This window comes from Balaenoptera borealis (genome assembly GCF_965194805.1).
Source record: "Balaenoptera borealis genome assembly, chromosome: 17".
Taxonomy (NCBI): domain Eukaryota; kingdom Metazoa; phylum Chordata; class Mammalia; order Artiodactyla; family Balaenopteridae; genus Balaenoptera; species Balaenoptera borealis.
This window is the reverse complement of record NC_138876.1, coordinates 58,872,608-58,942,741: the sequence shown is the minus strand read 5'-3', so window position 1 is coordinate 58,942,741 and position 70,134 is coordinate 58,872,608. Positions and strand designations below refer to the sequence as shown.

Here is a 70,134-nt window from a genome sequence, read left to right as displayed (position 1 = left end):
TACTGTGTTCTCTATCACCTAGGAAACAACCTAGCACATAGAAGATGCTCAATAAATATCTGTTAAATGAATAAATTCATTAGTAAATTAATGGCTCTTCTGTGGCTACTTAACATATTTTAATATTATTTAAGACCCTTTATGATTTTGCTTCAATTTATGTTATTTTTTTAAACCATATTTCTTACCTTTGTACAAATCATTCAACTTAATTAGGTCATTTACTTACCCCAGAGGTAGTGTACTTGATGACTGTAGAATATGAATGTTTGAAATAGGAAGTAAGGAACTCAGTCTAGTTTCTGAACTGGCATGCTGTGACACTCTGCCTCACCAGGAGCTAGGCTGCCCGATTGTGATCAACATTTTAAATTTATTTTACTATAGCTGAGTATTCTGCCAACAGGCAATGTCTGTCAAACAGAACTTGACCTGAGTTGTTTGTGGAACGTGGTCCAGATTAGATACAATTTACCACAAGTCAAATGGTTTAACATAAGTCAAATTCTCACCAAAGAAAAATGTACGGGCAAGAGATGACTTAACTTTCGGATTATGTCCTTGAGCGCTGCGAGGGCATTGACTGTTCTCTTCAAGCAGAATGAGTGCCTAAGGATGCAGGGTTATTGGCGCATCACACCTGTGAGGTCTTTCTAGGCAATATGTGGCTTTGCTCTATGCTAGTATAATTATGTTGCATTTATTGCTAATTTAGCGGTTTCTTGAGTCTTAATCTCGTCAACTGTTTTCTCAAAATTCTGGTATTTGAAATTATGCTAGGACCATAAAATGATTGAGAACCATGTGTTTAGCACCTAGATTTTAGTTTTGCTAGCTCAGTTGAGGCTCTTACCCAATTCTTGCTGCTTATTAATTAATGATTATTAATGTTGTATTTAAAATTCACTTTTTTTCTATTTTTTTAAAATTGGGGTATAGTTGCTTTACAATGTTGTGTTAGTTTCTGCTTTACAGAGAAGTGAATCAGCTATATGTATACATATGTTCCTTCTTTTTTGGATTTCCTTCCCATTTAGGTCACCACAGAGCACTGAGTAGAGTTCCCTGTGCTATACAACAGGTTCTCATTAGTTATCTATTTTAGGCATAGTAGTGTATATATGTCAATCCCAATCTCCCACTTCATTCCACCTCCCCTCTCCACCCTTGGTGTTTATACGTTTGTTCTCTACGTCTGTGTCTCTATTAAAATGGTACAGATGAACCTATTAGCAAAGTAAAATTCACTTTTAAGTTTATGAGAATAATTATAGATTTTCCCTGGGTTCCATGTACTCACTGTTCTTCTTTTTTCCTGTTGCCCTCTTAGAATTCACTGCTGTTTGGTGGGTCACGTGTGATGTGGGTTAGTAGGAAGAACTGATGAAGATGGTGAAGTGGTTTAAAAAGCTGAGTGACACATGTTTTGAAATATTGTGAAAGGCAGGGTGGGATGACACATCACTGGTCCCACAGCAACTGGAAAATAACTTGTCTTCTGACATCTGGTCTGTCAGGCTCTTGTCACCAGATTATACGTGGACATTTACTTCGGAACAAGTCCATCTCCTCCCAGGCTCCTCCTCCCACACTGCATGCTTTGAAAATGTATGAAAAGGAAATAATAATACTTTTTACAGAGCACTTTTTAAAAGTGCTTGTGACACATGATATGAGGAATGAGATAGAGCAGGGCCAGGGTCCTTTTCATGGAACTGACATTCTGGTGAGAAAAGATAGAATACACACAGTTAAAACAAGTGGCATAGAGTGATAAATGCAGCAAGAAAAAAATGAAACCAAGTAGTATGACAAAGAGTGAGTAGGTTTGAAGACACTTTATATGGGATGGCCAGGAAGGCTTCTCAGGGGAGGTATTGTTTGAATCCAAACCTGAATCAGGAGCAGAATGTAGGCAAGTAATGTCTGGTGGCATAGTGTTCCAGGCAGAGGAAGGCAACTGCAAAAACCCTTTGTGGAGCAGACAAGGGGCAGAATGACAGAAGCTGATGGACAGAGAAGCAATGAGGGACAAGATGCAGTCTGATACCTGAGTAGGAAACAGAGCCTGTGGGACCTGCTACTTCTAGTTAGGGATTTGGGTTTGTCGGAGGGTCAAGGGAAACCATGGAGGGTCTCAAGTAGGAAAGGCCAGAGCACTTTAAAAAATACCCTAGTTTCACTCTCGGTAATGGAAAACTTGATATTTGGAAATTCTTCTTACTAAAAACAACAGAAAATACTGGACAAAATATATATATATATATATATATATATATATTTAAATTTCCTTAAGGTGACAAAGAGCTAATAAAATACTGAGAAATTACTTGGCGTAGATCCGGGAATCCAGAGATACAAGTTCAGCTAATAGGGCTGGTTTTGCTCTGAAGTATTTATTTGTGGATCCAGAAGTGGCTGAGAGACTGAGCTGTACTTTTGGCAACAAAGAGAACAATTGACCTTTGTCTGATGGTAGATGGGCTGATTTCATCTTCCTTTGTCTTAGAAAAAGAGTTCCTAATGGTTGAAAGTTTTGTTACAAGGATGTTTATCAAAGTGCTATTTATATTAGCAGAAAATTGGAAGGCACATAACTTTCTAGAAATGGAGGACTGGTTAAATAATCATGATGTGTCCATACAGTAAAACACTAACAGGCATTTAAAAAAGTAAAAAGACTAACAAGAGCTTGGAAGAAGCCTCATAATATGCTCTAAGGTGAAAAAAAATCCTGACTATAAAATATTATGTATGGGAGTTTGGGATTGACATATACATACTACTATTTTAAAAATAGACAACCAACACAGACTTACTGTATAGCACAGGGAACTCTGCTCAATATTCTGTAATAACCTAAATGGGAAAGAGTTTGAAAAAGAATAGATATATGTATATGTATAACTGAATCACTTTGCTGTACACCTGAAACTAATACAACATGGTTAATCAACTATAGTCTAATATAAAATAAAAAATTTTTAAATTATGTACACATCCCATTTGTGTAACATTATGTGCATACATGTAGGAAAATATAGAAAAATGTTAACAGTGGTTATCTCTTGGGATTGGGGTGATGTTTAATTTCTTATTTACTTGCTTATATATCTGTAATAAGAAAAATGCAAAAACCTAATGCAAATTGCTCTGTATTTTTAATGATAAATAAATAGTATATTAGAAAATACTGCAGAAAAGTACAAATAAGAAAATAAATAGTCCTGGAAGTCTCACTTCCATAGATAATCAGTATTAGTATTTGGTTATGAGGCATTGAAATAATTCTTTATAAATTTATGTTCATATAGACCCCAAACATTTTATACATGGGAACATAAAACACAGTATTCTGCTGGCTTACTTGTTTTTTTTTAAAACTCAAACAAATATAGATTCACATTTTTTAAACCTCACAGTATTTAACTTTACTTCAACTCAATTATTTATTTTATCAATTTTCTATTGATAAATGTTTAAGTCTTTGAAAGTTTCAGTTATTAACAATGGTTCAATGAACATTCATATACATTAATGTAATAAAATCATTAAAAAACATTTACAGTAGTATTTACCCTTTAGATAGGTCCCCACAGCATTTACTCAGCCTTCCTTAAAACATAGGCCAAGTAGTTGCCAGGCTGCAAACAAAGTTAACCTCACAAAGTGGTAGAGTGCTGTAGCACGTGACTAAGGAAACTTCTACCCTACAAAATATTTTGCCCCCAAGATGCAATTTAACTGTTTTAGCAAGGAGCACATCTTTTCCTTTATACAATTAAAGATCTAGAGTGAGGGAAATGTTGGTTCTAAAGTCATCCTTATTGAAAAGTTAAAGTTATTTATGATGGGTAGTTTTGCTCTTTCTCATTTGCTGGGCTTTACACAAGGCCATGATGTTCACTTGGGCACAATTCCAAGGGCCTCCATTCTCATTCTCATCTGAGTGGCTGGCTCTAGGTTGTGTGAAAATTATGGGGCATGCCACCGAGACCCTAGTATTCAGTTTAGTTTGTTTCTTGCTTGGTTATTTTGTTGATTTATTGATTCTCCAACCAGACCATTACTAAAAGAAATACATGAGAAAAGAATCCCAGGAATATGTTTCAGGGTTTCAGAACATAGCAATGAAAATAGTGTTTACACAGAAGTTCAGAAAAGTTACATATAAGAGAATAAAGACTTCTTTCATAATTTAGACAGAGTTGGTTTGACAAAGGTTTTCAGCAAATCACATAACCAAATATAGAAATGAAGGTTGCTGACTCAGGCTATTGCACTAACCACTAAACTCAGCTTCCTCTCTTAGCTGCACAGGGCAGAAGCACAGGAAGAAAAAAAAATGCCACTCTTTCTGGAACAAGCAGACTTTTGGAAAATGGCCAGTTCTGGAGCTTGACCTATACGATGCATCCTCCTACAAGGTGTATACCACACCCAGAAACCTTGGAGAAATCATCATGACACAGATGAGATAATCTCAAAACCTTCTGATTTCACGTTGAAGTGATTAACATGTCAGTAGAAGGTTCTGATGAGAACTTAAATTCTTTACTCTGGAAATAGGTGGTAATTCTAGGATCCCAGAAAATTTAAATCTGTCAATTCTGTTTGGGCAGTTGATGGGAAAATGGTGTTGTTTCAAGTCCACATATCAGGGGCACAAATACACATATTAAAATAAGAAATAAGGCACCAGATTAGAATGAGGCAACACAATGTTAATGAAGGCAGTTATGTCCAGGAGATAATTTTATTAAAGTGTCATCAGAGTATTTGCCAAGTACAGAATCACATCTTCTCTATCATGTCTCTTATTTCACTATACATAGATTTGTATACCTGCAGTCATTCTTTGTGGACCTAAGAGAAATACTTTCTTTATACCAAGAACAAATTCATATACAAGTCAGTTCTTCTTTATTGTATTAGCTTTGCTTAATTAGCAGATGAGGTCTTTGAGTCCCATCCCAATGTTAGCATGTCTGAATGGACTAATTGTTTGATTGATTGATTCATTCAATTCAACAAATGTACGTTGAGCCCCTACAATGTGCCAGGCATTGTGCTAAGAGCTGGACATACAAAATTGAATAAAGGTGAAAAGTCCCTGACTTCAAAACCTGAAGGAAGAAAAGGATCCAGGCAGGAAAGGAATGGGAAGAGTATTTCTAGCAGAAGGAATAGCAAGTGCAAGTGGCACGAGGTAAAGTCATAGCAAAATGTAGACACTCATATCCCAGTCCCTTGGGACATATATCTCTGAATTCAGAATTTGATTTGCATTTTAGAAAGTTAATATAGTGTGTATATGATATCCATATATTTACCCATGTATTATATGTCTCCCATAGACACCTGGGGATAGTACCCTGTAATCAAACACATTAATATATCTGCAGTGGAACATGTAAATATTAACACAAATTGGGATAAATAAAGACTATATATTTTTTTGACATGGCCTTCTGTCAGTTTTCTTCAGGCTTTGCTGCCAAATGAGTTCAGGTCCAGTTAGGTTTTGCCACCAACTAAATTATCAAAAAAATCATTTTTCAGAGCCTTTTGGATTTGGATTTGTGGATTAGAGATTATAGACCTGTAATTTCCCCCACTTTCCCCAATTATTATGACTAACATTCAGTAATTCATTTATTCAACACATTCTTTTTTGAAGGATTTTCTATATATCAGGTAGTGTTTTGAATGTCTAGAAATGTATTCAACATGACAATATTTATGTATTTTAAAATAGAAAGCCTACTTTATTAAATATAGCTATATAAGTTTGAATGTTAATTTTATACCAATATGGTAAAATATTACTAACAACAGCTTAAGAGAAACAACAACAAACCCCATAAGCCAGCACAAAGCATCTTGGTGTGTAGGCTAACTTAGAGAATCTAGAATAAGTTCTTGTAAGAGGGTAGTGAGGGGCTAGAATCTACAACGGGCATCCCTAAAAATCCTTTAATGTGATACTCTTCCAATCCATTCAGAAGTTCCCGATACTCACATTTGCTTTTGATAATTAAGGGAGCAATTGTATCTTTTGGATAATTCCTGCTCCAAATAATGAGTTTCAATTCTGTTCTTGCATAGTACCAGATACTAAAGTAAGAAATTTGTAGGCATAATTTCATTTAGTCCTAAAAAATAAGATAGATATGAATATTATTTCCTTTTTACAAATCAAGAAAGAGTTTTAAAAGCAATCTGGGGCTTCCCTGGTGGCGCAGTGGCTGAGAATCTGCCTGCCAATGCAGGGAACACAGGTTCGAGCCCTGGTCTGGGAAGGTCCCACATGCCGCGGAGCAACTAGGCCCGTGAGCCACAACTACTGAGCCTGCGCGTCTGGAGCCTGTGCTCCACAACAAGAGAGGCCACGATAGTGAGAGGCCCGCGCACCGCGATGAAGAGTGGCCCCCACTTGCCCCAACTAGAGAAAGCCCTCGCACAGAAACGAAGACCCAACACAGCGAAAAATAAATAAATAAATAAATAAATAATAAAAATAAAGGAATTCCTTTAAAAAAAAATGTAAAATAAATATTCTTCTTAAAAAAAAGGCAATCTAAAGGGGACACTGGATCTGCATCAATAGAGCCAGGCATGCCTGGGGGTTTACCCCCTGCTGTCCAGGGTGGTAAATGACCAATGACTGACAGGTGTGGAATGAGAATACTCAGGCCCCTTGCATCAGGTTAGGACAACTCTGAGATGTAACGGACACTCCAGAGGTGGCCAGTGGATCAGGTGGAGCCAGCCTTCTGCAGAACTGACGAGATCACACCCTGCCTTGGTTTCCTCCCCTTCCTGCTCCTGCTTCCCCTCCTCCCTCGCCTTCCAGATCTCTCCCAACTTCCTTTAGCAAGTTGCTTGCTCAAAAAGTCTTGCCTCAGGGTCTGCTTCTGCTTCTGGAGAACTGGGAACAGCCCTGCTGAGCCCTGGGGAATTCCTGACCCATGGAAACCATGAGAGGTAATGATTGTTGTTAGTCATTGTTGCTTGAACCATGATTTGGGGCACTTTGATAGGCAGTAATAGGTCGTCAGAACTCTCTGCAATGTTTCAGTAAGTGTATGCAGCAAGGAGCTCCTAGCTCTTCCTCAGCAGGATCTGTGGCTCAGTCCATCCCGATCTGACAGACACACACATATTCCAGATATAGGGTTTCTGTTCTCGCGGTAGTGTATCAGCTAACACCACTATCTCAGGGCCCACCGAGTGTCTGATCTGCTGAAACAACATTGCCTTGGATTAAGGGACCCACTTCATAGTGAATAAGGTGTGACAAAGTGTACATGACATGAGATCCACTCGTCCTACCATGAAGCACCTCACTTGGAAAATGCTAGCCTGACAGAGCATGGAACAGTCCTTTGAAGGCAAAGCAAAGATGAGGTGTGGTCCTTCAGGGTGTGCTGTGAACCACAGAGTAACAGCCATTACATACCACTGGCTACCCAATAGGAGGAGTATAGAGGTCCCAGAAACAGAGGCAGGAATAGGAGTGGCCCTGCTCATCATCACTTCCAGTCAACTACTTCTTCTTTTTCCTTTGGATCTGCTTCTATAGTTCCTTCTCGCTCCCCCAGCTTTGGTGTACTTCCAGCAGCCACAGCTGTGGCTCTTCACGGGCAGACTGTCCTCTTCGGACTACTGGAGACATTTTACTTGCAAGTGAGGAGGGCTGGAGATGCCCTCCTTTCCCCACAGGGATGCCGTTGCAGGTGTGGGGAACAAAAGCCCTTGCTCTGAAGCTGAACTTGCCCTCTGACTACCCCCGCGGAACCAGGATGTGCAGAGGTCTCATCCTCTCCTTTCTGCTGCTTCGAGGAATCTGACCTAACTCACTCTCCAGGGTCACAAACAAAATAAATGGTGGGATCAGGACCTAGGGTTGCCATACTGAGCAGATAAAAATACAAGATACCCAGTTAGATTTGAATGTCGAATAAACAGCAATTTTTTTAGTATGAGTATGTCCCATGCAATATTTGGGACATACTTGTCTTTAATTTTAAACATTGTTTATCTGAATTTCAAATTTAACTGGGTGTCCTATATTTTATTTGGCAACTGTATCAGAACACTAGCCAAAGTCTAATTCCGGTACCTATGAGTTTTTTAATTAATAAATCATTTAAAATCTGTAAATATATTCAGTGCACATATTACAAAATTCAAAAGGTAATACTGTAACCAAGCAAGGGCTTTTGGGCAGAGAGCCAAACTTTGACAGTGGGTTTGTAGCAAAGTAAGTGTTCATGGCAGGGCACCAAGCAAGGGAGTGGGAGACGAGCCTCAGATCCACTCCAACTTGATCTCTGAGTTGGGAGTGTTTTAAAGGGGAAGAACAAAGAAGCTGGGGTTAATCATCGTTTTGTGACATTTCTTAATCGGAGGTTTGGAAGTCAGGACGTCTCTGGTTTACAATTCTCTGGCCAGGTGGTCCATGGCTAGGGGTCTGTTAGCTCATCTTGCTCTGGAGAAACAACCTGAGTTTGTATGTTAATAATGATTTCTATAATAGCAATTTTAGTACAGTAACATGTTATCAACAACAGCAATTTTAGTCATCTGACTCTGGTTGATTAGTGTTCAATTAGCACAGGATTGAGGTCAGAAGGGACAAGAAAGGGAATAAAGGTTTGGATAGAGAGAGTAATCATAAACTCGGCAGGGGAACTTGGTTTTAGGGGAACTCTGTTTCAATAGAGTAAACAATAAGTCTCCCTACACCCCTGTGCCCAGCCACTCAGGTCTCCCATTTAGAGGCTATCATGGTAGCCTGTTTCTTATTTATCTTTCTAGCAATATTCTCTGTAAATGCAGGCACAATTATATATGCATCTCTGTACTTTTCTTTATTAGTTTAACAGCCAATCTTGGAGAAAGTTCTTATCAGCCCATCTGGAGTTGCCTTGTTCTTTTTAATAATTACAGTTACTTTAAAAAGGCTCTACTAATATTCACGTGGATTGTTTTCAGTCTTTTGCTTTTATAGATAACCAAAGTCTGGGCTATCTTGCTTTATTTAATTTAAAGAGACTCCAGAGTCTAAGTACCAAAATGCAGATCAACAGATTGAAATGATAAATGCTCCTAATAGAATTGAGGAGAGATGTAGGTTACTTGATAATAAGGTAGAGGAAGTTCAATGGATGCTATCTATGTTCTCTGACATTTAAAATTATTCTGCCCTCCAATAAGTATGCTGGAATTATTTGAGTGGATATGAATACATTTTGCATGTAATCCTTTATAATAACTCCCCAAGAAAACTAATAACCATTTACCAATACAAATATGGTTATCATTTGCCATAGGAGTGAGAATTCATGGCATTGTACTTAATGTCACCTGGGAGTCAGTGCATTTTCTAAAAGGAATTACTTGACAGTGGCGTGTCTACTGCTCAAATGCACAAAGACAAGAGTGTGTTTTAAAAAGACTGTTTCTGGGATAAGCAGAAGGGCCTATAAGTCAGTAGCATTCCTTTCTAGAAAGGCAGCCTTAGAGAAAGAAGAACAGATGAGAGGTAGGCTCCTGGAAGTTTGTTATGTTAATATGCAACAGAAGGGAAGATTCATTACAGGGAAGGAAGACACAGAGCCCAGTTTGCTCAGAGTTGAGATATATGCCGGGTTTGGGGGTTACAGGAGATTGACTAGGGCACGTAGTCTAGTATATCATCAAATAGGGAAGTTCTTGCTGGCTGCTAAAATGATGGGGAAAATGGAATGACGGGGTGGCATGCATGAAATTCTTGTTAGAGAGTGATATTTTTTGAGGCAACTGTGGGGTTAGAAATGTCCCCTGCCCTCAGTAGATTTATAGAATAATAGACTGACATGGAAACAAAGATGCTATCTAAACAAACACAGAATCATTTTGAACAGAATTCATATACTACAGTATAAAACATAAGTAATATACATGGTGTAGATTTCTTTAAACTCCATAATTCTCTGCTGGTCAAGCGTATTGAACTAGACCCTGAAATAAGCCTCAACAAAAGCAGGCTAATGTAGTAAGAATTTAGTTTAAAAGGGAAAATACAGGTTCTTTAATTCCTCTGTATCCTGGGTTTTTCCCTTTCCACCATTAATCTTTTTGCTGCCTTTCAAAACTCTTCTGGTAGATTTAAAAAATCTAGTTCTATGGTAAATTTATTATTTGGAAAAGGAACACTGGCCGAGTGGGCCCTATAGCTTTGGCTTTTTATCTTACAACCAATGTCCACTGGGACAGGGTAGCAGGTATTCTCTGAGTTGTGTGCATGGTAAGTGCGCTCTCACGCTTTAGTTTAGGTTAAATAAATATCATAGGAACTGAAACAATCTAATACTGCTCAGCCACAGGATTTTCTTCAGCACTTCCTTAGAAGTGCTACTATAAATATACAAGCCACATCACCCACTTACAAATAGTACTTGACACCATGTGAATGAGTTTCTTGAACAAACTCATTCCTTTGGGGAGGGGCTAGAGTGCAAAAAATAGTTTCTTCTGAAAACAAACAAAACACTGATATTTTTCCAGGCATTGCCTGGTAGTACTAGTGTGCCTACACTCCTGTTTCTTATTTCTTACTCTTTCTAGGCTACCTACACTTCATCATTTCCTCACCAGGTAAAAGATGGTAAAAACAGTGAAAATGATCTTTATTCCTAAATCTTCTCACTTTCCTGTCTTCATCAGTCCACTGATGGACTCTCCTGTTCTCGTGGGTTGGTATCGTAGGGGAGGAAAAAGTTTTTCTCGTCCTTGGCTGGGTCTGAAAATTAAACTGACAAAGACAGATGAACAGGAGAAAAGCATACAACGTGTATTGAATTTTTACATGTACATGGAGCTTGCACAGGAGAATGAAGGCTGGAAGAAGTGATTGGAGCAGGAAGCATTTGTATCTTTTAGACAAAGAAACAATAAATTTGCAAAGAATTGACAAGAAAAAGGGGTTTGGGGGATTTCCCTGCTGGCACAGTGGTTAAGAATCCGCCTGCCAATGCGGGGGACACAGGTTCGATCCCTGGTCCGGGAAGATCCACATAACGCGAAGCAACTAAGCCTGTGCACCACGACTACAGCGCCTGCGCTCTAGAGCCCGCGAGCCACAACTCTTGAGCCTGCAAGCCACAACTGCTGAAGCCCACGCGTCCCAGAGTCCGCACCGCAACTAGTGAGCACAGGCACCGCAACTACTGAAGCCCGCACGCCTAGAGCCTGTGCTCTGCAACAAGAGAAGCCACTGCAATGAGAAAGCCACGCATCACAATGAAGAGTAGACCCTGCTCGCCGCAACTAGAGAAAGCCGGCGCAGCAACAAAGACCCAACGCAGCCAAAATAAATAAATAAAATAAATAAATAAATAAAAATTTAAAAAAATAAATAAAAAATAAAGTGTACAATTCTCTGGTTAAAAAAAACCAAACAAAAACAAAAAGGGGTTTGGGCTAAGGGTGGGTAAACGGTGAAGAAGTAACTTGGAAGATAAGGGTTAGTTTAACAAGTTTGTTTTGCAGATTCTTCTGGTGCCTTCTCTGGGCTAAGAGTCTGTCTCCAGTGAAAGGAGAATTTATTTCCTGTGTTTAGGCAGAAAAGAGGGTAACTTTATCTGCATTTACTGCTTCTTAATTGCCTTCAGCTCAAAATAATTTTTATGTCAAAGAGGCATACTTTGGGATGACATTCTGGTTTCCTTCAGAAAATAGGAGTCATGAAATTAAATAACTCTAAGCTCAGAGGGACTTGGAAAGGCCATTTGGTAGAAAAATCCAGGAGAAATAAACATAGACTTTCAGATTTTCAGGGCTGGAAGGAAACTTAGGAGAACTCAAGTTCTCCTAAGAGAGAGAGAACTCTCTCTTAGGAGAGTTCCACATATTTGAATCTCTCTGGAAATATGTAGAATTGTTAAAAGCAATTTCCAGCTTTTTGAACCCTTAAGTTTTTTAAGCCTACTCCCTTCCTACCTTCAAAACACTAATTACCAATTCCTAACTTTCAAACCAGTAGTATTTTAAAATGTCATAATTATTGAACTTAACACACAAAAATAACATTATATGTCACTGCCTAAATTATGTTCATGATTTATTTATTTTGCTTTAAAACAGTAATTTTTTTCTTTCCCAAGATAATCTTCCAGTATATTTTTCTATTTTCTCGTTTCTCATAGCAGTGAAAAAACAGATATTAGCTCTGTTTTCCTCTTCTTCTCTTGGTTCAAATCTCAAATGGTATTGAACTGGAAACTTGAGGGGCCTAATTAGCAGAGAAAATAAGATAAGAATAAGTAAATACAATAAACTATTTAAAAAATCAAATTCTGAAGCGGAGGGGACCTTAGTTAGATATCATCTAGCAAAATATCTCCATATTGTAAGATGAAGAGAGGAAGATACAGAATGTTTGTGTGACTTGTCCAAGGATTCACAGAGGCTTAATGGTAGAGCCTCTGCAAGGTCCCATTCACTTGACTTCCAGACAGGGCTCTAAGAAAGATCTCAAGAGAAAGTTCAATGCATAAAGAGTATTTTGGTTTCCCTCAGTTTCTGAAAACGTGTTTACTAGGCATTTGGATTCTAAGAACTTATTTTCTTCCTTCCTTTGTTCCTTCGTTCCTTCCTTCCTTCTTTCCTTCCTCTCCCTCTATTTCTTCCTTTCTTTCCTTCTCTGTACTAAGCAGCTAACTCCAATTTAAACTCTTTTGGCTTCAAAATTATAGGAAATATTTATCTACTGAGCCAATTCAATTCTCAGTGTCTGGAAAGAACTCCAGAGCCTCCCAGTTCTTGGCTATTTACAATAATGAAGGGAAGCAGTAGTATAGGTAATCCAAATTAACAAATAATTCTTGAGAAATTTCAAACTAAATTAAATATGGAAATTAATAACTAGATTGATATATTAATGGGATCATCCTTCTCAGGCAAGGCATATATACCAGAATGTTTAGGGCTTTGCTTTCAAAAGGAGGGGACTTACATGACATCATTCAACACTATCCCTACAGCCTGTAAAATAAATTTTATAAGAGCAACTAATATTTTGGAATACATTTCAGATAGGAGAAGTCTAAGCAATTGGTTTGTTTTAAAGTATGGAATATATTCAATATATGAAGGAAAGTGGGTAGTAGAGCTGATAAGCCTTCTGTGATAAAGTTCCTAGGGTGGATCTCATTTGGAAATGCCAAAAAGTTGAGAGAGGAACCAAGAGGAGTGATCACTTGTAACAATTTCTAGGAATATTATTAACGAGGCTTTCTCTGTAACCCATTGTGCTCATTCCTGCCTGCTCCCCACCCCAGTGAATTATTTTTTCAAATTCATTCGAACTCTGTGCATCTCCTCTCTTCTGATTATCATTATCTTTCTGATTCTCACTTTTTTAAGAGAGAAGGTAAGCTACTGTTTTTATTGAAAAGGAATTCCATATTTTACATCTCTTCCCTTTGAAGATTTTGCAAAGTAGACATCATGAATAATTTAGAGTTTCCTTTTATTGGGAACATTTTTTAAAGTCTGCATCAACACATGGGAAATAAAAAGATGTTCTGATACAAAATGAAAAGACGCTGACCTGTCAGTTCAGTGTCCTAAAGACCAGTGTGCATCCATGCATCACAGAAGTTCTTGAATGATTGTTTTTCAAACTGCTAGATGGGAAGAATACAAATGGATGAAATTCTTCTTCATTCTCTGAAGATGGCATAGTTCCAGATTCTTTAGACTCTTTTTATTTTTAAGGATCATGTGACCCTTTGTATTTTCTGTTTTCTTTAAGTTGATTCTTCTTATATAAACGATTCCAGAATCGGACACCTTTATGGACAAGTGTTTTGCTAAAAAGCAGTTCTTCCTTTATCTATAGATTTTCCTCTTTCAGGCCATTCCCACTTCCTCTTCCTTAAATATCTCATTTCCCAGTTTTTGACCACTAGGTGTCATAAGTATTCACACAAATGTCTCAAAGATGTAAAAATAAACTTTTTCTTAAAATGAGCCCCTGAATATATGACTTTCCATATGCAATCTTATATGACTTGGGCTCACGTATTAGCTCCAATTTACATGTGATTCAAATTCAGATTAGAAAGTTCAGGAAAAGTCACAAAATCAAGGAAAAACAAAATGGAAATCTTGTGGTGTATAAATGGTTTGTCAACGGGGCAAACCTGTGTAGCTTGGAACTCTGCAGAACTTGTTCCTTCCAGACCCCCTTCCTTACTTGACCTCCAGAGGTTCCTTTAGAATCATTGTATGAAATCAGTAGGCACCTCCTTTTAGGAATGGGCTTCACAAGAGCACATTGAAATAGCCTTTGGAAATCTTTGCATTACTTTGCAATAGTGATACTCATGAGACACTGGAACCCACTCTCATTCTACTTATTTGAGTTTCAGCTGAAAGGGCTGACACATTAGAAAATTATTTTCAAGTCATGGCTTTTTAAAGCTAGGTTGATCTATTCTAACCTTTTCATTTTGTGTTGGGGAAATGATACCTGCAGTAGTTTGCTCATTGTCCAAAGATGGTAGCAGAACTACACATTGGACACACGTCTTCTGACTCCTAGGCATCCTCGGTCTTCTGTGTAGTTCTTACTGTTCTTAGGATAGATTCATGTATCTGCCTTGGAATTTTGAAAAAAAAATAAACCAAAGCATTCCTTAGACTGTGTTCAATATTATAACAAAAATCTTAGCTCAGGGGACTTCCTTGGTGGTGCAGTGGTTGAGAGTCCACCTGCCAATGCAGGGGACACGGTTCGATCCCTGGTGTGGGAGGATCCCACATGCCGCGGAGCAGATAGGCCCGTGCGCCACAACTACTGAGCCTGCATGCCACAACTACTGAAGCCCACGTGCCTAGAGCCCATGCTCCGTAACAGGAGAGGCCACCACACCACGGTGAGAAGCCCGTGCACTGCAACAGAGTGGCCCCCGCTCGCCGCAACTGGAGAGAGCCCGTGTGCAGCAACGAAGACCCAAAGCAGCCAAAAATTAAAAAATAAATAAAATAAAATAAATTTATAAAAAAAAAAAATCTTAGCTCAGTAAGCTTCCTCTGTGGAGATTTAATGTTAAAAATAGTAGTAGCCTGTTAGTTGTTGGCACAATGACAGGAAACAAATTTTAATACTCTCATTTTACAGAATTTGCAGATTTCATTTTAATTCAGACAGATGGAATAACTGTTCCATTTAACTTTTCTTTGTATTGCAAGTCAACCAGACCCATACATATCTTTCAATGAATTTTTTAAGGAAGATGACCATATTTAATGAAAAGATAATCTTTTGGTATTCTAAGTAAAAAAGAATACTACCGTTGTTCTCACCAAGGTAGGCTTAGTCATTTGACTATAAAAGCAGTGAAAATATTGCATTTTAAGTAGCTATACCATAAAATAATGAATTTTATTTGTGTAAGGTACTTTATTACTTGAGATGAGAAGTGCTGTCCTTGTATGATCAAAAGACCTGAAGGGTCCATGGCCTTAGTGTTCACTCGGTTCCCATGGAGAGGACACTCCATATCCCTCTTTAGTTTATTCTGACTGAGGTTTCCATGGTAAGTCCAGGTGCAGAATTTCTTTTGGGTAAGAATTTCCCCCTAATTACAATGCTAAACAATTGCTTTACCTAAATTCTCTCATACAAATTTTGAAAGACTGAATTAAAAATTAATTCTTTGGCCACAATGACAGTGCATGGAACTAGTTAAACTGGTAATTCTGAGCATTGTTTAAGAGGTTTTACCCAAAAATGTTGTAAGGTCAAATAAGTTAGAGAAATAGGCTGTATGCTTGAAATCCTTTCTTAGACATTAAAAATGCTGCTTAGCGTATTACAGGCTCTGAAAAATCCTGCAGTTAAGAAACTTGCTCAAATCTATTGAAGCTAACATTTTCCAAGCATCATTGGTCAGAAACGTTAATTGTAAAATACCATATAACATCTTGTGAAAAACAGGTTGAGAAATCTTGATTGCCCAAATGACATACAATCCTAAATCAACTACTCTGTTTCTTGCAATGTGCAATCCTTCTATTGGATTTTTATCTCATTTATTGTCAGTATCTAAACAGTATTCCCTTTGCCTCCATGGCTACTTTCTGGCCAGTAAGAGTCATAGTTGCAACATGAAAGGCCAAAGCCCTGCTAAGTTTATCCACAGAAATTTCCAAGTATCAATATCCTGTCAACAGATGGACTATTTTAAAATATTACTTTCCTGCGTGTTATAAAACAGTCATTTCAGTTGATTTCCTCTAACCCATTTATTTTCTTTCACTTAATGTAAAATTTTTCCATGTCAGAGTCCATGATTGATTACTAGAGGTCAAATTAGCCTGCACTAAAAATACAATTGTTGTATTTCCTGGGAGTTGACATTATGGCTGTTAACTTATTGTAGGAGTAACTTGCACATTCAAGATGGAATACGAACTCGTTAGTGTGGCATAATAGGTTGAGTGCAGTTGTTTCTAAGGTGGCGTGGAAGTGGTACACCCAGATCACCACTGGTTATGTGGGATTAGCACAAGAAAGCAAGATAAAGCAAGGTAACCTGGCTACTGTGTCCCTTTCTTGTTATCAATTGGCCTTGGGTCCTGATACTTCCATAACTGGCTTATTCCATAAACCTCACAGAGAATTGTTAACAATATTTCTGGATACAGTCATTGCTTAAGTGATTTGCTTTCCCTGTGAGTATTTTTTATTTCTATATCCTGCGAGAGAGAATTCATTTAGATTATTTTGTCACCATCCCATACAAAGAACTCTTACTAAGCAGTTTTATCCCAAGCTACTACAAAGACCATTAACTACCTTCAAGTTCAAGTTCAATCCAGAAATTAGCCCAAACTCTAACTCCATTAGTAATGTGCAGAGTATCAACATTTTCTTCTCTTGATATACATGCCATGAATCCTACAAAAAAATTTCTATAAAGAATTACTTGCTCTTTCTGTCATCAAGGGTGATATAATGATTGTGGTTGTGGGAACCCAGAGTTTCACAGAATTTGTTTTGGTCCAAGACATATTATGATCTGGTTCCCCCCTGCTACTTCAACTGATATCCCATTACTCTTCTTCTTTCTTTATTAATAATAAATGGATTACTAGTCTCCAAATATTCCATGATTTTTCTTGCTGTCCTTTTTTGCATACGTGCTTCTCTTCCACTGGAATGCCATTCTCTTCCTTTATCACATAATTAAATTCTTCTCATGTTTCCAGATTTGGTTCAAGTGATACCTCTTCTAGGATATCTTTCATGTTCATTCCTAAGCTCAAAGAAAATTTTAATTGCCATGAAAAAATTGAGATTAAAGACTTCAATAGTTAGCGAATTACTTTGGGATAGGAGTAGTTGCTGTATCACACAATCCTCAAAATATATAATTTTTCAATATGTATGATAGAAGTTTACTTCTCAATCACATCAACTCCCAAAGGGATTAATGGGAAACTTTCCTCCAACTAGTGATTTAGGATTTCAGCCTCTTTCTGTCTTGTAGGTTCACCATCTTACACTGTGCTTATCTGTATTCAGCTAGTGGAAGAAAAACAAAGAGTGAAGAAGATATAACCACTTCTTAACAGTCTTGATCTGGAATTAATACACGCTTGTTTCCATTACTAAGAACAAGTCACATGGCCCCACCTAGGTGTATTGAGGTTGGAAAGTGTGTTGCCTGACTGGGTTGCAGTTCCTGGTAACAGCTCCAGGAAGGAAATGCATACATTTTGGGCATAAGAGTTAGTTATCTCTGCTACAGTTAATATTATGTTTGCAATGACGTAAACTCCAACTTAAGAAAGATTAAGCACCAAGGTAGTTTTAATGAAGTCATCTGGGGGGTTGTTCTGAGAAGCCAAGGAAGAGCTGCAGGGATCGGGCAAACTGGGGAACTTCAGATATAGGACCTGGAGACACAGTGCCATCATGGTTGTCTTTTGTCTCTGTTTTTCCTGCTTATTGATTTTGTCCTCTTCTATTGCAGAGAGATGGATTCATATACATGGTGGGGGTGTGGGAAGGTAGCCAATTCCAGGCTTAGAGTCTCCAAATTTTGTGATTCCAGAGCAAAGTAAGAATACGCTTTTTCCCCATTTTGCTATATAAAAATTCCACAGACAGACTCAGGACAATTTGGCTCACGTGTTCACCCACTGAACCAATCACTGTGGCTACTGCTAAGAAGTGAGATATATATATATAGGGCATTTATGGACCCAGTCCCTACATGACTTGGAACATTATAATCTTATTTCAAAAAGTCCTAGGGTAAGTGGAAGAATTTTATTGCCAAGGTGGATACAAACTTGGGATATAAACTAGATTAGAAGAAGGGCTTCAACACATTGGAGAAGTGTATGCAGCAAATAAGGAGTATGGGAGCAGGACAGCTTCTGCTGTTTTAGCTGAAGTCCAGGCTTTGTTGTTCCAGTTATAGAGCACAGGCAGAGCAGACTGAGCATAATTCTGAAGGGCCCTAGGATTTTTGGAACGGTAAATGAGCATCGGCTTCACCGTAAAATCACCAGCTGCATCGGCCCCTAACAAGAGAATCAGCCTGTCCTTTGAAGATTTGAAGTCAGGCATTGATGTCTCCTCTCTAGCTATGAAAGTCTAGGTGGCATCTTCTTCCAATATAGGGCATCTTCTTCCAATATAAGTCTGTTGTTTCGTGTAGCCACCTTCATTAATCATCTTAGCCAGATCTTCTGGATAACTTGCTGCAGCTTGTATATCAGCACATGCTGCTTCACCTTGCACTTTTATGTTATGGAGATGGCTTCTTTCCTTAAACCTCATAACCAACCTTTGCTCGCTTCAAACTTTTCTTCTGCAGTGCCTTCATCTTTCTCAGACTTCATGGAATTGAAGAGAATTAGAGCCTTGGTCTGTATTAGGCTTCTGACTTAAGGGGATATTGTGGTTGGTTTGATCTCCTAACCAAATCACTAAAACTTTCTCCATATCAGCAATAAGGCTGTTACACTTTTTTTTATTATTCATGTGTTCACTGGAGTAGCAATTTTAATTTCTTTCAGGAACTTTTCCTTTGCATTCCCAACTTGACTAACTGTTTGGTGCAAGAGTCCTAGCTTTCATCCTATCGTGAATTTCACCATGCCTTCCTCACTCACTCATCATTTATAATTTTTGATTTAAGTGAGAGGCATGTGACTCTTCCTTTCACTTGAATACTTAGAGGCCATTGTATGATTATTAACTGGCCTAATTTCAATATTGTTGTGTCTCAGGAAATACGGAGGCCAGAAGATAGGAGAGAGAGGGAAAGGCTGGTGGGTGGAGCAGTCAGAACAAAGGATTTGAATAAATATTTTTCCAAGGAAGATATACAAATGGCCAATAGGTACATGAAAAGGTGCTCAACATCACTAATCATCAGGGGGATGAAAATAAAAAGCACAGTGAGCTATAACCTAACACCTGTTAGAATGGCTATTTTAAAAAAGAGATAAAACATGCTGGCGGGGATGTGGAGAAAAGGGAACCCTTGGGCACTGTTGGTGGGAATGTAAATTGTTGTAGCCACTATGAAAAACAGTATGGAGGTTCTTCAAAAAAATCAATAACAGAACTACCATATGACCCAGCAATCCCACTTCTGACATACAAAGGAAACAAAACCATTATCTAGAGAGATATCTGTACTCCCATGATCACTGCAGCATTATTCACAACAACCAAGGTATGGAAACAACCTAAGTGTCTGTATATATATGTCGGCCTTAAAAAAGAAGGAAATCCTATCATTTTTGACAATATGGATGAACCTGGAGAACATCGTGTTAAGTGAAATAAGCCAGACAGAGAAATGGTATCATTTTTATGTAAAATTTAAAAAAAGTCAAACTCATAGAAAGTAGAAAAGTGGTTGTCAGCAGCTGTGTCGTGGGGGAAATAGGGAGAGATAGGTAAAAGGGTATGAACTTTCAGCCTTAAGATGAATAAGGTCTGAGGATCTAATGTCTAACACAGTGATTGTAGTTGATAACACTGTATTGCATAATTAAAATTTACTAAGAGAGTAGAACATAATTGTTCTCACCAAAGAAAAAGGGGGTAATATGGGAGATGAAGGATGTGTGAATTCACTCTATGAATGGAATTCTTTCCCAACGTACAACGTATATCAAATCATCACATTGTCCACTTTAGATATCTTTCAATTTTATGTTCATTATTTCTTAATGAAACTGAAAACAAAAGGAAAAAGTTAAGTCAGGGTTTCTCAACATTCTTTTTATTATTACCCTCCTAAAGAGCCATTATTTTCCTAGTAACCATTATTTCCTATGAAATTTTAATACCAGTATTCTGTATATCTGTTTATGTTCCTTGGCCCTTTTGAGGGACATAAACTATTGTAATAGCTAAAAAAATTTTCACTCCCCCAAGAACCAATAGTTGCTGGTGGGGCATATTGCCCCCACTTAACCCACGGGTGAAGTGAATAGCGCTGCTTTCAATATCATCATAATTAGCTGAGTAGTAAAAAAAAACGCTCAATTTGTAGTCAGTTGTCTATGCGGGAGTAAAATACCAATTCTAACTTGTATTATCTCTCTCTCTTATTTTAGAAAAATCATTCAATTTCCTTATTTCTCACATATTAAATAAGGTAAGGTTAAAATAATAAGCAAACAAAGAAACAGGATGGAAAATACCGTATCTTATCTTGTCTTATCTTATCTTCCTACATCACAGGGTTGCTGTGAGAGTTAACTTCTCCCGAAATCAGTTGATTTATCAAGATGGGACTCACCACAAGATTGATTGTGAGCTCCTTCTTCACAAAACCAGAGTCTTGATGTAATTAACATAGAAAGAGCCTCGGGTGTTTGCACAGTAGTAATGGGAAAGTGGCAACGATCTTTGCATTTCAGTTGAGCAAACAGTCAGATAACAAGCTTCTTTAGTGGAGACTTTGTCTAGACATAAAAGGGAACTCATGCCCTAATGGAGGAAAAAGTCACGAAGGGAAATCTTAGAATATTTTCCTCTTAGAAACCTTGAAAACAATATCAAACATTGCTTGATTTCAGTGAATTATTTGCAGTCAAAGACGGGACTAGGTGAGTGCAAATCATTCCTTCTAATATTTTATCCATTGCTTTTTATAATGGACATAACTTATCGTTAGTGAAGCAAGGTTTCAATGTAAACTTTCCTTTTTAACCTCAGTTTATTAAGTATAACATCTGCAAGCTGGTCTTATGAAATGCATTTAACTTTGAACTCTCACAAAAACTGAAATACACAATTTGTTGAAAAATAATAATACATCTAATATTTATTAAGCACATAGCATATGCCAGACCCTGGATTAGGTGTGTTACAGCCATGGTTTCCAATCCCTATAGCAACATGTAGAGTTAATATTACAGACTGTATCAGTTGTCTGTTGTAGCAACGGTCATTTTATTTATTCCCGAGTCTGTGGGTCAGCAATTTGGGAATTCTGCTGATCTTGTTTGTGGTCACTCATGCGGCTGCAATTCGTGGGCAGTGAGGCTGGGAGCTAGTTGATCTAGGGAGCCTCAGCTAGGACAGCTTGTCTCTGCTCCACGTGATCTCTCTTTTTCCAGCAGGTCAGCCTGGGCTGGATCTCACAGCTACGGCATCCCAAGAGGGCAAGAATGGAAGCTGCATAGCTTCCTGAGAACCAGACTCAACTCACACAACATTACAGTACTTCCATTGCATTCTACTGGTCAAAGCAGGTCACAAGTCCAGCCCATATTCAAGAAATGTGGAAACAGACTTCACCTCTTGATGGGAGGAGCTGCCAAGTAATTGTGGTCACATTTTTAATCTAATTAATTGCACACATTCTTATGGATGAATTATTTGTTATTTATTTTGAGAAATCTCCTAGTAAACTTTTTTTTTTTTTAAATCCACCATCTTCAATGTAGTACAATAAAGAGATAGGGTAAGGAAATAAAAATTTGTAACACTTTTATGCATGTAGTGACCCAAATTGAAGAAAAAATTCTTATTGTTAAAATCGACGCGAGTTGTGAGTTTTAGAGATAAGTCAAACAAATATACTTGGGGTATAGACACTTCACCCAAATGTTGTCTGTGTCATGGATTATCTTATCATGGAGTGGTGAGTAAGGCTGGTCCCAGAGGTTTAGGCAATGCTTGGTGCTCTGGAGCCTTACCCTTGAGCTAAGGCTGTGAGGTGGGCCCACTCGTAAACTAGAAACTGGTGGGGGTGGGACCTTCATGGGGACTTTAGCTTTGGTACAGTCCCCTTACCTGCTCTTTGTTTCCAGAGCTGGTAAAGAGATGCTTTCTCTGCAGCTTGAGCCAGAGGGTGGGACTAATCTGTCAAATGAGCTTGGTGTTGTGAGGGTTAGTGGTTTGTTTTCCCTTCGTAAAAAGAGGCAGGTGAGCACGGTGGACCTTAGGATTGCACAGATCTGTTTTGCTCTCTGTTCTATCATTTTATTTTATTTTATTTTTGTGTGTGTGTGTTCCAATAAAACTTTAGTTATTTTTTAACTTATATTTTTATTGAAGTATAGTTGATTTACAATGTTATCTCAACAAAATAAAACATATAACCCAGTTATCTCTCCATTCAAATTACATACTAAGCTTTCAGTACAAAAGACTGGTACACAATGAAGCAACTAACTTTTTGATCCAAGGTAAATCATCTACAGTCTGGGAAGGAATTTCTTTTACTTCTCTCTTACAAAATCACTATCTTTTCAATTATTTTTAAAAATATGATGTATCTTGCAACTAGAGATTATCATACTAAGTGAAGTAAGCCAGAAAGAGAAAGACAAATACCATATGATATCACTTACATGTAGAATTTAAAATATGGCATAAATGAACTTGTCTACGAAACAGAAACAGACTCACAGACATAGAGAACAGACTTGTAGTTGCCAAGCCGGGGGGCAGGGGGGGCGTTGGGGAGCGATGGACTGGGAGTTTGGGGTTAGTACATGCAAACTATTACGTATAGAATGGATAAACAACAAGGTTCCACTGTATAGCACAGGGAACTATTTTCAATACCCTGTGATAAACCATAATGGACAAGAATTTAAAAAAGAATGTATATATGTGTATAACTGAGTCACTTCACTGTACAGCAGAAATTCACACAACATTGTAAACCAGATATACTGCTCTATCATTTAAACTTTTTATTTTCTAGTTTCCGATCTCTAGGCAAACTTAACTTTCCGATCTTTAATTTCCTCATTTTCAATATGGAAATAATACATAACTCATAGAATTGTTGTAAACACTAAATAATTAATGGCATTAAGGTATCAATATAGTTCATGGCATGAGGTAGATGCTTATTACATGAGTAATTATGAGTAGAAGTAAATTAAGTTGAATTTTACTTTCCATAGATAGCTTATAGGGCCATATTTATATTATTTATTCACTTATTCAAAAAAATTTATGGTGCCTCTTCTGTGTGCTACGTACACTGTTGGGTTTTGGGAATATGGGTACATCGCAGACAGGATCTGTGGTCACATGGAGCGTGTAGCCTAATCTCAGAGTGTGGTCTAAGGACCAGCAGCATTGGCATCACCAAGGAGATTGTTAAAAAGGCAGAATCTCAGGCTCCCTCCCAGACCTACTGACTCAGATTCTGAACTTTAACAATTTCTTCCACATAATTTGTGCACATTGACATTTGAGAAGCACTGCTCTACTTAAGTGGATGGAGTCTATGACATTTACTCCATTTGGTACCTAAAGGTGTCCTGGGCTGTAAATCTGAGATACAGAACTAAAAATTGTAGAGATAACAAGCTAGAAAGAGTTTGGTTTTAACCACCCTACTTTAGCAGAATGAAATCAGGTAAGACCTACATGTCAAGGTATTAAAGAGAAAATAATGACAATAAAAGCAAAGGCATACATATTCTAGGGTCTGTTCTCTCATCCTCGGTTTCCTTGGTGGTGAAGGATGTGGTACAAGCTTTGACATTACCAACCCCACCCTGTCCTACACACCCCCCCTTCAGCTTTGCTATATTTAAGGGTTTCTTGTTGAATGAATGATATGGTTAAGGCACTTTTCACTGCTGGACATGGGAGAAGATTTCACTTGCTGAATGTGCCCATGTCTGGGTCCCCTTAAGGATTTTTATCAATGATGTGAATAAAATCATAGAAAGGAGGCTTTCATATTTACTAAGGATACAAACCTGGGAAGGTGTGGAAGAAACTCTTAGTTGCCCCCCAGTACATGTTCTCACCCTCTTACTTCATAGAATTATTCTTTTTAGCCTGAAACATAGCTGCCCAGAACAGATATTTCATTTTTCAACCTCTCTTGCAGGTAGGTGTGGCCTCGTGGCTACATTCTAAATAAGGGTCTATAAACCAAAGTGTTACATGGAATGACACTTTCAGGTGGTCATCTTAAATAGGCTGATGAACTTCTTGGCTCTTTCCTCCTTCCTGTTGGCTGGAGAGTAGATGTGACAGCTGAAGCTCTAGCCTTCATCTTGGACCATGAGGTAAAAGAGGTGTTTAGGATGCTAGGACCCAGTCAAAGGGACCAGGGTCCCTGATGATCACAGTCATCACTCCAGTCCCGCGGGCTCTATCTATGGTCTTTGTTCACATAAGATAGAATACGTTTCTGTTTCGTTTCAGTCGTGGCATCTTAGTGTCATGTAATTCATAGCCAAACCTAATCCTAGCTAATCCAGAGAACTTGCTTATATAGCAAATAATGAAATCAAGATTAAAAAGCTCTTGGGGGGAGGGATAAATTAAGAATTTGGGATTAACAGATACACACTATCATATATAAAATAGATAAACAACAAGGACCTACTGCATAGCACAGGGAACTATATTCAATATCTTGTAATAACCTATAAGGAAAGGAATATTACTCAGCCATAAAAAGAAACGAAATGGAGGTATTTGTAGTGAGGTGGATGGACCTAGACTCTGTCATACAGAGTGAAGTAAGTCAGAAGGAGAAAAACAAATACAGCATGCTAACACATATATATGGAATCTAAGGAAAAAAACAAAAAGGTCATGAAGAACCTAGTGGTAAGACAGGAATAAAGACACAGACCTACTAGAGAATGGACTTGAGGATATGGGGAGGGGGACGGGTAAGCTGGGACGAAGTGAGAGAGTGGCATGGACATATATACACTACCAAATGTAAAATAGATAGCTAGTGGGAAGCAACCGCATAGCACAGGGAGATCAGCTTGGTGCTTTGTGACCACCTAGAGGGGTGGAATAGGGAGGGTGGGAGGGAGGGAGATGCAAGAGGGAAGAGATATGGGAACATATGTATATGTATAACTGATTCGCTTTGTTATAAAGCAGAAACTAACACACCATTGTAAAGCAATTATACTCCAATAAAGATTTAAAAAAAAAAAGAATCTGAAAAAGAATATGTATATATACATATATATATGTATAACTGAATCACTCTGCTGTACACCTGAAACATTGCAAATCAATTATATTTCAATAAAAAAAACTCTTGAGGGACTGATAGTCAAAACTGTTGTGAAATAAAATGGAATAAAATGTAAATACCAACAGTTTAAAAATATTTCCAAAAATAAACTTGAGGAGAACTGGCTAAAGAGTAGTTTGTATATAAAACCTTGAGTGTGTGTTGGGTGGGGAAGTTGGCAGACACAAGTTTCATATGGGTGAACAGTGTAAGGAGGCTGTTTACAGCAAATGTCAGGTTAAGCTAAGGTAAACTGTACCCAGACCAAGGGAGGTTCAGACTTTCAATTTTCTGCATCGGCACAGCACCTCTGGAGTACTGTGTTCACCTCTGGGCCCATATTGTTCACAGTGTCACATATGAGGGTTACAAACTAGATTGTCTAAAGGGCAAACAGGATGGCATAGTGTCTGACGACCATATCACAGTCAATGGAAAGGACTGTGAAGTATTAGCCTGGAGAGGGGAAAATGTAGGAAATACAAGGGAAATGTACCTTCAACTACTTAAAGGGTTGTCATGTGGAAGAGTGTGATGCCTAATTTGCTTTTTTCCCAGAGGGAATACTTAAGACCAATGAATAAAATGCACTAGAGGCAAAATTCTGCTCTATATAAGAAACCATTTGTCAGTAACTCAGGCTGTCTCAAATGAGAATGCACTGCTTCGTGAAGTGTTAAATTTGATCATCATGGAATCATCAGGAGCTCTGACCTTCATTTGGTGCTTTCTATGGGGCAGGTGCTTTGCATGTGTTTTCTCATTCAGTCCTCACAAACCCATGAGGCAGACTCAGTTTTTATCTCTGTTTTACAGATTTGGAAGTCGAGGCTTAGAAAAGTCAAGTAACCTACCCAATACGGTCCTGTGGGGAAAGGCAGAGCCCCGCTGGGAAGGTGCTTTGCCTCCCCCTCTAGCTGTCCATCCACAGAAGCCGTTGGGCACAGGCTGGCCAGAAGGGCAGGCTCAGCTGGTGGTACTGCAAACCAGGTTCCTGAGTTCAGCCACATCTAGAAAAGCCTCTACTTCTTTATCTTGAAAGCATTTTCTTAACGCTAGTAGTATTATTGAGACTGTGTGTGATATGGCAGGAGAAACCCCACTGGGTTGATCTAGGAACCTGTAGGTAAAAAGGGAAAATCATGAGACAAGTAGGGGAATGGATCAAACCACCTAAATTTAAATGTTGAATTTTCCCCTTCTAGTTGTATAGTTTGGGACAGGACATGTAAACTGTTCGAACCTCAGTGTCCTAATGGGCAAAATCCAGGTAATTATAGTCAACTTGCACAGTTGTTGTGATAGCTAAAAAATAGAATGATTAGCTCAGGCCTGTTGGCAGAGAAGATGTTCAGAACTGGTCATTAATTCTCACTGACACCTGGCAGGTGCTGAGGTGTGTATCAGTTGCAGCTCGTGTTTAGAAAAATTCAAATACTAGAGTTCCTCCAGGATTTAAAGCAGAGAATTAAACTCATTTGGACTATATGATTTTTATGATGCCTTATTCACTACTTGTCTAGAAACTTAGAACTTCATTCTTTTGATGAAACATACATTGTAGGGACTGGAAAGCTAAAAATGACATTTCCCAGACTCACCCAGAATTAGGGTTCTGGGTATGATTTAGGTTTTGCCTAACAAATGCACTCATGCAAGACTTGAATAAGTGAAAAAAATAAACAGGAGCAAAGGCACAGAGGCCGTGGCATAAAAGTGTTGGGGAAATATAAAAACAAGATCCCCTGCCAACCCAGAAATCCTCCCCACAAAAATAGAAAAGAAAACAATTTTGTTATTGAATAAGCCTGAACCAGAATGTGACGTGAATTACAGGTAATCTGGCAGAAGAATGCAAAGAGAGAAAGGAACCTCACCCTTTTATGCAGCCGAGCAGACACAACCCATTCCATCTGTGTTCTCAAGATAAACAGCACAGGACAGCACAACTTATCACACATAGTTGGTCCTAAATTCACTTGGTAATTAGGGTAACCACCTGTGCTCATTGCCTTTACCCAAAGGAAAAATAAATTTCTTATATCATTATGACAGGAGGTAGGTTTGCAACTTAGAGCCAGGAGCCAGCTGAAGTTAGGCTTCTACCCTCCCGTAAAAACTGAGAGATAGGGGCGTTTTCTTCCTTGATGCTAACATTTCAGAGTTGGTTTCTAGGTTGAGGAAACATTCCTGGGTTATAAAAGTGGCAAGAAGCATATTTAGTTTTTAAAAAGAATTACAAATATTTCAAAGAAACAGGAATTATAAGTTTTCTGAAGTGAATGTTCTAAGAAAAGGAAGAGGGAGAAATGCTTCACTTTTTTTCAGTAGAAAGAATTAAAGTTTTTTTCTTACTTTTAATTTGTTTTTGCCCTTATATAACTCATTATGCGTACACGGTCCAGAGGTCAACGTTTAAGTGGTGGCTTTCCATCCTCTTATCCCGATCAACAATTGTAGGAAATACTCTTTCCTTATATGATGACTAAGATGATGGCCCACTTGAGACTGCAGCTTCCTGACTTGCCAGCTTCCTGATGATGACATGTTCTGTGGTGTTGATCTACAGCATCCTGGATTTTGTACCTCCAACATTTCCAGTTAGTTTGTATGCACCAAATTCACTGTATTCAATCCCTTTCTTCTTAAGTACCTGAAGTGGTGTCTGTTTTCTACAAATGAACTCCATCTAATTTAAAATCTAATAAAAATATTTCATCTAGTGAGCCACAACTCTGCTTTAGACAAAGTTTCTTTAAGATTATTAGTTTAAACAGATGTCTAGAATTTGATACTTTAGATGATTTTACTAGTGAAATTAATACTCTAACAGGCATAGGTAAATACCTGTTAACTTTTGATTATTTTATGGATAATATAAAATAAATGAGACTTGAGTGTGTTTTTAATTAGTTTGGGGAACTTCAAAAGCGGATTTCCTTTACAGGGATTTCTTTTTTCTTTTCCTTCTTTTTTCTCCTTCATGTAATAAAAGAAATGCAATTTTTGAGTAAGGTAGTTCAAAACATAGTGAAATTTAAAAGTAGAAGGGATGTGGCTAATCTGGGATGTTCTCATTCCCAAATTTCAAGGAACAATCCTGCTTCATATAATAGTATCCAGTTCTCCTCATCGTTACAGACATATGTCTGTCCTCTCATCAACAAGTAAGGGCTAATTCTCTTTCCCTTGAATCTATGCTGACCTTGTCACCTGCATTGACCAGCAGAATGTGGCAGAAATGACTGCAGATTCTGGTCTAGCCCTTAAGAGACCTGGCAAATCTCACTTTTGCTCTTTTAGAAGTCAGCCTCTGTTAAAGAAGTTTGACTATCTTGCTGAAGAGAGAGGACACTTGGAAATTGCACTAGGGATGTGAGACTGTGAAGGGTGACAGCCAGCCCCCAGCCATTCCAACTAGCCTCTGAGGTGCCAGACGTCTCTATGTCTTTGTACCTGTTGGCCCTTCCCTGGAAAGACCTTCGTTCTCCCCTTTCCTAACTAACCCCATTCATCCTTCCAGACACGGCTCAAGTGTCACAAATCCTTCGCTCTCCCCTTTCCTAACTAACCCCATTCATCCTTCCAGACATGGCTCAAGTGTCACAAATTGTAGAACATTCAGAGAAGCACGAAAATGTGATAATTACTGCCCAGTTCTTCTAGAGATCGTAGCCTGGGGGTGAAGTGGGGGGAGAGATGGGAGAGGCTTCGCATATAATTAAAATCATTTTCTATACATTCATTATTTAGTAAATTGTTACTAATTGCTAGTACTACGAGTACAAAATACTAATAAACGAAATACTAGTCATTATATAACAATAAATGTTATATATTATCATGCAGTGAATAGTGTATAGGAAATTTGAATAGTTATTATTTGAAATATAATAATAAAGTTATAAATTCCAGGCCGCCCTTGGCCCCCACCCAGAGTCCCCTTCCCAGGTCCTCCTCAGCCCCATGTTTGATATGTATAAATAATGATTTCATAATATTTATTATTATATATAATATTTTACCTCTTAATGATAGTAATAGATACTTAGTAAATAATATTAATTATTGAGGGATAAAGTGCTAAAAATTGTAAGGCAATGAATAATATTTAGACAGTTAATCTTACCTTGTAATTATATAAAATATTTATTTCCTAGAGCTCCATGCCTAAACCTCATAGATAATTCACTTCAATTCTTAAATATCAAGCTTTATTAATAGTGCAGAATTCCAGCCTCCATTAACTAACCTCTGCAGTTCTGTGCTGACACTCCTGTGCATTAGCTTGAAGAAGCTGCTGTTTACAGTGCCCAGGACTTTTGAAAAATTCTTTTTCTATAGTCAATAAAGGAGCATAATTATGTTAATACAGCATAGCACACCCTACCATGGTATGTCACAGTAAAGAGGTTAAATAACTGTCATATAACTGATACAACACAGAAATAAAGTCAGGAGAAAAACAGGAATATTGTCTCATGCAATCTTACTGCACTGTCACTTGGTTCTTTTTTTTTTTTTTTTTTTTAGAAATTTCATGTAATGTCTGAAACATTTATATTAACATATTTCCATACAAATACAAATATAAGATTTTTAGAAATTTCATGTAATGTCTGAAACATTTATGTTAACATATTTCCATACAAATAACCCAATGAAAGTTTAGTATTAGTTGTTTTGTTTGTTTTTTTATACTGCAGGTTCTTATTAGGCATCAATTTTATACACATCAGTGTATACATGTCAATCCCAATCGCCCAATTCAGCACACCACCATCCCCACCCCACCGCAGTTTTCCCCCCTTGGTGTCCATATGTCCATTCTCTACATCTGTGTCTCAACTTCTGCCCTGCAAACTGGCTCATCTGTACCATTTTTCTAGGTTCCACATACATGCATTAATATACGATATTTGTTTTTCTCTTTCTGACTTACTTCACTCTGTATGACAGTCTCTAGATCCATCCACGTCTCAACAAATGACTCAATTTCGTTCCTTTTTATGGCTGAGTAATATTCCATTGTATATATATACCACAACTTCTGTATCCATTCGTCTGTTGATGGGCATTTAGGTTGCTCCCATGACCTGGCTATTGTAAATAGTGCTGCAATGAACATTCGGGTGCATGTGTCTTTTTGAATTACGGTTTTCTCTGGGTATATGCCCAGTAGTGGGATTGCTGGGTCATATGGTAATTCTATTTTTAGTTTTTTAAGGAACCTCCATATTGTTCTCCATAGTGGCTGTATCAATTTACATTCCCACCAACAGTGCAAGAGGTTTCCCTTTTCTCCACACCCTCTCCAGCATTTGTTGTTTGTAGATTTTCTGATGATGCCCATTCTAACAGGAGTGAGGTGATACCTCATTGTAGTTTTGATTTGCATTTCTCTAATAATTAGTGATGTTGAGCATCTTTTCATGTGCTTCGTGGCCGTCTGTATGTCTTCTTTGGAGAAATGTCTATTTAGGTCTTCTGCCCATTTTTGGATTGGGGTGTTTGTTTCTTTAATATTGAGCTGAATGAGCTGTTTATATATTTTGGAGATTAATCCTTTGTCCGTTGATTCATTTGCAAATATTTTCTCCCATTCTGAGGTTTGTCTTTTCGTCTTGTTTATGGTTTTCTTTGCTGTGCAAAAGCTTTGAAGTTTCATTAGCTCCCACGTGTTTATTTTTGTTTTTATTTCCATTACTCTAGGAGGTGGATCAAAAAAGATCTTGCTGTGATTTATGTCAAAGAGTGTTCTTCCTATGTTTTCCTCTAAGAGTTTTATAGTGTCCAGTCTTATATTTAGGTCTCTAATCCATTTTGAGTTTATTTTTGTGTATGGTGTTAGGGAGTATTCTAATTTCATTCTTTTACATATAGCTGTCCAGTTTTCCCAGCACCACTTATTGAAGAGACTGTCTTTTCTCCATTGTATATCTTTGCCTCCTTTGTCATAGATTAGTTGACCATAGGTGCGTGGGTTAATCCCTGGGCTTTCTATCTTGTTCCATTGATCTATGTTTCTGTTTTTGTGCCAGTATCATATTGTCTTGATTACTGTAGCTTTGTAGTATAATCTGAAGTCAGGGAGTCTGATTCCTCCAGCTCCATTTTTTTCCCTCAAGACTGCTTTGGCTATTCGGGGTCTTTTGTGTCTCCATACAAATTTTAAGATGATTTGTTCTAGCTCCGTAAAAAATGCCATTGGTAATTTGATAGGGATTGCATTGAATCTGTAGATTGCTTTGGGTAGTATAGTCATTTTCACAATGTTGATTCTTCCAATCCAAGAACATGGTATATCTCTCCATCTGTTGGTATCATCTTTAATTTCTTTCATCAGTGTCTTATAGTTTTCTGCATACAGGTCTTTTGTCTCCCTAGGTAGGTTTATTCCTAGGTATTTTATTCTTTTTGTTGCAATGGTAAATGGGAGTGTTTCCATAATTTCTCTTTCAGATTTTTCATCATTAGTGTATAGGAATGCAAGAGATTTCTGTGCATTAATTTTGTATCCTGCAACTTTACCATATTTATTAATTAGCTCTAGCAGTTTTCTGGTGGCAGTTTTAGGATTCTCTATGTATAGTATCATGTCATCCGCAAACAGTGACAGTTTTACTTCTTCTTTTCCAATTTGTATTCCTTTTATTTCTTTTTCTTCTCTGATTGCCGTGGCTAGGACTTCCAGAACTATGTTGAATAATAGTGGTGAGAGTGGACATCCTTGTCTCGTTCCTGATCTTAGAGGAAATGGTTTCAGTTTTTCACCATTGAGAATGATGTTTGCTGTGGGTTTGTCATATATGGCCTTTATTATGTTGAGGTAGGTTCCCTCTATGCCCACTTTCTGGAGAGTTTTTATCAGAAATGGGTTTTGAATTTTGTCAAAAGCTTTTTCTGCATCTATTGAGATGATCATATGGTTTTTATTCTTCAATTTGTTAATATGGTGTATCACACTGATTGATTTGCATATATTGAAGAATCCTTGAATCCCTGGGATAAATCCCACTTGATTGTGGTGTATGATCCTTTTAACATGTTGGTGGATTCTGTTTGCTAGTATTTTGTTGAGGATTTTTGCATCTATATTCATCAGTGATATTGGTCTGTAATTTTCTTTTTTTGTAGTGTCTTTGTCTGGTTTTGGTATCAGGGTGATGGTGGCCTCATAGAATGAGTTTGGGAGTGTTCCTTCCTCTGCAATTTTTTGGAAGAGTTTGAGAAGGATGGGTGTTAGCTCTTCTCTAAATGTTTGATAGAATTCACCTGTGAAGCCATCTGGTCCTGGACTTTTGTTTGTTGGAAGATTTTTAATCACAGTTTCAATTTCATTACTTGTGATTGGTCTGTTCATATTTTCTGTTTCTTCCTGGTTCAGTCTTGGAAGGTTATACCTTTCTAAGAATTTGTCCATTTCTTCCAGGTTGAACATTTTATTGGCATAAAGTTGCTTGTAGTAGTCTCTTAGGATGCTTTGTATTTCTGCGGTGTCTGTTGTAACTTCATTTTCATTTCTGATTTTATTGATTTGAGTCCTCTCCCTCTTTTTCTTGATGAGTCTGGCTAATGGCTTATCAATTTTGTTTATCTTCTCAAAGAACCAACTTTTAGTTTTATTGATCTTTGCTATTGTTTTCTTTGTTTCTATTTCATTTATTTCTGCTCTGATCTTTATGATTTCTTTCCTTCTGCTAACTTTGGGTTTTGTTTGTTCTTTTTTCTCTAGTTCCTTTAGGTGTAAGGTTAGATTGTTTACTTGAGATTTTTCTTGTTTCTTTAGGTAGGCTTGTATAGCTATAAACTTCCCTCTTAGAACTGCTTTCGCTGCATCCCATAGGTTTTGGGTCATCGTGTTTTCATTGTCATTTGTCTCTAGGTATTTTTTTATTTCCTCTTTGATTTCTTCAGTGATCTCTTGGTTATTTAGTAACGTATTGTTTAGCCTCCACGTGTTTGTCTTTTTTACGTTTTTTTCCCTGTAATTCATTTCTAATCTCATAGCGTTGTGGTCAGAAAAGATGCTTGATATGATTTCAATTTTCTTAAATTTACTGAGGCTTGATTTGTGACCCAAGATGTGATCTATCCTGGAGAATGTTCCATGCGCACTTGAGAAGAACGTGTAATCTGCTGTTTTTGGATGGAATGTCCTATATATATCAATTAAATCTATCTGGTCTATTGTGTCATTTAAAGCTTCTGTTTCCTTATTTATTTTCATTTTGGATGATCTGTCCATTGGTGTAAGTGAGGTGTTAAAGTCCCCCACTATTATTGTGTTACTGTCGATTTCCTCTTTTAGAGCTGTTAGCAGTTGCCTTATGTATTGAGGTGCTCCTATGTTGGGTGCATATATATTTATAATTGTTATATCTTCTTCTTGGATTGATCCCTGGATCATTATGTAGTGTCCTTCCTTGTCTCTTGTAACATTCTTTATTTTAAAGTCTATTTTATCTGATATGAGTATAGCTACTCCAGCTTTCTTTTGATTTCCATTTGCCTGGAATATCTTTTTCCATCCTCTCACTTTCAGTCTGTATGTGTCCCTAGGTCTAAAGTGGGTCTCTTGTAGACAGCATATAGATGGGTCTTGTTTTTGTATCCATTCAGCCAGTCTATGTCTTTTGGTTGGGGCATTTAATCCATTCACGTTTAAGGTAATTATCGATATGTATGTTCCTATGACCATTTTCTTAATTGTTTTGGGTTTGTTTTTGTAGGTCCTTTTCTTCTCTTGTGTTTCCCACTTAGAGAAGTTCCTTTAGCATTTGTTGTAGAGTTGGTTTGGTGGTGCTGAATTCTCTTAGCTTTTGCTTGTCTGTAAAGCTTTTGATTTCTCCATCAAATCTAAATGAGATCCTTGCCGGGTAGAGTAATCTTGGTTGTAGGTTCTTCCCTTTCATCACTTTAAGTATATCATGCCACTCCCTTCTGGCTTGCAGAGTTTCTGCTGAGAAATCAGCTGTTAACCTTATGGGAGTTCCCTTGTATGTTATTTGTCGTTTTTCCCTTGCTGCTTTCAATAATTTTTCTTTGTCTTTAATTTTTGCCACTTTGATTACTATGTGTCTCGGCGTGTTTCTCCTTGGGTTTATTCTGTATGGGACTCTCTGTGCTTCCTGGACTTGGGTGGCTATTTCCTTTCCCATGTTAGGGAAGTTTTCGACTATAATCTCTTCAAATATTTTCTCTGGTCCTTTCTCTCTCTCTTCTCCTTCTGGGACCCCTATAATGCGAATGTTGTTGCGTTTAATGTTGTCCCAGAGGTCTCTTAGGCTGTCTTCATTTCTTTTCATTCTTTTTTCTTTAGTCTGTTCCACAGCAGTGAATTCCACCATTCTGTCTTCCAGGTCACTTATCCGTTCTTCTGCCTCAGTTATTCTGCTATTGATTCCTTCTAGTGTAGTTTTCATTTCAGTTATTGTGTTGTTCATCTCTGTTTGTTTGTTCTTTAATTCTTCTAGGTCTTTGTTAATCATTTCTTGCATCTTCTCAATCTTTGCCTCCATTCTTATTCCGAGGTCCTGGATCATCTTCACTCTCATTATTCTGAATTCTTTTTCTGGAAGGTTGCCTATCTCCACTTCATTTAGTTGTTTTTCTGGGGTTTTTTCTTGTTCCTTCATCTGGTACATAGCCCTCTGCCTTTTCATCTTCTCTATCTTTCTGTAACTGTGGTTTTTGGTCCACAGGCTGCAGGATTGTAGTTTTTCTTGCTTCTGCTCTGTCACTTGGTTCTTAATGCCTTTGTAAACTGTAAACAGATGTCATAAACCATGTCTCTAAATGATCATGGTATTTAGAGAAATAATGACATGTCAATAAAGTATATTCCTACTTCTGATTCTTTCTGTCTGTATCTAGTTGAAAGTTGGTGCTGTCCTCACCATGTCTATTTGCCAACCAGTAAACTCACTGGCAATAAAGAGATGAGTGCAAGCTCAAGTGAGCTAATGATGCCAAGGGACAAGTCCCTTCCTTAACTTCCCACAAAAGTGCTCTTTTATTTTTTTAGTTATTTTTGATTCTCTAACTCACTAGAAGAAGAGATGCTAATATTAGTGTGATGTTTTGACTCCCACTAGCCTCCAAGAAAGAGTTTCCATTCCAAGTCAACAGAAAAACCCATAAATTTAGGTCCAAAGGTAATGTTTTATTTAGCATCCACTATGCACCAGGCTCTTTGAGTTTTAAGGCCCAGAAACCCATTCAAAGTAGGTGATGTAAATTGGGATGGGGCCGAAATCATTTAGGACATCAGAAAAAAAATTTAAAGAGTATACTCCAGGATCAGTTGGGAATTATTCCTGGAATGCAAGGATGACTCAACATATAAAGACATAAAATCCCTTCGTGGCAACCAAGGATGGGGCAGTGAGAGTGGTCCACTCTGAGTGCAGGCAATAAGGGGATGTGTTGTCTGTACAGAGTTTAAAAATGATAATAAAATCAGCTAGGTGGTGTGCTTTTTTTTTTTTTAATTTTTATTTTTATTTATTTATGGCTGTGTTGGGTCTTCGTTTCTGTGCGAGGGCTTTCTCTAGTCGCGGCAAGTGGGGGCCACTCTTCATCACGGTGCGCGGGCCTCTCATTATCGCGGCCTCTCTTGTTGCGGAGCACAGACTCCAGACGCGCAGGCTCAGTAATTGTGGCTCACGGGCCTAGTTGCTCCGCGGCATGTGGGATCTTCCCAGACCAGGGCTCGAACCCGTGTCCCCTGCATTGGCAGGCAGATTCTCAACCACTGCACCACTAGGGAAGCCCTAGGTGGTGTGCTTTTGAATATCATCATGGACCAGCAATTTTAACAAACCTCATGATAAAATAACCCACCCCCCGAAAGAAAACCTTTCGTTGGTCTAGATTCTAAATAGTTGTTGTGCTTAAGTTGAATTTTAATAATATATGTAAGTTTCAAATTAGCTTGTGTTTATTACTTATCTATCTTTTCATAAACACTTAATTCTGCATGGAAGCAATTTGAAGAACTCCTCAGTTATACACTTGGTCTCCTACACACATGCAGATTCAGGTACATGTATTTGTTTCGAGGGCAAGGTTGTAAAGTTTTGAGCTCACTTTGGGTACAGTTTGTCTCTCTGCATATCCCTCAGTGTAAATAATAAAAGATAATGTAGTTTTTCTTTTTTGTGTGCTTAGAATCAAGGGAATGAAAATTAAAACTACAAGGAGATAACACTAAACCCCACTAGAATAACTAGAATTTAAAATAACTGATAATGCCAAGTGTTGACAAGGATGCAGAACACTGCAGAACCTCTTTGGGAAGACTATTTTTTATCTATAAGAGTTAAACATATTCATATTCTATGACCCAGCAATTATATCCCCAGGTAAATATTTAAAAGAAATACATATGTACACCAAAAGATAAAATAGAATGTTGAAAACAATATCATTTGTAACTGGAAACATTTCAAAGATTTGAATGAATACACCAGTTGTTGTAGATTTATACAATAGAATAACACACAATAATGAAGGAAACGCTGCTACACTCAAAACCTGAATGAATCTCATAAATATATTGTTGATCTATAGAAGCCTTATACAAAATGATACATAGTTTATAATTCCACTTAAATAAAATTCAGAAACAGGAAAAATTGTTCTGTGGTGTTAAAATTAAGGGCAATTCAGGCAGCTAAAATATGGCCTGAGAGGGGCATGAGGGTACTTTCTGAGGTTCTAGGAATATTCAGTTTTTGACCTAGCTGTCACTTACAGTGGGTGTGTGCCCTTTGTGATAGTTCAATAAACTGTACCTTTATGATTTGTATACCTTTCTGAATGTATAATTCAATAAAAATGTTTATTGAAAAAATATAGCCAACAATTAAGGTATAAACAAAAGATCTAACAGGCATTGCATTTGGGGGTATGATATGCAATCTGATATGGGTGGACTCATGAATTTAGCTGTAACACATTCAGATAGAACTCCCCTTAAGAAAATCTGAAACAAAGAAATCCATATTTATAAGAAAAATAAATGAAGAGCAGCATTATTTACATAGTATTAAATGCATCCTTTAAGGAATGACTCTCTTTTTTGGTACATTGAAATGTAGTGTGAATTTCAAATATTTTATTCTAACACTCAGAAAGAAATTTATTATGTAATTTTTTAAAGTGCTTTAAGTATTCCACCTTCCACCTCACATCTATGTATTTCTTTTTCCTGCATATTTACCTTATGAAACTCTAATAGAGTATCTTTAGTATCATTATCATCATCATCATCATTATCATTATTCCATTTCTTAACAGTAACAAAGAGCTTTCTTGGATTGCACAATAAGCTCAGAGTTTAGGAAGGCAGATATCAGACTCACATTCCACATGAGCAAACAGGCTCAGACTGGATATAAGATTTTCCTCGTATCCCACTGCTTATATGAGATGAAGCTGCACCATAGTCTGGTAGTTTCTGTTGATTAGGCCTTGAATCTGTCAAGAGTCTTGGTTGTAAGCCACTGAGACCAAATGTGGTTGAAAAGAAAGAGAGAGAGAGAGAGAGAGAAGGAAGGAAGGTTGGAAGGAAGGAAGGGAGAGACAGAGAGGAAGGAAGGAAGGGAGGGAGGAAAGGAAGGAAAAAGAAAAATAAATGGAAAAAGAAAGCCAGAATATGTATGTCAGAAGCATATCAGGTGCACAAATATTAACAAGAGTCTGGAGCACCCGTCTTGGAAAACTGGCAGTTCCAGGCAGCTCCTCAGGCTTGGCAGCAGGAACTATAATGCAGAAACCATCTGGTCTTTGTGTTGCTGTTGGGATGACTCTGAAAGCCAAAAGGATTTGTTACTTGCTCAGGATTCAAAGTTCCAGGAAGGAGGCCTGATGGACTGAGTTTTGGTTTTATGCCCACTCCTTGACTACACAAAGGGGCCAGGAAGGATTTGAGTCCCTTCATTCCTGGGTGGAGGCAGTCATAGTTGGGGAATTTCCCAAAAGGGATATTTTTTTGGGACATCCCCTAATGGGATATTAGGGCAGCGATCCCCAAACTTTTTGGCACCAGGAACTGGTTTCATGGAAGATAGTTTTTCCACGGACCAGGGTAAGGGGGGACGGTTGATGGTTTGGGGATGATTCAAGCACATTACATTTATTATGCACTTTATTTCTATTATTATTGCATTGTAATATATAATGAAATAATTTTACAACTCACCATAATGCAGAATCAGTAGGAGCCCTGAGCTTGTTTTCTCTTACTACTCACGGATAGGGTTTTGATATGATTCTACAAGCAATTGGTTTATTATGGTCTCTGTGCAGTCAAACCTCTCTACTAATGATAATCTGTATTTGCAGCCACTCCCCGGGGCTAGCATCACTGCCTCAGCTCCACCTCAGATCATCAGGCATTAGATTCTCATAAGGAGCACGCAACATATATCCCTCGTGTGCACAGTTCACAGTAGGATTCAAGCTCCTATGAGAATCTAATGCTGCCGCTGATCTGACAGGCAGTGGAGCTCAGGCGGTAATGCGAGTGATGGGGAGTGGCTGAAAATACAGATGAAGCTTTGCTCGCTCACCCGGTAACAGTCTGTAGCCTGGGGGTTGGGGACTCCTGTATTAGGGTGTTGATTGGAGTGAGTTGTTGGATGCTGGAGAGCCAAAGAATGGCAAACGTCTTCTGTAATACTCATCTTCTTACTGGAGAAAAGACCAGATAGATGAGTCATGTTAGCAGCTAAAATCATGATCAAGGTGAAAGGAAGTCTGAGGGATGGTGTAGATAGAACACTAGGTTATAATTAACCTAACTCCACAGACACAAACAACCCAGTGCTTCTGGGAGGCTTTACAGCCCTCATGGATGCTTGGAGCTAAGTGTGTTGCTTTAAGCTGAGCCCCCCACTTGCTTTCCAGACTGAGTTGACTCTCAGTCTTAAATATTAGAATACAAAATAAGGCTGCATGCCAATCATTTTAAAGACATAACGGGGTGAAAAACAAACAGAAAACAATCACAACAGAAGAGGTAATGGGTGCCTGAGAGAATATGAAATAGCAATCAATAATGCAGGGGCAACAAGACAGGTTGAGGCTGCTGCCAGTGTAGCAGCTGCAATAGTTTAGGAAAACAAGAGGAATTTTAAGGGCATGTATTTGTTTGTTAGGCCTGGGGAGCTGTGATTCTTCAATATAATTTTCAATATGATCTGTGGAATTTTAATATAGTCATGGCTGTGATCATTGTGTTTATGTATTAGTTTTCTAAGGCTGCTATGACAAAGTACTACGAACTAAGTGGTTTAAGCAGCTGAAATTTCTTTTCTCACAGTTCTGGAGGCTAGAAAGTCAAGATCAAGGTTTTTGGCAGAGTTAGTTCCTTCTGAGGGCTCAGAGGGCGAATCTGTTACTTGCTTCTTTCTGTCCCAGCTTCTGCTGGTTTACTGGTAATTTCTGGCTTTCCTTGGCTTGTAGATGCATCACCTGGATCTCTGCCTTCACGTTCAAGTGGCATTCGCTCTGTGTGCCTGTCTCTTTATCCAAATTTCCTCTTTATATAAGTATACAAGTTTTATCGGATTAAGGCCCACCCTAATGACCTTATTTTAATCTATCTTTGTAAAGACATTATTGCCAAATGAGGCCACATTCTGAGGTACTGGGGGTTACGGTTTAAACATATCTTTTAGGGGGACACAATTCAACAGAGAGGATGCTTGTTATTAATCAAGAGTAATACTTTGCAGTTTGTAGTATCTTTTTCTGGAGACCAGAAACCATGTTCAACACTGTTTCATATACAGGAACAGCTTGGTTTGGGAGAAGGTCAGTAATTTTACTAGACTCAAGACAATGCCCAGGGAAGCAGATATTTTGTCCAGAAGTCTGACCTTTACTAATTCTACTAAGTTCCTAGTTTCAAGTTTACTACGAAGTATAAAATCCTTTCATAGAAAAGTATTGGCTTTGTCATATACTCCGTAACACATTTATTGCATTCAGAGGTTTTATTTCTTCCATTTCAATCTCAGTTTTCCAAAACTTGTTGGGGATTTTGCTACTGTTATTAATTTTTTGGCCTTTAAATATGACATCACTGGTAAGGAGGTGTTATAGGTTTGGAATTAACAATAATAGCTAACATTTATTAAACAGATATTATGTGCCAGAAACATAATGAGATCTTTACATATGTTATCTCATTTAATTTTTGAATTATTCTCATTTTACACATGAGGAAGCTGAGGCTGTGGAAGTTCCCATGAAAGTCGAGTAATAGTGAGGGGAGAATTTGGACTCAGGCTGATTCTAAAGTCCAGATGTCACCACCACATGGTACTGCTGACTAAAATTACAATTATCCCCCAATTTGCCTTTCAGCTCCAGCCATTACCTTTTTTATTCATAACTAGAAATTATCTAAAATACTTGCGGGGTAGTAACAGCAACATTGAAGTCAACTGTTCTGCATATCTTTTGGGGAAAGCTGCCAGTGAAGGGAAGGGTTAGAGAAGGAGGAAGAGAGGAGAGGGTGGGGGACAGGAAAGGAGGAAGGGGTGTATCAGGTCATCACCTGTGAAGGTTTCGGTGTACACGGGACTGCACAGATGCTCTTCTCCTCCCCGCCACACCCAGGAACTCAGATAAGATGGCAGGAATTGACCTCTTAGAGGGGGATCCAGAGGTCCGGGCCCAGTGCCTGAAGCTGACCAGCTGACAGCTGTCTAGAGAGTCATGTCGGCTGAATAAAAAAGGACAACCCAAAAGTTGAGAATTATGTTTTATTCAGAAGACTTTCTGAGGTCTTATGCCCAGAGGACAGCCTCTCCGATAGCTCTGAGGGACTGCTCTGAAGGGGTAAGGGAGAAGCCAGCATATAGAGGAGCTTTTGCAACAAAAACCAGATAGTTGGAACATCAAAAGATGACTGTTAATTAAAGAAAAAACAGGCATCTCAAGTTAATGAACTTAGCACTTTTCTTGTATGGGAAGATGCAAGAGTCTGGGCTCTTTGGAATCAGTCCTCTAGCAGTATGCACCTTACCTAGGGCCAGGATCCTATTTCTCTCCGTCCTGAATCCCCTCCACAGTCAGAGCAAATAGGATCTGGGGTAGCGTTGAAATATTATATTGGAATAACACTCTTTAGATATAATCACTTTATTACAAAAAAGATTATTTTTTTTCTTTGGGCCCAGGTTACCACTCCTCTGGGTTATTTCAGAAAGACATTCAGCACTGAGAGATGAATTTATCTCTACCCTGCATGTGCACTGGATTAGACGTCTATGGATTTAAAGGGGGGACGACATGATTGTCCCAAATAAACTATTATTCTTCTGTAAGGCTGGTAATGGATAAAAAAAAGCTGCATTCTTTTCTTTCCGAAGTCTGGAGAGAATGGGAAACGGTAAAGCAGGACATACTGACGTATCCTTTGGCAAGCTTCAGCTTCTGAGTTTGACCTAGGCCTTTCCCAGGATATATGCCACATCAAGAATGCACAGGGGCACAAGAAGAAATTAATCTTGCCATCAGGAACACTTTGCATTTGGAAATTCTCTATTTCAGAAAGCATCAGCTTCCAAGAGGTCTGGCTGCTTTCTTAATTATCTTTGAACACAGCAAATACTCCTAAAGGGAAGTGATTTGTTCTTTAACTCTCTTTCTCCCTGACTGAGTGCAAATACTATGGCTTTTAGTAGGTTTTCTTTTTTTCTTTTCTTTCTTTCTTTTTTTTTTTTTTTTGATGGGCTTGAGAGCTATACAAATAAATCCTTTATGATCTTTTACATTTATTCATTTTTTTCCAGGAATGTGCTGAGGTGTCCAGACTGTAGAAGTGGTGTGATGATGACTGAATTGGATGGCAAATGGAAGCAACACCAGGTATCCACCAGCCAGCAGGACACGGGCTTGTCCCATGGCAGCAGAAAGTTGTTCTCTGGGCCAATAGCAAGGCTGAGAAGTGGCCTGATCGGGACAAGAGCCAGTTGCTGACTGCACCCCAGCGCTGCCAGCCCAGCCAGGGCCCAGGCAGAGCCCCACCCCCCCTGCTGACAGCGCAGAGCCTCCCTGACAAAGGCTCTCTGTAGGCTCTGGGCATAGACCTCCCACAACTACAGATAAAACAGAAGGAGATTAACACGCGTTAGAAGCTAACCAAATAACTTAGGGGATAATATTTTTAAATGTTTATATATCTAGATTCTGACCTTTTAAAATTCAATTTCAAGGTATGCAGATATGACGGCAGGAGATACTCTTAGTCCTGTGCAGCATGTGCTAAAACAGCCCCTGCCTTCTGTGGGTGTCAGGGTCTAAATCTTCCTTAGCTATCAATTTGTTTCTCGGAAAGTGTGCCAAAGAATTTGTATATGCAGAGGGATGGGGAACCCCAGAGCTTCACTGACTGGGGAGGGCATTATGGATGAGAGTTCAGAAACTGAAACCATGGTTTCTTCCTCTACTCCTGGCCCTCTTGGTGACCTTCTGCCAGTCTGAAGCAGGAAGTTTCCTCATAACATCAAAGAGATAGAGTGGGACCTAACATTGTTCCTTAAGAGTTGTCATCTTTACACCTTTGAATTGGAAATGCCTCTGTAATCTATTAGGCTAACAGAAAATATATGTTGTGATAGCTAAAAGCAAGCATTTTGGGGTTATTAGATAAGAAGTGTTAAATACCTGTAGAATATCATTAATATTTAATATGTGCTGTTGAATTATGCAATAGATTATTATCTTTACATCTGAATTTACATTTATTCAAAAAAAAAAAAAAGAAAGAAAAGAGGAAAGGAAAAAGACTCCAGTTACTATCATCTCATATCTCTGAACTTGAACTATTGGAATGATTGCCTTTGCTATATAAGCAAAGTTCACCTGAATGTACCTGCATTTTCCCTTGGGAGAATGGTATTTAGACCATCACACGATAACCAACTAGTTCAAATCTGTTCTGGAAATCATTAAATAGAAATAATCTCAAAAAATGAATATTCAGAAAATAACATTCCCTTTACTCTGGAAAAGGAGTGCTTTGAGCAGCTAAGAGAGCGGCTCTTCCACTGCTCCCTTCCCTCTGCACGGGTTCGTGTTCAGGTTGAAGAACCACGTTACTTCACAGAAGATGACGCAGCAAATAACACGAAGAAGTGCTGTGACAGAGAAACAGGACAATGAAGTAAGAATGGGAAAACACTGGTCCAGTGCTGCCATCCTCTCTGCCCTGCTTCCTAGCCCTACTCTAACTTCTTGCTCACTGGAGGGAAAGCTCTCTCTCTGTTTCTCTCTGTGCCTGTCTCTCTCTCTTGCTCTGTGTTTCTGTGTCTATCTATCTCTCTTGACTTTTCTTTTTCATTCTGTCCCAGGAGAATGCTTCTCCCTTAACAGTTTACACGTGGCATCTCAAACACAACCATTTCTACGTTCTCAGTATTCTGAAAGACTAAGAATTCTGATTCTCTCATTCTCTAAGCAGAGGTTCCTGTGGATGAAAAATGTCACTTGCCATATCAGTAAACAAAGGATGTTGCAGCCATCAAGCCCCCACCCACTATAACCGCCCCAACGGTGAGCTCTGAAGAAACTCAGGGTGGAGACAAACAGGCTGCCAGTCACCAAGTCATCAGCCACTGCCTCAACAGTGCACCCCGAGGGCATTCAGGATGGGAAAGAACAAGATACTGGCCCTAGATAGTTAAGGTGCCAAAGGAATTGTTTCAGTGAGCCCAGACTCTTGCATCTTCCTGTACATAGAAAAGCTCTAAATTCATTAACTTGAGATGTCTGGGTTTTCTTTAATTAACAGTAATCATCTGATGTTCCAACAACCTGGTTTTTGTTGTAAAAACTCCTGTATATCCTGGCTCCTCCCTTCCCTCTTTGGAACAGTCCCTCAGAGCTATCTGAGAGGCTGTCTTCTGGGCTTAAGTCCTCAGAAAATCCACTGAATAAAACATAATTCTCAGCTTTTAGGTTATGCATTTTTTTTCAGTTGATATCCCCAGTAATTTTAATAGCTTCTAGGCTCACTCCATGGAAGTGCTAAATATTGGAAAATCTCTTGCATGGTGTATATAAACCCTTACAGAGAAGTCTCATGACCACAGCCTTTAGGACACATTACTCAACACAACTTGCCTTGGGCATGTCAAGGACTGGGATATTGATACCGCACTGGGAAATACTGTAAAGATGCAGTAAGGACCAATGAGCTTTCTCAAGGAGTCCCCTATTTCTAGACTAGAGACCATAACTCAGTGCTAATTAAAAGGCTGAAAAGACACAGGGAAAATAATTCCAGAAAACTTTCAGAGAATAATTCTTCAGAAACTCCTATGAGACTAGCTACTAAATTCATAATGGTTTCACCAAAAGATCTGATCGTTGGCACCGTGTGTTTCAGAAATGCAATTGCCTTAGCAGAATTGTCTGGCTGGGCATGTGGCAGCTATTTTTTTCTTTTTTAACGTGCTGCCACTATAAGCGTTTGCTATTGTTAGTTATTATGCATCATAAAATGTCAGTAAAATGGGAGCAACTAAGAAAAATACCCATGAGCCAGTTTTTATGAAGTTGTCATAATAAGTATGGGATTTTTTTTTCTACTGAATACAACAAGTTTAATCTTATCTGCGTGCCAGTAAGAAAGTTGGTGGGGAAGTATGGAAGGACAAATGACTCAGATAAGCAGCAAACCACAAGCATTCAATCACGTACAACCGTGTGTAACTCAACCCTGGGGTTTCACTTCTTACTTTGAAGAGATAGGTTTCTTGAAAGAAGTGTGATCAGGCCAGATACATCAAGAGTAAGAAGGAAAGTCATCTCAGGGGGGAATTTTTATAGGCAAGGGGGTTACTACCACTATTATTAAGCACCTACTATTTATCAAGCACTGTTCTTAGCACTTTGCATATTTGATCTCATGTATTCTCAGCAACTCTATGAAGTTGGTATAATTATCTCTGTATTTCAGATGCCTACCATCGGGAAGTTAGGTAAATTTTGCAAAGTCTCACAGACAGTGGCTTTGGAGAGTCCCAGGCCATTCTGATTCCAGATCCGAAGCTCATGCTTCTGCTGTTCTTCCTCCAGGTGAGCACCAGGGGCACTCAATAAAGGACAAGTGAAATCCCAGGAGGGCTGCCTGGCAGATGCCTCAATGAATGAAGGGAAAATCTCACTGCTGGGCCACAGAAAGGAGCCTGTGAATTCTACTCTCCTATCTTTAAACCAACCAAATCCCCAGCAACAAACCCAAACCACAGTGGTATTAGCTTATCACCTCAGTCCCTGGAATTCATGTAGGCAAGCTCCAATTGCACCCTGTTTCTCTGATCTTGTTTAGCATCTCATCTTGGCTTCCAGTCATTGCCTTTCACCTGCTTACATCCCTGACTCCTTCTGTCCACACCTCCTCCATATGCTCCATTGGATGGGATTCTGTGATTCTGATTTGTGTGTTTCAGCTTCTGCCTTTCACTCATGTGAGTAAAACCTGTGGGCCAGGCCTCTTGCCACACAGATCTTGGCCAGGAAGGATACTGCACCATGTTCAGAGATGAATGTTTAATCACTAGTAACTATATTTGGACATTTTCCTAAAAGTTGTTAAGCTATTGCTTTTCAAGCTGGCAAAACCATTTTGTGTTTCATTTTATTGTATTTTAAATCCATAAGTTTGGTTCTTTGTCAGTTTAATCATTTGGTAACTTAATTCTTTCTTCATTTCCCACTGGAGAGCCCAGGAGTGATGGCTCAACAACGCACAGCCCCGTGGTTCCTTCCTTCAGTTGGGCTTCTACTTCCTGCAAGTAGAGGTGGAATTCCTGAGTCAGACCCTAGAGACGATGTGGCAGGGACATGGGACAAAAAGAGGTATTCTATTCGGGTGGCTGGGGAGGAGTGGGTAGAACTTCCTATGGTCCAGCTGGGTCCGGACAGTCTTGTTCCTTTACCAGGACTCTCCCGCAATGCTCACCGGGGATGAGGCTGCAGCACCTCTCTCTCCAAGTCACGCAGAAGGAAGCAGAATCTAGAGGCATTTAAAATCACTTATTTTCCTTCCCTTACAGTGGTCCGAGATGAATATGCTGAGAGTTAATAGCTTTAAAGAAATGGCTTAACAACTTTTAGAAAAATGTCCAAATATAATCATGATGATTAAATACATTTTTCTGATCACAGTTAATATTTACCAATTCAAGTAGAAACTTTTCAGTTTATATCGATTTTTGTTTCAAAATTGTAAACATCATTTTCAGTTTGTTAACACTCTAGCATCTAAATTTAATGCTTTTTGGATTTTTAACTAGATTCTTTAGCGTTCCTTACAATTTTACATAGATCATGACTAAATATCAAATTAATTTGAGGAACAAATCGCCCAATCCATTAAAGTGTTCCTTGCAAAATATCCTTACTTCCTTTCTGTTGATTTGAGCAGTTTTCTGTTTTTAAGTTGAAACTTTCTGCAAACTGTTACTCATCTTTCTGTTTCTGAAATTCTTGATAGAAACCAAAATATCAGCATTTTATCTCTGATAGGACTCTTGGCTAATTCTGATTTATTTCTGATGCTCTTCCATTTTAAATTTAATTTAATGAAAATTCAAGTTAATTTTAATTATAAATGAATTCTAATTAAAAATTTAATTTTCTGTGTTTTACAATGTAAATTAGTTAAACTAAAAATCACTTGCTAAAACTGTAATTTAAGGCTGACATGCCATTTAGGTAATTGGTAAAATGATTCTAAGTGTGCTTACATTTTGGAAATAATAATTTCATTACAAAACATCTGAAAAAATCAAAAGTCACATGCTGAATGCCAAAAAATTGGATGGAAAAAGTGGTTCATATTGGCACATCCAGTAAATTTATGATTTGCCACTATTTTAGCATTCTATTAGGATTATTTTATCAGGTAGCCAATCAAGCTCAGTTTAGCCAATATGCAGAAGAATATATTTGATTACATGTAATAAAAAATATTTTTATTAAAACTACTTAAAACTACAGTTTGTAAATTTTTGTCATTCTGCAAAGTAATTAGTTCAAGAACTGATTTTTAGTGAATTGGCCTGCCTCCCTATCCAGGAATCTGTAGTTAAAAATACAAACAAGAACATCAATAATAATGGCAACATTTATTGTCAATAGACAGTGAACCAGCACTGGGTACTCTGCCGTAATTGTCTTCATTGAATGCACACAACTTTTCAAATAAGGTATTATTATTATAATTTTACAGTGAAGGGATCTGGGGTTCAAAGAAGTTAATAATATAAATTGACCTGGGGAGGAAGAATCAAAACTTCTTGTCTCAATGGCCAGGTTGCCTAATATAGTTCCCAAGCTGTGAAATGCAAGATGGAAATGCCCCATCTCAGCCCTAGATCTATAAAGATTGAGATGAAGAAAGAGGTTGCTCCTGCTTCACTGTCTAAATAGAAAGAGCTCAGCAGTTCCACAGATTGCAGCATCTGGGGCAAATTGCAGGTGGGCTGGGAAGGTTTCCAGACCATTAATTGCTGAGAGTGTGGGAGTGGCAGTAGAGGTGACACAGCTGATAGGTCAGGTCTGGGTATCTAGCTTGCAGGGGTTTAGAGACTGGCCTCTCCTGGTCATGGGTGCAGCTCCACATTCAGCATAGTCAGCTGCCTGCTGGTCCCAGCGCCTCAGCACAGTTCTCCATTCTTCCCCTCTAAGGCCGTTAGGTCTGTTAGATACAAAGGGATGGGCTGTGGCTCCTAAGAGCAGCCTGGAACTGATTATTCTCTGGAATGATGTCAGTCAACCCTGCATGGCTGGGAGGAAAGTGAGGTCTCTTGTCTTCTAACCTCAAAGCATAGAACTGAAGGGCATGTGCTCAAATCTAGTTCAAGGGATCAAGCTGTCAAGGTTCACAGAACAAGAGGGATGCATATGGAATGCTTTTGACTGGCATCTAGCAAGCTTTTGTTTGGGTAGATTGGGATGAGACGTTTATGGGCTGAAATGTTGTATGAGTCTTAGCTCTTTATTAATACCAGCCAGCAAATAACCCCTCCTCCCTTTCCTGTCACTTTCTGTAACTGTCACTGACCAACCTGGAGTGATTATCCTGAATATTTCTACTCCAGTGACAGGTCTGGGTGTTACTGGTGATTGCTATGTGCTCTGTCACTCTTACCTCAATGTTGCTTCCTCTCTCCTTCTGCAGCTTCAGGAAGAACAGAGCTAGAGAATGAAGGGAAAGGGACCTGGGAAGATTTCCTTTTCCTTCTTATTTATTTATTTACTTATTTATATAGCAGGTTCTTATTAGTTATCTATTTTATACATATTAGTGTATATATATCAATCCCAAGCTCCCAATTCATCACACCACCACTGCCCCCCGCTTTCTCTTTTTCCTTCTGCTCGAGATGACATGATACAATATCTGTCAGATTATTTTTCCCTTCTAATCCCTCATCTCTTACCCTTCTCAGAATGAATGTTTCTAGTTAGTGAGATGACAAGTTTTTATAAACAATTTTTTAGTTTATTTTTTTTAATTTACAAATCAGTGGTTTTTAATATATTCACAAAGTTGTACAACCATCACAAAGTTGTATAACAGAAAATTATCACAATCCTCAAAAGAAACCCTCTTCCCATTAGTCCCCTTTCTCCTCCCTTCCGAAGCCCCTGGCAACCACTAATCCACTTTCTGTGTCTATTGATTTGCCTTTTCTGAAAATTTCATAAAAATAGAATCACAATATATGACTTTTTGTTTCTGGCTTCTTTCACTTAACATGATGTTTTCTGTTTTGGTCTATGATACAGGCTACAGCCTGTATCAGGACTTCATTCCTTCCTATGGCTGAATAATATTCCAGTGTGTGAATATACCGCATTTGTTTATCCATTCATCAGTTGATGGAAATTTTACTTGTTTCCATTTTTTTGGCTATCATGAATAATGCTGTTATAAATATTCAATACAAGTTTGTGTGGACATATGCTTTCATTTCTCTTGGGAAATACTAAGGAGTAGAATTGTTGGGTCATATTGTACTCTATATTTAAATTCCTGAGGAACTAACTGTCACATTGTTTTCCCCAGTGGCTGTCCCATTTTACATTCCCACTGACAATGGTACATAGTGAAGCAAGATAATAAATTAGTGCCAAGTAAGGCAAGTAAATTACTGAAACTAGACATGGACAATGTCATTAGTGTGTGAGATTAAAATGAAAAAAAATTCTACAGTTAGTGACTGCAAGGCGAGATAGGAGATGGTGTTGCTTAAAAGAAGAAATAAAAAAACTATTTTGATTCACTGATGTCAGTGAATAAAGTGGGATTTGTACACATAACAAACACTAAGCTAGGAAGCTGCCTTCCATGTGCAAGAACAAGAAACTAGGAGAAGAAAGGATATCCTGATATATTCAAGGAAGCTTTCCTTTTTCTGCCAACCTGAGAGATAACAATAGGGGATTTCGAGGAAGAGAGTTTTAAAATGTTTGTAGACTATTTTTGTTCTTGTCAAAATTCCTCAGGTGAACAGAGGAAATCAATATAAACGATAGAGATCTCTGATACATTTAGGAAATGCAAAACAATGACAACAGTAAGAGCTGGACAGATCCAAACTGATACAGAAGTGGTGGAAAATTCCATTACCTTCTGAATATTTATCCCTGAGACTACAGTAGAACATCTACTGCTAACATTCATTCAGTCAGTGCAATGCTGAGTTAAAATGGTTTAATCAATCAAACACATTAGTCAAATTTTTACCCCCATATCCAGGAGAAGCAATCTTTCACAGATGTTTTATACATACAGGATCACCTGGAAAAGAGACATGTTCTCAGCTAAGTATGGAGAAGACTTGATTAGAATTACTTACAAATATTTTGGGGCATTAGTCTTAGCTATTAGGATGTTCTGCATAAAGCCCCCAGAAGTTAATAGGAATTAATACTGTAAATCAGATCTATGATCAGCCAGAACAGGATTAGGCCCCAATTAAGACCACAGGGATGGTTAATGAGATAACAGCTGAGATTCTGGCTCTCAAGCTGCACATAAGGAACATACTAGAACTCTTTCTCATACTTTCAGAGCCCAAGTTTGGATCTGTCACACACATAAATCTTTTACAAAATTTCATTATATGTATACTTTTTTCTTTTTTCTTTCTTTTTTTTGGCTGCACCCTGCAGCTTGTGGGATCTTAGTTCCCCAACTAGGGATCGAACCTGGGCCCTGTGCAGTGAAAGCACGGAGTCCTAACCACTGGACAGCCAGGGAATTCCCAAAATTTCATTATATTTTGACTTGCCATACATATTTGTTGAGATTCGGTTTCACTACATGTTGCAGAGTACCAGAATACCAATGGCTTAAACAAGATAAAATTTTATACCTTTCATGTAAAGTCCAGAGGTGCGTAAGGCAGGGTTGATATGGCAGCACTAATCCACGGTGACCCAGCCTTTGCCCGCTCACCAGGCTACTTCCATCGTGTGTGCCTGTATCTTCGTGGTACAGCCATCACAGCTGTGTTCCAGGCAGTAGGAAGGAGGAAGAGACAAGCAGCGGCAGGTGTGCCCAAGCTTATTCATAAGGAGGATTAGAGAAGCTGCCAGCAAACTTCCACTCCCATCTCATCTAAGAACATAATCACATGACCACACCAAACAGCAAGGAAGGCTGGGAAACCCAGTTTTAATGTCCAAAACCATATGCCCAACAGAAAGAAAATGTAGGTTTCCATTTTGGTAATTTATTTCAATTACCATGAAAGAAAGGGAGAACAAATACAGGGGGACAGACTACAGTATTTGCCACATTTTGCAAGTAAAGTACTAGTCTAGGTTGGGTATTGTAATTCTTCCTTTTAGTTTCCCTACATTTACTTTTTTGAGTTTCAGTGTTGGCTTCAACTTCTACTGTAACTGGCTTGATCCCTGAGAGCTCCAGCCATGGAAATGAAAACTAGATAAGGGTGCACTTCATGGAGTAACAGTGAAGATGTTTCCTCTCAATATCACACTATTATCACTGAATGGTTATACTTATCTCTTGTGCCCTCTTCCTGTGATTATCGACTTTAGTTTTTTAATTTTTAACAATTTATCAAATTTAACTACTCAGCAAATCATCTTTCCAGACTGATTCCTAAACGTTGTTGTCTGTTTGCATGACAACCATCTCCACATCACTATGAACAATTTGGTTGCTCTCTGGACCTTCTGAAGCACGGATGTCTGTTCTGTGACAAATGTCAGAAGTGAGTAAATGAACTTTACCTCAATGGAGAGAGAGACACACTTTGGATAAATGATCAAAATTCATCAGTGGTTTGCCAACTTATGGATCATCAAAAGGAAATATCTTCTATGGCCAAAGAGATGGGAATAGATAGTGTCCTTTAAAATCTGGTACTACAGGTAATAATAGGCCTTGTGTATTTGAAAGTTGCTAAGAGAGTAGATCTTAAAAGTTTTTATCACAGAAAAAAAAAATTATAACTGTGTGCCGATGGATGTTAGCTAAACTTATTGTGGTGATCATTTTTCAATAAACACATACATCAAATCATTATGTTGTATACCTGCAACTAATATAAACTTATATGTCAATTATATCACAATTTAAAAAAATAAAATAAAATGTGGGCATATAATTACAGAAAAAGTTGATAGTGAAACACCATAAATATTGAAAGAAAATCTTGCTTCAGGTGCCAATTAAAGTGGGCTACCAAGTTAAAGAAGAAAAAAATAGCCTATTTAAACTATATAAATATAAGGAAGAGATATTTTAGGAACAGAATTATCCCTCAAAATTATTCATCCAAATCTTTTTATTTTGTAGATGAGGTTACTGAGATGCAGGGAACTAAGCTGAAAACACTCCTGAAATTAATTATAAACCTCTTGAGAATATCATTTCTATTTTTGTCATTATTGAATAATAGTCACCTGTAAGCATAAAATTTTGTCAGATTCTCACAGAGATACAAATGATTAAAAATAATGTAAATCATTAATTAATGTAAAATCCTTATTAATATCAATTTTGGAGCAAATTCCTAAACTTCTAAAAATGAGGGGAAAGAATTATTCATAAAAAGACACAGTTCAGAGGATGAGATTGACATTTAAGTGTAATACTGTACTTTTTGTGCATGTAAAAGAGCCAGTCAATATTTAAGTGTAATTATCTAACTACTAACATTTTTTTAAAAATTAATTAATTAATTAATTAATTTTTGGCTGTGTTGGGTCTTCGTTTCTGTGCGAGGGCTTTCTCTAGTTGTGGCAAGCGGAGGCCACTCTTCATCGCAGTGCGCGGTCCTCTCACTGTCGTGGCCTCTCTTGTTGTGGAGCACAAGCTCCAGACGCACAGGCTCAGTAGTTGTGGCTCACGGGCCTAGTTGCTCCCTGGCATGTGGGATCTTCCCAGACCAGGGCTCGAACCCGTGTCCCCTGCATTGGCAGGCAGATTCTCAACCACTGCGCCACCAGGGAAGCCCTACTAACATTTAAAAGAAAAAAAAAAAAAAAAAGAAAATGAAAAACAAACCATTGGGTTTTTTTCATCATTTATTTCCTACACTCTCTTCTCTTCATAGTAGGCAAGATATAAATTTCTTTTGGTGAAATCTAATGAAGAAACCCACCAACCTGGCCATCAGGGCTGAAGCCAGGGCATCTACCAGCTAACAATTACAAGTTGTATTTAGTCCTTTTTATTTGTAAATTAGCTTCTTCTTTTCAATATATTCTTCCAAAAGAAGGTTTGGAAAATATTTTATCTGCTTCTATTGGTTAAGGAACATTTTCTTTCTTGCTTTGATTGCCTAATGAAGAAAACAATCACTATGATCAACTTAAACAAGACCACAGATAATCTAACCGTGAAGCTAAAATAATTGCTAACCTTCCATCATTTCTGCATCTTCCACAGAATGCCCTTCAGCCTGAAAAGTTCACTGAGAAAGTCAGTAACAATTCCTGTCATTGCTTTGTATCCCTGATCATTGTACTCAGAAAAGAGCTGACATGACCAGTGCACTGAAGATGTCGTTCCTGGTTCTTTTAAAGGGCACCTCTGTCAATTTTGCTGCTGTGGACATCTATCCTTCCTTAAGAGTCCTAAGTTAAAATTGAAGAATTTATGAAAAGTTGTTATTGAGGTGATATTAAGATATAGTAGCCTTTAATGTATTATCACATTCTTAACAAATGTTACTGGGATGGCAAAATAAGGCAAGAAACAATAAAAAAATGTGAACAGAAGGGATTTCATAGGATTTGTCCTTGGTTTGTCATTCTCTCTCTCCCTCTTTCTTTTTCTCCCTTCCCTTTTTTCTCCCTTCTTAGAAACTCCCTTTTGTTGAAAACCCGTTACTGAATGATTTTGTAATGGCAGAATATGCTCTGGCAACATATCAAATGCTTGAAAAAATTAACGTGAGGAACAGGCTGGCAGCTTGCTGAATTCATTTAAAAGACAGCAAATGTTATGGAATAAACAATCAAAAGCGAACACTAGCTGGATTTTAAAGTAAAATTTCTTACTTAATTGAAGACTGGTATTAATTGAACTAATTCTTCAATGCATAAGGGCCATTTTCATACTGTCAAAGTGTTGTTTACAGCATGAGTTATGTCTTCTTATGCACTCTCTGGAGGGATTGTAAAGAGCTTGTGACCATTTTTGAACGGTTAAAATACTCAGTACATCATCACCAAGATGTCCTTCTAGGAAAGAATTTCACTTAAATCCAGTTAAAGTAGACTTTAATATTCATAAGAGGATAGAATCATCATCTGAATAAATCTATCATGCAGATAGATAGATAGATTCTTGTGGCAAGAATTAAATAAAGCCCAGAAGCTTAACATTTTACTGGAAATTTTTCTTTCAAAAACTGGAAATAAAAATAGAAATAATTTAATCTTTCAGTTCATGGAAATGAGCTTATAAAACTTTCAGACCACAATGGTAAGGTAGATTCACAGAAAAAGGGAAAATTTAAAAAATCATGAGGTTTGGGGGTTTTCGTTTGTTTGTTTGTTTAATTCTATGCAAATAACTTGGAAAACCTGAATAACATAAAGAATATTTTGAAAAATATAACTTACCAAAACTTAACCAAAAGATTAGAAAAAAATCTAGGCAGACAGATTTCCAAAAAAGAAATAAAGTAGTCCAAAAGTTACTTTTGTTTCTTCAAACGTTTTCCTGGGAGAATTCTATAAAATCTTTAGAGAACATATAATTCCAATGTTATTTAAATTGTTTCAGATCATAGAGAAGGAGGAAAGTCCCTAAGTGCATTTAATAAAGCAAGTAAAACATTTATACCGAAGGAATGACAAAGATCACAAACAAGGAAATCTATAAACCAATCTCATTTATTAATAAAGTTCAAAATCCAAAAATAAAATATTAGCAAATAAAACTCAGTAGTTCCTGAGAGGAGACCAAGATGGCAGAGTAGAAGGATGTAGAACTCACCTCTCCCCATGAATGTATCAATCATACATCTACCCGTGGAACAAAAACTAACCGGAGACGGGAAGAAAGATTCCTGTACAACCAAGGCTATAAGAAAGGAACACATGGAATCGGGTAGAAAGGGAGGAGAAGGAATCAGGTTGAGAACTGTGCCCCTGGGAGGGGATTCAGAAGAAGAGGAACATTGCTTGAGTGGAGATTCTCCCTGGGGAGTGAGCAGTTCAAGCCACATACTGGGCACCACAGCCCTGGCGTGTGACACAGGTAAGACAAGTCCCCTTGCTTTGTTGGAGGGGCAGTGACTAACAGACGGGCTGAGGGAAGCCTGGACTCCACTCGTGAGGAGCACGCACGTGCTTGCTTATTCCTGTAACAGGGTGGGGGGCAGATTGAAACTGCAGGTTTCCCGCAGCCTCTCTGGAGAATGCTCCAGCCTGAGCTAAGCATCTGCTCTGGCCCCCGCCTGTTTCATGACACAGCTCTACACCGGGACAAGAGTGGCAGCGGCTGAGGGGAGAGCTCAGCTGTGAGGGATAAAGGCAGCTCAGACCTGGAGTGGCATCTGAGCAGAGCGGGGGACAGTCACTACTGGTGCTTAAATAGGCAGCACATCAGAAGCCATCCAGGTCACTGTGACCAGGGCAGCCACTGTCCATGCCCAGATCCATGCTGAGCACTTGCACCAGCCCCTCTCTTGCTCCAGCACTACTCCCTTCTGGGTTGAAGATGCCAGTTCTGGGAGAGGGGAGAGCACACACTTAAAGTGAACAGAGCCAGCTCAAACCCAACAGTCAGGGCTCCTACTCCAGCAACTTGGGACCCCCTCCCACCCTGGATAGGGTGCTGATGGCCATTGAGCAGAGGTGAAGCCTAGGCACAGCAATCAGACAAGAAAAATAAATAAAAAGCATCCAAATGGAAAAGGAAGAAGTAAAATTGGAAGGAAGTATATTGTATGACATAATACAATATATAGAAAACCCTAAAATCTCCACCAAAACTATTAGGAATAATAAATTAATTCAGCAAAGTTTTGTGATATAAGATTAATACATAGAAATCTGTTGCATTTCTTTACACTAACAATAAAATATCAGAAAGAGAAAGCAAGAAAACAATCCTGTTTAAAATCACATCAAATAGAATAAAATACCTAGCAAAACTTTTACCCAAGGAGATGAAAAATCAATACTCTGAAAATCATAAAGCACTGATGAAGGAAACTGAAGGTGATTTAAAAATTGAAAGATGGGGACTCCACTGGTGGTCCAGTGGTAAAGAATCCGCCTTCCAATGCAGGGGGTGCAGGTTCGATCCCTGGTCGGGGAACTAAGATCCCACATGCCACGGAGGAACTAAGCCTGTGCTCTGCAACTATTGAGCTCGTGTGTCTCAATGAGAGATCCCCTGTGCTGCAAACTAAGATATCCTTTGTTCTTGGATTGGAAGAGTTAGTATTGTTAAAATTCTACCCAAAGGATCTACAGATTGATTGCAACCCCTATTAAATATGACATTTTTCACAGAACTAGAACAAATAACCCTAAAATTTATATGTAACCATAAAAGACCCCAAGTTGCCAAAGCAATCTTGAGAAGAAAGAACAAAGCTGGAGGTATCATGCTCCCTGACTTCAGACTATACCACAAAACCACAGCAATTAAAACAGCATAATACTGGAACAGAAACAGACACATAGATCAATGCAACAGAATGGAGAACTCAGAAATACAGCCACACACTTATGGTTAATTAATCTGTGGCAAAAGTGACAAGAATATACAATGGAGAAAAGATAGTCTCTTCAATAAGTGGTGCTGGGAAAACTGGACAGCTACATGTAAAATAATGAGATTAGAATATTTTCTCACATCATATACAAAAATAAACTCAAAATGTATTAAAGATCTAAATGTAGGACTGGAAACCATAAAACCCTTAGAAGAGAACAGAGGCAGAACAGTCTTTGACATAAATCATGGCAATACTTTTTTTGGAGGGGACCTCATTAAACTTAGAAGCTTTGAACAGCAAAGGAAACCATTGACAAAATGTAAAGACAACCTACTGAATGGGAGAAAATATTTGCAAACGATATGACCAGTAAGAGGTTAATATCCAAAATATATAAACAGCTCATACAACTCAATACAAAAAAACCAAACAACTCAATTTAAAAATGGACAGAAGACCTGAATAGAAATTTTTCTAAAGAAGATGTACAGATGACCAACAAGCACATGAAAAATGCTCAATACCACTAATCATCAGAAAACTGCAAATCAAAACCACAATGAGATATCACTTCACACCTGCCAGAATGTGTGAATGTCTACAAATAACAAATGATGGCAAGGATGTGGAGAAAAGGGAACACTTGTACACTGTTGGTGGGAATGTAAATTAGTGCAGCCACTATGGAAAACAGTAAGGTGGTTCCACAAAACACTAAAAATAGAACTACCAGCAATTTCACTGCTGGGGATATATCTGAAGAAAATGAAACCAGTAATTCTAAAAGATACATGCACTCCAATGTTCTTAGCAGCATTATGTACAATAACCAAGATATGGAAGCAACCTAAGTGTCCATCAACAGATGAATAGATAAAGATATGCTCTCTTTATATATACAATGAAATATTACTCAGCCATAAAAAAGAATGAAATAATGCCATTTGCAGCAACATGGATGGATCTAGAGGGTAGTATGCTTAGTGAAACAAGTCAGGCAGAGAAAGACAAATACTCTGTGTTATCATTTATATGTGGAATCTTAAAAATAAAACAAATGAATGTATATAACAAAATAGAAACAGACTTACAGATGTAGAGAACAAACCAGTGGTTACCAGTAGGGAGAGGAGAGGGAGGAGGATCAAGATTGGGGTATAGTATTAAGATATACAAAGTACTATGTATTAAATAAATAAGCAACAAGGATATATTGGGCAGCACAGGGAAATATACCCATTATTTTGTGATAACTTTAGAGTGTAATCTATATAAATATTGAATCACTATGTTGTATACTTGAAACTAATATAATATTGTAAATCAACTATTCCTCAATAAAAGAAAACCCCAGTAGTTCCTTAAAAAATAGTAGATCATTACCAAGTGGCTTTATTCTAGAAATATAAGTTAAGTTAATATTATGACCTGTATCATCATATTATAGAACCAAGAAGAAAATGCATATGATCATCATCAACAATGCTAAAACAAAAACAAAAACAAAACACTGAGCCAGCATGTTTTATGGGAACACTCAAGAAATATTCTGTTGATATCCAGAAAAAATTAAACAATGTCTACTGTCACATTTCAATTTAAATTGGGCTAAGATATTAACAACTGCATTTAAGAAAAGAAAAAGAAATTAGAGGTTCAGAAGTTAACAGGAAAAGCTAAAATTATCTTAACTGAAAATATTATTTCATTCTTAAAAACTACAAGATAATTAAACTAAAATTACTTCAAACAATAAAGAAATTTATTAATATAATGATGCACGAATTTAATAATGGCAAATCAATGGGCTTTATGCATATGGCAATAGGACATAGAAGAACAAATTCCATTTGTAGTATCAATAAATATAATAAATAAGAAAACATTTAAAACTAATACAAAAAACCTATACGAGAAAACAGTTTTGAACACTTCTGAAGGCACAAAATAATACTTGAAGAAATGAGAAAATGTACCATGTTCTTTGATAGGCACATTCATTGTATAAACGTCAATTCTCTCTAAGTCAATTTGTTAATTTAGCATGATCCCAATAAAAATGCCAACTGTTTATCATTGTTGTTGTTATTGTTCTTTTTATTTTTTGATCGAGGGATTATATCTAATAGAGGTGATTCTCAAGTTCATTTTGAAAAATGAACATACCTCATGCATATATCCTGATAAATAACTCTGAATGAATCAATGTTTTAAATGTAAAAAATAAAACAATCAAAATATAATATAAAAATACAAGTAAACTCCTATAAAGGAGGAAGTTTTTAAAATTATAGACTCAAATCTATAAGCCATAAAACAAAAGACTGTAAAATTCAACTACTTTAAAAAAACTAATGCACGGGGTAAAAATATTATAAGCAAATTAAAAAGACAAGTGGAAAAAGTGAGAAAATTATCTGTGACTCATATCACAAAGGAAAGACTCACCTTCCACATATAAAACTGTCTTTGAAATAAATAAGAAAATGTCTACTGAACAAATAGGGAAAAAATAAGAAAAGGATATGAATAGACAGTAAAGCAAAGGCAATATAAACAAACTCTAGATTTGTAAAAAGCTGTTCATCTGCACTCATAATAAAGAAATACTAATTCAAACATTAACATACTTGTGGTCTCAAAACATGGCCCCAAAATTATTTGGCATTCTTCCCATCAGGCGGTGTCACTTTCCCTTATATCTGGGGTCTTAATGTTCTGACAAACAGAATACAGTAGAGGTGTTTCAGTGCCAGTTTCTGGGCCAGAGCTTCTAGACACTGGAGATTTCCACATACTGTCTCTTTCTCTTAGAATCCAGTCACCATACTGTGAGGAAGCACAAGCCTCCCAGTAGAGATGCCCGTGTAGACAGGAACCAACAGCCAGTACCAGCTTGCCAGCTATGAGAGTACGCCATCTTGGAAGGAGACCCTCCAGCTCCAGTTGAGCTGTCCTAGCTGACACTGCATGGAGCAGAGATGAGTGTCCTCACTATGTTCTGGTGAAACTGAAGATTTGTGAGTCAATTAAATGATTCTATTGTTTTAAGCCATTAAGGGCTGACTTAGCATGGTTTTTGAAATATAGCCAATAGGTAACCAGAGCAGCCATGATTATTCCAGAAACTTGACAACACAGGGTTACGTGGAAATAGTTACTCGTACACATTCCTAGGATTTAAGAACACGGATTGAGGCAGCTGTGGAAGCAATTCTTTCCCTGTTTTGTTCTTTTTTACTCTTTTGATTTTGGAATCATATGAATATAATATCTTTTCCACAAGTCTAATTTGAAAAGAAAAAACGTTTAAAGTATATGCAAGTTACTTTATTATGTAGGAAATTTATACTTAATATGCGTATTAAGCTATATAGTTTATAAGAAAGACAATTTCACAAATATTGTCTCATTTTATCAATCATAGCAATTCTGTGATGAATACATAAGTAGGGTGATTATTATCCTACAATAATCCAATTACAATTGCAGAAACCAAAACTCTAGTTGTTACTCATCAAGTAAATGGCACGGCCAGAATTTAAATTGAGCTGTCCTTGCAAAAGGCAGTTTGGCTTACTGGAAAGCAAACTAGAAATTAGAAGACCCAGGTCCTACTTTCAATTTTGTCTTTAATTCCTTGAATATTTTTGAATGAGATGCTTAACTTATCTTGCATTTGATTTTATCGTCCGGAGACCAGACATGAAAATACATAGAAGTTAGAAATGTTCTAACTTCCCCTGGAGAGCATTATAGGGATAAAATAACATAACAAATGTGAAGGTGCTTTGAAAATAAGTAAATGCAGAGCATTATCACCAGTAATTGTAAATATAAAGGTAAAATAGATCATGGCTCTGCTTAAATATAACAGAATAAATATACTGCATTTACAGTAAAAATGATGGAGTAAGAATACCTGTCAACATGAGATGTAGACAGATTTCAAGGAATTAGGAAACAGATGGAGAAAAGGAAACTGATGAAGTAGGAGAGAGGCAGCACTGTGTAGCATAGACTCAGAAAAAAATACAGTCAAAAGGTTGCTGATCATCCCCAAAGATCTCTAGACTGTCTCAGGATTTGGATATACCATGTTCATTACTTCCACCAGAAGCCAGAAGTAAAAGGCTTTTCTATAAAGATATCAATGTCCACCCCATTCAGGCATTTAGGTGTCTCCAGTGAGATGACTGATTCTTGTCCAGTCATCTCAGAGTTAATTGACAAGTCCCACACACATACCCAGGCCTCTCAATCAGCTTTCTGTTGCCTCATTCTTAAAAATGACCATTGAGAAAACTGGAAAAAAAAAACAAAACAGGGAGTATAAAAAAATTTTTTTTAACTCCCATTGGTATCTTTAGAAAGTTTCACCAAAATTTTCCATCAGTTGTTATGATGAAGGAAAGAAAGAATGAGAGAGAGAGAGAGGAAGGAAGGAAGGAAGGGAAGAAGGATGGAAGGAAAGAAGGAAGGAAGGAAAGAATATACTAAGTAATAATCAGAAAACAGAAAGACCTCTTTGACATTCTTTCCACCCAAAAATCAATGAATCAGTAAAAATTTAAATTGAAAAAATGTTCTAGAAAGTAATACAAAAGGATTAAGAGTTGTAAGATAGAGGGGAAAAATTCAGAGTTATGGAATATCAGTATATTAGATCCCACATATAACTATGAAATTCCAGAAAGAGAGGATAGTAAAATTGAAAGGAGGAATTATCAAAGAACTAGAGTAGCAGTTCTCAAGGTGTGATCCAAGGACCTCTCAGGTCCTCTCTTTTCTTCTTATTAACCAAAACAACATAGCTCTACAGATAGAGAAGGATGTCAATAGATAATATGAAAAACTGGAAAATCTAGAACTAGCTGTGTGAGGCTTTTATCTAGAGATAATAACCATTTAAAGACATAACTACTATAAGAAACAGGTAAACAATTAAAGAGATTGCCTGTGGGGATAAGAATGGGGACAGAATAAATTAGTTAAGGATCCTTTCTTTTAAATATCAGTATTTACATATCTAACTATTATAGATAGCTCAGTTAATAGAGGGTTCACTATCATGAAGGAATTTCCCACAGTTTCACATTAGGAGGCTGAGAGTTGGTCCTTCCTGAGGTTTGGAGGTGAGAATTATTGACACTAGTCTGCAGGTGGGTCCTCCTGATGACCTCGTGCACTCCCTTCTATGTAACTGTGAAATTTTGTGTGTGTTTGAGGAACATTGTGTGTGCTACCTTCCTCAGTCTTAAACTACGAAGTAAATTAAATCCCCACTAAATTTTCTAGCTCTTCTATCTTCCTTTCCTTGTTCCCTCTCCAATTCCTTGTTGGGTTGTCCCTTTATAATTCCTTATTACAAACTTGAAACTAATGAGCTGGAGTTTTTGTTAAAGAGTTTTATGTTCTTTTGAAGAAAAACAATGGGGCAATTTATATTGAAGCAAATTCTTAGAATCTCTTACCCTAGTTTTTAGTGGAATATTTGGGGAAATCCAGGGACATCTCTGGAACAGCAAAGCTCTTTAGATTGGATCCTATCTCCTGAAAGGGGATATTAAGTGATGACCTTGAGTAATGGGCACTCTGGAATGGAATGATGGAAATGGAGTAGAGACACCTAAGAGCCTTGTGCCCCTGTACAGACACATGGGTCTACTGTTTCCTGGAACTATGGAAGTCAGCCATTAGCTCGATATATTTCACATGCCACTCAAGAGGGGAGAAAGGACATAAATACATTTTGCAGCATAATAGTTGCAGTGTGACCAACCATCCCGGTTTGCCTGGGGTTATCCCAGTTTTAGCACTGAAAGTCCTGCATCCCAGGAAACCCCTCAGTCCCAGAAACACTGGGACAGTGGTTACCTTATGGTTGTATGCCTAGTGTGAAGTCAACTGCCTAGAATAAAATCCCAGCTCCACCACTTATTAGCTGTGTGACTTTGCTGAAATTATTATTTTTTTCCACATCTATATTGGAGTATAAATGTTTTACAATGTTGTGTTAGTTTTTGCTGTACAACAAAGTGAATCAGCTTATGTATACATATATCCCCATATCCCCTCCCTCTTGAGCCTCCCTCCCACCCTCCTATCCCATCCCTCTAGGTCGTCACAGAGCACCGAGCTGATCTCCCTGTGCTATGCAGCAGCTTCTCACTAGCCATCCATTTTACATTTGGTAGTGTATATACGTCAATGCTACTCTCTCACTTCATCCCAGCTTCCCCTTCCCCCCCGCCCCCCGTGCCCTCAAGTCTGTTCTCTACGTCTGCATCTTTATCCCTGCCCTGCCACTAGGTTCATCAGTACCGCTTTTTAAAATTCCATATATATGCGTTAACATACGGTATTTGTTTTTCTCTTTCTGACTTACTTCACTCTGTATGACAGATTCTATGTCCATCCACCTCACTACAAATAGCTCAATTTCATTCCTTTTTTTTTTTTTTAATTTCATTCCTATTTATGGCTGAGTAATATTTCCATTGTATATATGTGCCACATCTTCTTTATCCATTCATCTGTCAATGGACATTTAGGTTGCTTCCATGTCCTGGCTATTGTAAATAGTGCTACAATGAACATTGTGGTATATGTTTCTTTTTGAATTCTGGTTTTCTCAGGGTATATGCCCAGTAGTGGGATTGCTGGGTCATGTGGTAGCTCTATTTTTAGTTTTTTTAAGGAACCTCCATACTGTTCTCCATAGTGGCTGTATCAATTTACATTCCCACCAACAGTGCAAGAGGGTTCCCTTTTCTCCACACCCTCTCCAACATTTATTGTTTGTAGATTTTTTGATGATGGTCATTCTGACCAGTGTGAGGTGATACCTCATTGTGTGTTGAAATTATTTAATCTCACTTTTTCTAAATCGCCTTAATGAAAGTAGGGATAAATTAGTACCTATGTGGTGGGGTTGTGATAATAAATGACTGAATACGTGTAAAGTCAAAGCAGTGCCTAGTAGGTAGCAAGCACTCAATAAATATTACCTAACAAAACCAATACTAGTGTTACTATTTTCAAGTAGAAAGATGATTCATTGCACACCAAAGTAAATAGAGTTGTGTACATAACATCATTTTGGTTTGGAGATTGATGAGGTCAAATAGGACCAACCAATGGATATTTTGGGATGTCAGTTAGCTGAATCAAAATCAAGTATTTATTTGGTTAATCCTATAAACTCTGCAGAAATAGCTGTCAGGAAAGGCAGCACCTCATATTCATCTGAGCTGTAGACAAAGCTTCAAACAATAGGTGATATTAAAACAACCCAATAATCAAAGCTACTTTCATATGTAAGATGTGAGATCATGTTCATCTTCCATCAAATATTTACTGTTGAAATCGAAATGGACATCAGGTATTTACTGTTGAAAGCAGAGGTAGTAGAATAGGGAATGTAGTGAAGTAGGGCCATATGTAATTGAGCTCGAATTGTTCTAGTATTTTTTTTTTTTTTGGAAGGCAGCTATGCTCACTACTCTACCACCAACGCTATTTCTTTTATATTAAGTAAATTCTAAGTCTTCCTGAAATTGATGGTTGTAAAAAATGTACAGTAGACATAGGCTTTTTTCTTTTCTTTTCTTTTCTTTTTTGCTATTCAACATCTGAACATCTTCTTTTTTGTTAATCCCCCATCATGTGAGCATTGGTTCCACTCTGGAACCAAAAAGGCCAAATTCTGCTTCCTCCTCCCCTATTGCAGCTATAACAGTAGTTTTCAAACCTTTGTGTGTGTCAGGATCACATGGAAAGCTTTTTAAAACATGGATTGCTGGGCCCCATACCTTGGAGGGATTGAGAACCTACATTTCTAAAAAGTTCCCAGGTGATATTGATACCGCTGGTGAGGGATCACACTTTGACTAATAAGTTAGTACAGGAGAACAGGACTTAGGTCAAACAAAGAGATGCATCTGTCTGGGACTTGAGACAATAATGCAAACACCAGGACGGCTGAGAAATTATCTGTAAATAGAGCAGGCATATCAGGAATCTAGCTCTGTCAACAAAAGTGTTCAACAGCAGGTTTCAAATCAGGTTTTTATATGTGTCCTTTGACACAGCCTAATATGTAGGGCATAAAGACGCTCAGAGTCTGTCCTTTGTAGTAACAGTGCGGTCAGGGAAAAGGGATGAGAGATGTGGTAGCAGAGAAAAACTCAGATGAGGGAGGAAGACGCTGCTGTGAGCAGCAAGTAGCTCAGAACAGTGATGAGTAGTTTGCTGAAGGCACTGCTAAGAGACTGGCCGGATCATGTGACCCCACCCTCAAACTTAGTTCCCACCTTGTGACTCACTACGTGACACAGGGTGAGCCGTCTGACTTTCAGTTCCTACCGTACTAGGAGGAGTAATAAAGCAGACAGAGATTTTATTGTAATAGATAAATTAGATTAAAGGAATTTGCATGCACTATAAAACAGAGCATTCTTGTGGAAAGGGCAACAAGAGTGACATTTTTAACATTAAAAAAAGGCTCTTCTTGCATCAGTATTTCTACTGAATTTAAGACCCCCTTTCTAAATATCACTCTTTATTTCATCTTGTTTTAGCCACAGTACTGATTTGGAGCTGTGGCATGTTAATTATTTTTTCTTAAAAATTATTATAATTCAAGAGATTCAAAGTTCTTTCTAAAATCCAAACCATAAAAGTAGATAATTCGATGTTAATTTAGTCTTCCTATGTATCTATAGGAAGTCTACCCTATATATTACATTAATTTGATTCATAATTAAAATTATTTCCACAAAGAAAATTCCAAGCCCAGATAGCTTCATTGATGAAGTCTATCAAATATTTAAGAAAGAAGAACTATGAATTTTGCACAAACTCTTTCAGAAAATGGAAAAGAGAATATTTTTTCTGATAGAAAATTTTTTTATTGAAGCATAGTTGATGTATAATATTGTATGTTACAGGTGTACAACATAGTGATTTACAATTTTTAAAGGTTATACTCCATTTATAGTTATTATAAAATATTGGCTGTATTCCCTGTGTTGTACACTATATCCTCATAATTTATTTATTTTATACATAATAAGCTGTACCTATTAATCCTCTAGCCCTATCTTGCCCCTCCCCCTTTTCCTCTCTCCACTGGTAACCACTAGTTTGTTCTCTATATCTGTGAGTCTGTTTCTTTCTTTTTTTTTTTTTTTTAAATTTTTATTTATTATTTTTATTTATTATGTTTTTATTTTTTGGCTGTGTTGGGTCTTCGTTTCTGTGTGAGGGCTTTCTCCAGTTGCGGCGAGTGGGGGCCACTCTTCATCGTAGTGCGTGGGCCTCTCACTATCGCGGCCTCTCTTGTTGCGGAGCAGAGGCTCCAGACGCTCAGGCTCAGTAGTTGCGGTCACGGGCCCAGTTGCTCCGCAGCATGTGGGATCCTCCCAGACCAGGGCTCGAACCCGTGTCCCCTGCATTGGCAGGCAGATTCTCAACCACTGCGCCACCAGGGAAGCCCCTGTTTCTTTTTTGTTATATACACTAGCTTGTTTTATTTTTTTTAGATTCCACATGTAAGTGATATCATACAGTATTTGTCTTTTTCTGTCTGACTTATTTCATTAAGCATAATACCCTCCAAATCCATCAATGTTGTTGCAAATGGCAAAGTTTCATTTTTTTTATGGCTAAGTAGTGTGTATATATATATATATATATGTATATATATATATACCACATCTTCTTTATCCATTCATCCATTGATGGACACTTAGGTTGCTTCCATATCTTGGCAATTGTAAATAATGCTTCTATGAACTCTGGGGTGACTGTGTCTTTTCAAATTAGTGTTTTTGCCTTTTTTCACATACACAACCCAGGAGTGGAATTGCTGGGTCATATGGTAGTTCTATTTTTAGTTTTTTGAGGAACCTCCATACTGTTTCCCACAATGGCTGCACCAATTTACATTCCCACCAACAGTGTACAAGGGTTCCCATTTCTCTACACTACAACTTCACCAACACTTTATTTGTGTTCTTTTTGATGATAGTCATTCTGACAGGTGTGAGATGATATTGCATTGTGGTTTTTGATTTGCATTTCCCTGATAATTAACAAGGTTGAGCATCGTTTTATGTGTTATATCTTTTAAAAAGAGTAGATATCATCTAGGGAAGAGCAAAAGAAGTACAAGCACAGTGTATGGAGTCCTGTCTCCTTTGACCTTCACAGTCTTTCATAGCACACAATTCCTTCAAACACACAATCATTGATACTCATACAGCTAAAATGTATTGATACTAAAATATGAACCCTGACTATAGGTAGATTGTACTCATTTAATACTCACAAAATCCCTCTAAAGCTATTACTATGATTATTCCAATTTCACAACGGAGAAAACTGTGAGTCAGTGAATTTAAGTAACTTGGTCAAGGTCACACAAAAGCTAAATTTTGTAATCCATTTTCAAACTCTCATTTGATTTCTTCTGAGAGATATATGGTAAAAATAATAATCTGAGAAGCTTTGCATTTGTATCTTCTTGGTAGTCAGAGTGTTGCATAGCTTTGTACACTGCCCTAAGTGATGCTCCTCTCCAGATATTAGCTAAAACATTAAAAAGTCTTCCTTTTTCCATAGAACTAGAAAGGATCTTGAAAAAATTGTTTTCTAACTGTTTGCTTCTAAGAGGTGTATTAATGCAAACCCATTTTATATTGCCATCAAATCTTAAGTCTCCTGGTTGGAATTCAAAGTAATCATATTGTTTTGATATTTCTAAAACAGTGAGAAAGCAGTGAGGTAAAGCAGCATCCTCTGCCTGGCTCCCAGGTCTAGATGCTTCTTTTCTCCCTGTGCTTTCTTACATGACCATTTTCTTTCCCATCTTTCCACACTCAGCCCACACCCAGCCTCTGCTTCAGACCTACTTTGTAACCTTGCTGTCACATCAACACACTTAAAGAAAGTTTACTTTTTTCAATCCATTCTACATATTTCAGCAGTGTCCCCTCTGCATCATGCCAATTTGGTCATGTTATGCTTCTCCCTGGAAATCTCCCCCAGCAACTTATTGCTTAAAGAATAAAGTTGAAACTCCGTAACATGGCATGATACTGATACATTAATCTATCAAATGAGAAATATTTACAATGATTGTTCCATATCTTAGTTTTCCTTAAAACATTCCTATGAGGAAGATAGATGTCATATATTCTCCTTAATTGTAAATTAAAGAAACAGAGGTGAATTACTTTCCAAAGCTATCCAGGAATTAGATGATGAAACCAATGACAAATTATATTTCTTAATCCTCTGTTTTGCCTCGAGAACAGTGATTTTAGTCTTTTTTTTAATATCGCTTTGGCACACACAGTAAATAACTCCCATGTTCCACACATTCCCATGCGCATACTCATGACATGTCCAATTGGTGGCTCTCTATCAAATATCCCTTTTCTACCACTTGTGAAAACCTATCAGCGCATGCTGGTGAGAGGTAGTGTGGGATCAAGGTTAAGAGTCAAACTTTATAGCTCCATAGCTCTGGGTTTCAGCCTAGGCTCTGACCTTTATGACTGTAAGACTCTGGGGCAAATTGTTTAACCTCTTCAAGGCACCATTTTCTTATCTGTAAAATGGGGATGAATAAAACATAGATCTTAGAGATTTAATGAGAATAGAATGAGATATTTATAAAGTTCTTAGCACTTTTAAAGTATTCAATGAATGGTCAATTTAAAACTGTTTTGTTCTCATTTATTTTGAAATTTCTTGTCTGAGGATTTGAACTCTATTTTAATAATAAGTTCCTTGCAACACAGCCTCCTAATGGATTATGACAAAACAATGTGTGATGATACTGCTCTCTAGATAATGCATCTTTAAAAGAGTTAAGTATTTGGGGGAACTCTGTGAGTTCCCTCATGCAGTCTGGTCTCCTCCAGACTCAGGTGAGCCTGGAAAAGATGTGCAGAGCACAGCAAACATGTGGTGTGGCCCCTCTGCTAAGGATCCCCCAAATTGTTAACAGCAGAAATGTGGAGTAGACTGCAGTCAGTGGTTTCTTTTCAATAAGGCTTTTGAAAAGAACAGTCTCTATTATTAGGGGTTAATAAATACCATACAAGTATTTAAGACAGTCTTGTACTTTTTACATAATTATTGAAATATTGCTGATTCTAGAACTAATGAGAGCAATACTCAAGAGTGTTAAAAGTCAAATCTTTGACTTCATCTCGAGCTGGATTCACGTTTCCACTCCTTTACTTACTAGGCAGAAATCCTGAAGTTACTTGACTTCTCTGGGTCTCTTTCCATAGTTGTATGATGGGAGGAAAAATAATAAAACCTACCTCATAGGTAGTTGGTTTGAAGACTAAATGAGACCTTAGATGTAAAATGTTTAGTACAATTCCTGCCACATCCTAAGGACTCAAACAATAATAACCCTCATTATTTTCTCATTTGAAATCACTTCTCTGGTCTCCTATTTGACCCATTTTGAAATACTGTTATTTTTATCCATGGTTATCCTTCTCAGTACCACCCTCACTTTTCCTGATCTCTTGTGTTCAGTGAAATTGTGTCTACAGCAAAGAAACCTCAAGTGTGGGCTGAAATGTAGTTGGAAGGTTCACAGAGGACCTAGTGTTTGGATTTCTTGGAGGCCTTAACTGGGACGACATTGGTCAGGACATGTAGCATCGTTATTCGTCTTGCTCAGAGGGGATCTGACCAAATGAAGGGACCATGGAGTCCAGGAAGGGAGAGCAAAGAGGTACGGGAGATCACCACAGACTTGGGGAAACCTCAGCACGTGCATGACCGAGATGACCTCTATGCTGAGCAGATGGAATGAGAAATGAGGCACAAACTGAAAACAGCCTTTAAAAATTTCATTGAGAAAGTAGAGGCTCTAACTAAGGAGGAACTGGACTTTGAAGTGCTTTTTGGGGACTTGGGATTTAACAGAGCTCCTATAGGAGTACCTGCCTCCTTCAGCCCACTAGTATTGTGCTGGTAAATGTTACAGAATGGCCACCTTTTGTGATGACGTTGGATGAAATGGAGCTGATTCACTTGGAGCGAGTCCAGTTTCACCAGAAGAACTTTGACACAGTAATCGTCTACAAGGACTACAGCAAGAAAGTGACAACGATCAACGCCATTCATGTTGCCTCTCTTGACCCCATCAAGGAACGGTTGAATTCTTGTGACCTAAAGTACACAGAAGGAGTACAGTCTCTCAACTGGACTACAATTATGAAGACCATTGTTGATGACCCTGAGGGCTTCTTCGAACAAGGTGGCTGGTCTTTCCCGGAACCTAAGGG

At 37.9% G+C, this 70,134-nt stretch overlaps 1 long non-coding RNA gene across 2 annotated transcripts; it reads left to right on the top strand.

The window, feature by feature from the left end:
• Positions 1-39,145: 39,145 nt before the first annotated feature.
• LOC309614823 lies at positions 39,146-69,133 on the top strand. Of its 2 annotated transcripts, XR_014236389.1 has the most exons (4): positions 39,146-42,446; positions 43,662-43,743; positions 45,541-51,838; positions 53,521-69,133. It is a non-coding gene; the product is annotated as an uncharacterized lncRNA (long non-coding RNA). The 2 variants fall into 2 exon arrangements; XR_014236390.1 differs by having other exon boundaries at positions 45,541-69,133.
• The last annotated feature ends 1,001 nt before the right edge of the window (positions 69,134-70,134 follow it).